We start from the raw sequence: 72,089 nt of genomic DNA on the forward strand, positions 1-72,089 counted from the left end.
CAAATTATCACATTCAGTCAGCTAAGTAATTTATTATGGGCTTTGGTTATATTCATTTAAAACTGAACATTTGAACACATCTCTATGGCAAGATAATAAAAAAAATTGTTTCTGATTGCATTATTTTTATTGCTAGAGGAGACTAGAAACAAGACTTTTAAAAAATCTGTCTTCCTTGACCACCAGAAGGTAGCCAAACTGTGGCAGACACTGTGGTTGTTTACCCTACCTTGTGGCCCTGGAGAAAACTAATTTCCACAGGCAACATGTAAAATGCCAGACTCACCCTTTTTTGGCTCCCTAGGCAGTACAGATGTCTATGAAACCCAGTTCTGGATCATAGTTTTGGGTGGGTAGGGCTTCTAAGAGTAGCACAAAACCACCCTCCGTTCACACATAAAGTTTCTGAGCATGATCAGTTGGATTCTGATGGCATGGTACAGAGTCGGTAAATAAATGGGTAAAGGAGCAGACTACAAAGAACCACGGCCTTGAAGACCATGACCAAAGAAGCTTGTGCTCATCAAGGACCATTAGAACTCAGACAACAGGCATCTCAAGAATGACCAGTGTCAATCTAAGACCCCAATTGTCCTGGAAAAATTATTCTAGGTTGTTACAGTCATCTAAAACTTATCTTTCATCAGGCATAATTCTTGCTTAAGATTCTTCAAAGCCTCCTCATTATATACAGCTTCAAATTTTAAATTCTCTATCAGATTTTTAAAGCCCTACAAATCAAATTTATTCCACCTACTGAGACTCCTTTCCAATTCCAGTCTTATCATCTTACAATATTCATTAATCCATTGATTCAATTAATGTTGAGCATCTATTATTTGTAAAGTATGATTCCAGATGATGGAAAAATGACAGGAGACAAGAGTAGTAAGATCTCTGCCATTATAGACCTAATATTCTAGTAACAGAGACAGACATACATAAATAACCAAATAGAAAAGAAATAAGTGAAGACTGCTATTAGCGCTTGAAGGAAATAGTCATGGTTCAATTTTTATTTATGATGGTTTCCATACATGTGTCTGCACATAACTCCACTATATCCACCTTTCGGTGCACGAGTATAACCGCATCCTAAGTATTTCACACTAGCACAGCCCACACTGATGCATCCTTCTCCCTCATTCTAAGGGTCCTCTACAGAGAGATTCACATGATTTTATATTTAATGGTTGCTTTTCCTTATTGTTTCACTTGTACTAATTTTGACTCCTTATCCAGGGATGAAAGCTCTTGAGAACAAGGATCCTGTCTTGTAATTCTTTATATTCTTCACAGTGTTTTGCATTCTTTTGAACTTTGTTTTTGACTGCATAATTATTACTTGGAATCACATCTGTTCATCTCACATTTTTTGTTGTTATTGTTTCACACTGTTATTGACATGAAGATGTTACAATCTTCAGAAATTATTGAAACTCAAACACTGCTTGCTTAAGCTGTACAGAAGCAAGGAGCTAATATAGGGTAGGGGTTAAGCTGTGTATAAGTAATAATGAGTAAATCTACTTTATGGTTAGGGGCTAAATTGTAACTCCCACCCAAAATTTATATGCTGAATTCTTAAGTCCCAGGACTTCAGACTGAGACTGTATTCAGAGAGAGAGTCTTCAAAGAAGTATTTAATAATTAAGTTTAAATGAGGCCCCATTAGGAGGGACCTTAATCCAGTATGACTGGTTTTCTTATAGGAAGAGGACATTGGGACACAGATATGCACTGAGGAAAGGCCACGTGAAACCACAGGGAGAAGACAGTCATCTACAAATAAGGAGAGTGACCTTAGAAGAATCTAGCCCTGACAAAACCTTGATCTCAGGCCTCTCTCCTCCAGAACTACTAGAAAATCAACTTCTGTTAAGTCATCCAGTCTGTGGGAATTTGTTATAGCAGTCCTAGCAAAATAATACATTCACTAACAGGGATATTAAAGGAATTAATGAAATATTTTAATATTCATATGTTAAATATGTTAATATTAATAATTAACGTAAATATAAATTGACCCTACCATACAGTCTCCAAAATCTTCTCCAAAAGAGAGAGAAAGAAAAGAAGGAAAATGATATTTACCAAGCACTTACTAAGTTCCAGGCCCTTTGCAAGTCTCCAAATTCAGTAAATACAATTGTCTTATTTCATTGTCATAAAAGCAATATGATGTGTTAACACACACTCTGTTAAAAATAAGCAAATGGAAAAGCAAAAGGTGGCCTTCCTGAAGGTCACACAGCAGGAGTGTGGCGTTAACTCCCAGTCGGCATTACTTGAATTTCAATGCTCTTTCCACTACATTGCCCTCCCTATTCGTAAAATAGTCTCCCACTGAACCTAATAACACTATACTACTCAATGCAAACATAACTTGATTAATATAAATTGAATTAAAGTTTCAACCCAAATTAAAGGCAGTTGCAATACATATTTCAATTGTATTTTGGAATTATAATTATTAAATTTTGATAACGCTTTACCTCTTAAGATGTATCATTAAATAACTTATTTTTGAAATATTCAGAATATGTATTTTTACTGCCCTATACCAGAATTGTTGAGATCCATGATTTAAAATTAGATTTTTCTCAAAAATCAGCCCTTCATGTTTAAAATAGAAAATATTCCTAGTTACATTTGAATTTCAGATAAATGAAGAATAATTTATTAAGATATACCAAAAAAAAATCTGTTATTTATTTGGAATTAAATTTTAACTGGGTGTCTTTTATTTTATCTGGCCAATTTTATCTCTTCTCTCTCCTGGCAAACCAAAATTTATAAGAAAACAATGAAAAATTCATAAGGCTACACATATGAAGAATAGGAGAGAAGCCTATGGCAATAAAAAACAGAAGTAGATTGAAAGTAAATTATAATTGGTCATGATTTAATCGATAAAATTAAAGTCTAGACCTGCAATAGGAGGTCAGATGCAAGTTAATTTGTACTGCAGAAGCTCAGACTAGATTAGAAATTGTGGGCCTTAAAATGTCTAAAAATAGGGAGATAGATGCAATTGAAAATAGGAGGATCACTTCAGTCTATTAAAAAAATGGTTAGAACCCAGAGTACACTGCCAAGGGAGTGCCTTTCCTCAAGTCTGGTGAAAGATTAGAAATTCACCCAAAAGGATTACCGAAAAGGACACTGAGAAGAAGGATTAAGCGATGATCTACTTTAGAAGTTCTCAAATTTCAGCCTGAATTAGAATTACCTGGAGCGCTACTTAAATCATAGATTGCTGGGCCCCACTGCAGACTGTATGATTCAGTAGTTCAAGGGTGGGGCCCAAAATTTTACATTTATGAAAAGTTCTCGGGTGATGCAGATGTGCTGCTGGCCGGGTAGGTCTTCACCTGAGACAAACATTAGCATCAGCTGGAAGACCTTTTTAAAAATGTCTGGGTGCCACCCCTAGAGATTGTCACTGAATTGTTTTGGCCTATGTCATGAACATGAGACTTTTTCAAATTTCCCACTATCATGTGCAAATAGGGTTAAGAACCGCAGACCTAACTGATAAATTAGACCTCAGACCCCTACCTCAACTTTTGGGGAGGCTGACATCCAGGTTTCTATGCCCCATGTGAGATATTAAAAGGTTTCCCCCGTTGGGGGAATCTGTCTAGACCGATGCTCTGAAGAAAGAGATAATTGGAGGATTCTGCTTCCTCACATACACACACAAAAGGCTCGGTGCAGCTATTTTTAAAGATGTTTATCATTACATAAGGTCTGCTGCTTGAACTCAGAATTTCTGATGATCTTTAGAAAGACGAAGATACAGCCCAGAAACACCAGACAATTAAAGAATGACTACATCATGAGCAAGAAATGAAATTAAATAAACAGAAAAAAAAAAGAAGAAACAGAAGCAGCTGCAAAAATAGAAAACAACAGAGAATAAAATGAAAACAAATAAATATCCCCAGAGAGATTACAGAAATGATATACATGAAGCAAGAGGAGGTTATAATGAAGAAAAGGTTAAAAAAAATTTGAACTATGAGAAATTAAAAGGAGTACAGGTGAATTTAAAATGTTGATAGAAAGTTTAAAGTTGAAAAAAATCCTCAAGGAAATATTATTTAAGGAAGGAAATAAACAGAAAATGAAAGTTCACCCTCTAAGTGATATGACCTTAAGAGATTATTGTAAAACAAATAAAAGAAACATTTAAAAAATAATCTGACATTATTTTTCAGAATTGAAAGACGTCAGTTTTTAGATTGAAACTGCCAAATAAGTTCCCAGCAAAACAGACACATGTTGTCATGAAATGCCGGAATAAAGGGGGAAAAAAAAATTCTACAAGTTTCTAGAGTGAAAGAGTAATGATCAAAAGACATAATAGTATGGTAGCACTGGACTTCTCAACTGCGACTTATTATTGAGAAGACGAGAATGTCTGAAAAGATTTGATACCAAATTATTTTCCATCTGGATTTCCATACTCAGTTAATGAAATGTAAACATAAAAGACAGCATTGTCTTGATAAATTTGCTTCACAAGCACCTTTCTCAGAAAGCTGCTGGAAGCTGTACTTCACTAAATCAAAGGAGTAAACTGGAAAAAGTATATGATATATAGGAAATTGAGAGAGAGGCAAAAGAGAACCTTCCAGCGTGACAATGATTAGAGACCGAAGCAGGACAGCAGCAAATCTAGAGCGCAAGCTGCCACATGGAAGCAGGAAATCAGAGAACTTCAAGAAAAATGCAAGTTGAGGGGTCAGCCATATCTTGAGATTCCATAGTATCAAGTCAAATAATATCTACAACTTTTAAAAAATCAATATATTTTTTAGAATATCAAAATCAGTATCACCAATATCAAAAGGCACCCTGGGAATTTGGGAAGGGTGGGGAGTGTTCTCACTTGCGACTTCACTAACTATCCCCTATGTCACCCCAACAGCTCCCAAATCTCAATGTTATCCCTAAATATCCTCCTCATGTATTTAACTGTAGAGTAGGCATTTCTACCTAAATACAACAAAGTCACCTCAACTTTACATTACCAAAATAAAATTTATTTTTCTCAATCGTGAGTCTTTCCCAGCAGACTTTTCTCAGCGAATAGTACCCACTCAGTCATCACAGGCAAGGCCAGACAGTCATCATCGTTTCTTCCCTCCCCACCTCCATTGCTTCTCCTAGACCCTGATCTAAACTGCCCACTTAACTGTTTGTCCTCATTGTCTCAGGACAGCTTTACTTCCTCATCTTCCTCATAGAAACTGCTTAGCTCAGGGTCTCATCACTTCTCATTCTCCCGACTGCCATTGCTGAGGGAACACTGGAGCCATCATTCTAAAATGCAAATGTGAGCATGGCCCTCTGCTGCTTAAAACTCTCCAATGGTTTCCCCCCTCAAAGGCATGGCACAAAGGCCATCCATGATTAGCTGTCTGCTTAATTTTCCATCTCCAGATCTGTGACTGCCCAAAGTGCTCTGTGTTCCAGGAATATTGAATTGCAGTCAACTTCCAGTTTTCCAGGGATAGACTAACCATGTTATGGCAAAACATGGAAGAAAATAACCAAAAGGCAGCATATTTATAAGGGAAAATAATTAAAACTATTGTGAACAAGAGAAATATCTACATATCAGAATGAATGTATTATTTATAATTATGTAGGAGCCATTACATTTTTACACTGTACCTACTGCAAATCAGGAACGCCCCTCCACCTGGACAATCAGAGGTGGCTATGTTTGCTTACAGCAGTCTGTTAGTCTATTAGCTTCTCTTCTGTGTGGGAGCAGCTCTCTGCAGTTTGTCTGAAGCTCTGTGCAAAAATCTCTTTCTTGTGGCAGTGGCAGAATAGAAGTCTCTTTTCCATGCCTTTTCTCAAGATTTTTTTCTTTTTTTTTTTTTTTCTTAAGCAGAGAATTTGGAGGACAATGAAGGTAAGATGGAGAGCATTGAAGAACAAAGCCCAGAATTTGCTTTCAAGCTTTTGTGGCCTTGAACTGACAGATATGGCCCGAAACTCTTTCCATGCATTGTTATATTGACAGACTTTCCTCATGGAGAGCTGAGGGGGCAGTCTGGGGTTACACAGAGAAAAACTGGAGAATGGCAGGTAATTTAATTTCCCAGGTGATGGCTTGACTGTTGCCAGCTAACTAATATTTGTGCAATGTGAAGGGGAGAATGACAGTGAGCGCGAGGAGTTAGCTGACAAACACAAGGCAGCTCTGAATGACTGCTTGCTGGGATATTTAGAAAATAAAATGTGGAGTTCATTCAATGAAAACCGATGTTACCTAAAATTATTTTCATTTGAAAAAGGAAGAAGAGGAAGAGTAGGAGGGGGAAGAGGAGGGAAATAACTACTCAGCTAACACAGCAAACTATTTAAACATTTTAATTTAATTCATTTGTATTAAATATCCATCTTAAATCACAAACGGGGATTAAGTGGGTCTGAACCACATTTTATCCGTGCTCGCCTCCTATTTTCCACTACCAGGTAATGGGTTAATATAGAGTTGATAGTATTTCTAGTTTCCAAAAGGATAAATCCGAAACATCTCTGTGCCATTTTCAGCTGGCCTCAATTTACTTCTTCCATCTGGAATCTTTCCCTCCAGTGCTACTCCCTCCACTCACTTCTACTCCCATTATCTGAATAATGGACACATACTTCCAGATTCGGCTCAAATGGTATCATTATTTGGAAAGTTTACTAGTCTCCAAGAGGTAGAAGGATTCACCTGATCCCTTATGGGTTTGTGGTCTGTGTATAATTATATCATAGCATTCATAGTCTTATAGGACTTTATTTATTTACATATGTATCTTCTTGGTTAAATCATAAGATTTTTTTTTTTTTTTTTTTTTGGAGACAGGCTCTCATTCTGTCATTCAGGCCAGAATGAAGTAGACCAATCAGGGCTCACTGTAGCCTCCACCTCCTGAGATCAAGCAATTCTCCTAGCTCAGCCTCCTGAATAGCGAGGACTACCGGCACATACCACCCTGCCCAGATAATTTATTTTTTTTGTGGGGTCAGGGTTTCATTATATTGCTCAGGCTTGTTTTGAACTCATGGCCTCAAGTGATCTTCCTGCCTTGGCCTTCCAAAAAGATGCAATTACAAGTGTGCAGCCACCAACCTTGACCTAAAACATAAGATTCTTCAGGGCAGGAGATAGGCCTTTATTAATTCTTTTATCTTCCACTCACTCTCCAAAATCAGGCACATGGGTGATTTTCAAGGTTGGTTGAAAGTTACATTAGGTAAGGTAATGCAGTTTGGAAGCACACAAACCTGGTGTGAAAATTGTCTGTGACACTTACTCTCTGGATGATCTTAAGTTACTTGGACTTTTTTTTTTTTTTTTTTTTTTTTTGAGACAGAGTCTCGCTCTGTCACCCAGGCTGGAGTGCAGTGGCCGGATCTCAGCTCATTGCAAACTCCGCCTCCCGGGTTTACGCCATTCACCTGCCTATGCCTCCCAAGTGGCCGAGACTACAGGCGCCCGCCACCTCGCCCGGATAGTTTTTTTTTGTATTTTTTGTAGAGACGGGGTTTCACCGGATTAGCCAGGATGGACTCGATCTCCTGACCTCATGATCCGCCTGTCTCGGCCTCCCAACATGCTGGGATTACAGGCTTGAGCCACCGCGCCCGGCCTTCTTGGACTTTAATAATAGTCCCCTAATACGTAAAAAGAAACATTCCACCATATTAATTCAATATGTAAATTATTTAGCCAAATGGTTCAAATGGTAAGGACAATAATTGGTAGCTATATGGAATAAACAAATGAATGAGTCAACAACAACAAAAAAAGAAAACTTACATATAACTATACTGATTCTGCTACATAAATAACTCAGAAAAATATTTCCACCCACTATCAATGAGAATGTGTGTGGAATTATTTATCAGAATCATGGATGGATTTGCACAACTTTTCTATAATTTTACACCACTTCTCTTTTGTCTAGAGACATAAATTTTCATGGAGGCTGGTTGAGACTAATAGCGTAATTACTGTTGGTGGCAAAAAATAAATAAATTAATTAACTGTAGTAACCACTTGCAAGGTCTTATGGCCATTCTTGTAATGCAGTGGTCTCCAGTTTTATACAAAATGATATTAGAGTAGGGGCAATAAAATATTAGAACCTCTCTATTTGTATAACAGCTGAGATTAAGAATGTTAAAAAAATTAATCTTTATTTGACATTTACATATGCTCAGTTTAGGAAAGTAATGAATTATTTATCTCTTTGCTAAGAGGGCTCTGCTTAAGCAAAGTCTAAAGAGGGTTAGATTAGGTGATAACCCTCCCTGTTAAAGACTTTATTGCATCCCCACAAAATGTGTATACTGAAGCTCTATCCTCAATGTGACTGTATTTGGAGATTGAGTCTTAAAAGAGATAATTAAGTTGAATGAGGTCATATGGGTGGATCCTAATCCAACAGGAAAGATATCCTTCTAAGAAAAAGAGACCATAGGGATGTGCACCCAGAAAAGACTGTAAGGACACAGCAAAAAGGTGCCCATTTGCTAGCCATGGAGACCTCAGAAGAAACCAAACCTACCAACACCTTGATTTTGGCTTTCTAAGCCTCCAGAGCTGTGAAAAATAATGTCTATTGTTTAAGATACCCAGGCTGCGGTATTCTGTTATGGCAGCCCTAGGAGAGTAACATACTCCCCCATATCAACTTACTTATTCAGGGCAGGATAAAGTACTGTAGAAAATATTAACAAGAGTCTGAGACATTTTTGAGGTCCAGTCTGAGAAGCAAAATGGGAGCCACTGAGAGAAAATTCACCCTACATCGAAGTAGGAGTGTGAATATTACCTTAACAATATAATCCAATTACCTACCTCCAAATTACTTACCTGGGTCTTGGTGCCTTCCATTGCCCCTGCTACTGCACTAGTTCAAGCTATCATAGTCTCTCCCATGAACTCCTAAAGTTCTCCCACACAGTACAATTGTCACACAATGCTGAGTACTCCTTTTAAAATCTAAACTAGGTTCTATAACTCCTCTGTTTAAACCTTCAATTGGCTATGAAAGTGAAGCACTAAGGTTTTACTATAGTGTGTACGTTGTTCAGGACTTTTCTCCCTTGACCCTCCTTTTTTCTGAATGAAGCTCCTGTCCCTCTAGCTACACCAGCTGGGACATGCCAAGCACGATCTAGCTTTAAGGACTTTTTATTTGCTATTTTATCTGCTTGGTAAGCTCTTCCTTAGAAATTTTCACAAGGCTGATCTTTCTTGTCATCCAGGTCTATGCTCAAATAGTACCTTCTCAGAAAAAGTCTTTGGGAAGCTATCTTATTTTATGTCACACCGTTTTTCTCTATCTGACATTTTTGTAAGTATTTATGCATTTACTATCTACCCCAACTAAATGCAAACTCCATGAAGGTGGGGATTTGAGTGGCCTTTTTCACCTCTATTTTCAGCTCCCTGCAAAGGTATAACATAGATATATAATCATGAATTACTGCTCAATATTCTGGTGGAAATTCTGGTCTGGAAAAAATTGGGGCTAATACTGAATACACCCCATATTTAGTTACTCTGGTGCCCAGGGCATGCTTTGGGCAAAAACAGCTATGTGTAAATGAGAGAGAGAGATAAATAATTGGAAAGCTGACCACCTAGAATTATTATCTGCTAGAGCCTGGGCAGCTGTTTCATGGATTTTTCTCTTTAGTTTCATTTTGATATCCTTAAGTAAGTGTGACACTGGAGAACAGAACTTCCTCACTTTTTCCTTAAGTACCAATAGCGCTTTGAGCTGCTGACATTGAGTTTCAGCAGTAAACCCGGAGCAACCTTGTACTGCTCCTTCGGTGTCAGCCTTGGTAAATGGGGACATTTCTGAGGTTGGGTTCAAGTCTTCTCCTAAGTAATGAGGCCTGTCTGGAAGAGGGAGCACCTGAAGGTCAGGGATTAAGATTTCCTTCAGGATGTAGCCTTGGTTTCCTCTTGGAGATTGTAAACAATGGGAAGATCAATTTTAAATCAAAGTAAGCAATTTTAATCACCCTGCAAAATATCTGAGGCAAGTTATCTTAAGAAAAGATTGGGCCAAGATAATGGCTCACACCTGTAATCCCAGCACTTTGGGAGGCCAAGACAGAAGGATCACTTGATCCCAGAAGTTTGAGACCAGCCTAGGCAAAATAGCAAGACCCTGTCTCTACAAAAAATTTTAAAAATTAGCTTGGCTTGGCCGAGAATGGTGGTTCATGCCTGTAATCCCAGCACTTTGGGAGGCCAAGGCAGGCAGATCCTGAGGTCAAAAGATTGAGAACATCCTGGCCAACATGGTGAAACCCTGTCTCTACTAAAAATACAAAAATTAGCTGGGCATGGTGGCGCATGCCTGTAGTCCCAGCTACTCGGAAGGCTGAGGCAGGAGAATCGTTTGAACCCAGGAGGCAGAGGTTGCAGTGAGCCGAGATTGTACCACTGCACTCCAGCCTGGTGACAGATTGAGACTCTGTCTAAAAACAAACAAACAACAGCTGGGCTTGGTGGTGTACCCCCGTAATCTAAGCTACTCAGGAGACTGAGGTGAGAGAATCACCTGAGCCCAGGGTGTTAAGGTTGCAGTGAGCCATGATCTCGCCACTGTACTCTAGCCTGGGTGACAGAGTGAGTCCCTATCTCTAAAGAAATTAAAAATTAAATTAAATTAAAAAGAAAAGATTGGACTTTCTGGCATTCTAGACAGGTTGTGACTTGGAATCAAAGTAATATGAATATTAATGAATATGATGTTTTGTCCTGATAGAATGGCAATCTCGGCACTCTCTGGTGACATTGCTTTAAGTTCAACCAAGTGCTATGTCTATATGTTTTAGTAATTTTTTTAAATAACTTCTAGCCATTTCTAAAGGGGGCAGAAGGAGCCATAATAGACAATGAGTCCACCAGAGCCAACTATTCATAAATTTTTACTGCTAAGTTTCTGAGAGCTGCCTTGTACCAGATTGTCTTGTATCAGACCTTCCAGGTCTGTCTCTATGAACATAGTCATTGAAGGGAATCAGGATATGCCTCCCAAAATATGCCACTTTGATAAAAGAATTATTTTGAGCTGAAGGCAATTGAGAATCAACAAATGCAGGAAGAATTTTCTGCCTTCCTTTTTTCTACCTGAAAGTAGGGTGTAAATTTCCCTTTCTGAAGGTGGCGTAAATTTCCCTTGTATAGGAGTTCTCTCTCCCACACCAGGAAAAGGAGAATGACTCACTCCCTCACAGCAGGCACTGAGATGAGTGTGCATAAACAAACTTTCCTAAAATAACCCTTATCTTCCATTAATTCCCCCCATATATTTCCTGCTCGCTTTCCCACAGTGGTCATCCTTTGAAGCCCAAACCCCCTTTCCTTTGCTAAAATGATATTTAAGCCACAAGTCTCACTACTTCTTTGATATTTCCTTATTTTCTGTGAATTCTGTACACATAAAACATTAATAAATATCATATGCCTTTTCTCCTGTCAATCTATCCTTTGTTAGTTTAATTCATAGGCCACCAGATATTGAACCTAAGAGGGTAGAGGACAAGTTTTTCCTCCCTGACACCATTCTGTAATTTCCCATCTTAGATTTTGTTGACAATCCTGTTTTATCTTCAGGTCATATGTATTTTTATACAAGACACTTTTACTCATTATTTGAGATAACCAGAATAAGACATTCTGCTCCTGGTAACTAAATTCCATATATAATCGTGTCTAGAAAATATTAACCTCAGTAGACCTTGTTCTAAATATGCCTTTATTATTGTGTTCAGGTTTTGGTTTTCAGTTTTTGGAGGAATCCAAAAAATGGAAAACAGTCTTAGAAGATGACTGTCATGATGGAGAAGGTTCTGAAAATCATAACATTCTGAATTTAAAAAGAAATAAAAAGGAAAAAGAACCAGATGTTTCTCTAGGTATTTCAAGTCGAACCAGGTATTTCAAGTGGAGAGAGAGTAAGGAAGAATAGGACTGCTTTCATTAAATGACAGAATATTTATAGTAACCCAGAGAGCAAAAGAGGATTGATGTAAAGCCTTAAAAATGTGTAAAATATTTGACCTAGAAATGCTAAATCTATCATTGCGTCCAAGCTCTGAAAACACCTAGTTATATGAAACGTAGTTACAATATCTATAATTTCCAAAATAAAGGAAAATAAATGTGTATGTTTAGGTAATTATTTAAATAAAATATCTATAAGCATACAGTATAGTATTATGTAAACATTAAAATGACAGTGTAGAAATGTTCACTGACCTGAAAACCAATGATAATAACAAATTAAAAGTGAAGGCAGTTTATATATATTTTTTAAATGATATAAATTTTAGTCATTTTAAGTAAGGCTTTAAAGTTTTTTATTGTAGAATTATAATTCTACAATAAAAGTTTCTGATATCTTTAAATGTTAGTCTTTTGCCATTTTTTATAATTTAGTATATTAGCATTAATGTTACGTAACTTCAACTTTGATTTTGATTAAATCCTTTTACAGTGTGCTTCTTAAACAACTTTTTAAATATCAGATGAGAATATACAAACTAGCACTTTACTCTGGCTTGAGCACACTATACATTATTGCAATATTTTAAAAACTATTTCAAATGGCTGCTCTTAGATAATTTACTATTCTGTCATTATTATTAAAATATGAACATGTTGCTGTCACTACTACCCAACTCCTGACACTCCCAAATAAATAGTACTGTAAAATTTACTGACTAGAAATATCTGTGTGGGTATAAATGTAAATATATTACCAAGAAAAATGTTAACGTATGAATATTGTCACAAACGAATGATCTTTAGTGTTCTCATTTGCCACGTCCCTATCTTTCACAAATAATTTGATATGATATATTCACTTAAAAATAAAAACACACAAATCTTCCACATTATAGCTTATTTCATGGGAAAAAAGTTGCCTATTTCAATAATCATTTACCAAAATATTATGTCATTGCAACTCAGTACTTTAAATTGGACAGTATACCGTATGCTAGCTAGGAGCGTACTCTTGAATCAGAAAATGAAAATAAAACTTTAGTTTATAAAATGAGTATCATCCTATAATCTTTTATTTTATAGTTTATTTCACCATGAATGTTATGTTTTACATGTAAATCATTAAATAAACAAAAACGTACCTGGCCTTTTTTAAAAAAACTCAAGAACATTATGTTATCACTTTATTGAACCCTTATGCTTATACCTCACAATCTACTAGATTTGTTCTCAGTATGTTAGAAATAAATCACAATATAATGTTTCTGAATAGGAAATATAATTCTGAATTTGCAGATACATACAATTCTCATTATATTTGGAATTTAAAGGTAGTCATTGATTTAAAAACTGTTTTAAAGATAGAGCAGTAAATTATTTGGAAATGTCATTTTAGTTATATGGATAATCACAATATATTTAATTTCCAAGAAAAGGAAAATAATTTAAATGTGAATATATAGGTAATTACTTAGCTAAAATATCAGACAGGCATACAGTGAAATACACCAAATGTTCTTTAACTTTCACTAGATCTCTCATAAACAGAATTCTTCATAAAACATCTTGATAGTAAAATATAATGAGAAAAAAATATATGAAATGCCAATATTCAATTTGCATAGAAATGACTTGGAGGCATACTAGCTATTTAAAAAAACAAAAAAAAACAAAAAACAAACAAACAAAAAAAAACACATATATTTCAAGGGAGCTGTTCAGATGAACTTCCAAAGCATAGAATATGGTTAAATAACATTGAAATTCTACTCATGTGGTATTTGTTATAGTCACTTCTTCTTCTTTTTTTTTTTTTTTTCTTTTTTTTGAGACGGAGTTTTGCTCTTATTGCCCAGACTGGAGTCTCGGCTCACCACAACCTCTGCCTCCCGGGCTCAAGCGATTCTCCTGCCTCAGCTTCCTGAGTAGCTGGGATTACAGGCATGTGCTACTATGCTTGGCTAATTTTGTATTTTTAGTAAAGACAGGGTTTCTCCATGTTGGTCAGGCTGGTCTCGAACTCCTGACCTCAGGTGATCCATCCACCCGTCTCAGCCTCCCAAAGTGCTGGGATTACAGGGATGAGCCACTGTGCCTGGCCGGCCATTTTCTATAACTATGGAGCTTTTATAAGGTCTACTGTTCATCTAATGGAACGATAAGAAATAGTTTTCAATTTTTAAAAGTCTTAAATATTTCTCAATTAAAGACAGTACTAGAGATAATGAAATCAAATACATCCTTAAAAGAACAAATGTTTTTGTTTTTGTTTTTTTTAATCTAATTTCATAGCAGTCCTCACTAAGCCACAAGTATTATTTGTCTTACTATTACACTAACTAAAGAGTCTTCTTGTAAAGGTTTTGGGTCACCTACCTGTCTTTCTAAATCTCATCACATAGCTTTAGACAATGCACTTATCTCTATGGTAAGATAACAGAATCTTTTTTTTCCTCTCATCTCTAATCTTATTAGAGTCAACTCAGCACAAAATAATCTCATCATTGGCTTTCTGAGTACTGTTCGTTTTTGATATATCTATATAAAAATTACATAGAACAATAACACCCACAATTAGAAACCTTAAAGCATACTACTTTTAAAATGTACACATAGTTATGAGCTCTTCTTTTATCCTAGACTACTCAAAATATTTCTTGAATGGGGCTATAGTTTAAATATGGAACAATATTAATCAGAATTAAGTTGATACAGATGTCTATTTCAAATGTGTAATGTTTAATACTTTTCTTACACCAGATCAGATAATGCTGATATTGATTATGAAAAGGGAGAAAAATAAAACTAAACACAATAATATTCAGGCACTCATTATTTTAAAATATATCTAAATCTAGGTATACATAGCCCCCAAAATTCCTGTAACTAGAGGCCATCTAAATCTAGATTGGGCTGAATAAAATTGCTGAGTAAAAAGGGCTTTGATCTGATTAAGTTCAGTTTAAGAGAATAAAACTGGCCAGATCATGACATAATTCCAAGACATCCACTACATTCCAACATGAGATCATACCTGGGGTATATGAGCAAACTTCAGGAATATTCTCTTGAGTTATCTTGATTTATTCTTATGCTATAATTAAAATGCTGCTGTGATTATATTAACTCAAACACCTTTTATAAATCTAAAACACTCTTATTTTCCACTCTAAACATTTTACTACTTCTTTTTTAAATAAAGAGGGGACATGGGGGCATTACGTAACAATTACGTCCCTGCTCTATACCTATCTATGTACATACATACATTTTCAAATCCGTTCATTTTTGAATAATATAAATAGTGAACAATGTATTTTTTCCGTGAAAATGATTCCAGATAAAGTTAAAATTCAGCAGTTTACAAAGAAGAAACAATCACTATTTAATACTTTTAAGTATGAAATAGTTGATATGATTTAATTATTCCATTTATGTTAATAAGACCATTTTCTGATCACCAATTATAATCTGGTTACAACAACAGTAGTATGATATACTTTAAAATTGTTGTATTCATCCATTGTGCTAAGTAATTAGCTTTAAGAAGAGCAATCTGTTGGAACATAGCATTTTAAGGTGACAAAAATTGCTGGGTGACTATCACACAGAGTCCTTTGGAGATTCTGCATAGTACTTTTCATGTAAATTTTGATGGGCAATTACTTTCATTAATGATGGTTTGAGTACTTAGAGAAGACAACTATGTACTGTACTTAGTGCTGGGCAAATTGCCTGGATATACTTCATATATTGCTGTTACTTTAATGAATAGTGTTATGGCAATTAGAAGACTGATGGCTTAGAACATTTAGGTAGATGTATTTGAAGTTCCTTGAACTAAGTGATATTGCTCAGTGCGCACTGCAAAGTAACTTATCTTTTTGGAAAGTATTATTTGAAAGAGGAATCACTCAAATTATTTAGCATAATTATAGTGCATTTAAAATAACCTGGATTGTATATCTCAAATTACAGATGAAAGTGTAATACAAGTGTAACAAATCTCTAGATCTTTCACTGACAAGGGGTTGTAAACACAATATTTAAGTAAATAGAATACCATTAAATCTTTTAAAATGATATGTTGTTTGCCGTGCTTCTATTTATTTGTATTATCTTAAGTAGGACATTCGCACAAAAGTCAGGTATACATATTATAATGATTATATGAATACCTAATATAATTGTACTGATCATTCATTTATCTAAGAAAATTAATGTTTTAATCCCCGAGACAGGCAGCAGCTGGGATTATTTTTCTAAATTGTTTTAAAGATTTAATTAAGGGAACTATTCTCAAGCATTATAGTCCATATTCCACAAATGCTTTCTACTGAGTAATATTTCATAAATACGTGATCTCAGAAAACTGATGTCTAGAGATAATTCTTCCCCCTAAAACCCAATCTTCTTTTAAAGAAAGTTACCAACTTCTCTACATCTAGATAATTTTAACTGCTATAATTCCATAAACATAGAAATAATTCAAGCTTTAATTTTAGAATATTTGAAATTGAAACAAACTTCTTCAAAGTTAAGTTTGTTCTAAGTAACTATAGTTATTTTCTTCATATGACTGGTTTATGGTTTATTATTTCTATAAACATTAACTATAACAACTCGAAATAATCACATTTACTAGAAATTTCTCTTATTAAAATGCATAATAAAAATGCATAATCATTAATAGTAACATTGGGTATAATAAATTGGAAATAAAGCAAAACACATGAAGCAGAACTAATTCCTTCATCATTAATAATCTTATGCACATGAAAGATACAAGCTTTCAATCAATAATGTTATAGATTGCTATTTTTTGCTAATTTTAAATATATGCATAAATTAACTATACAATCCATTTTTTGTTCAATGTAAATATATGCATAAATTAACTATGTAATCTATTTCAGCATAATACTTTAATGGCAGCAGTGGAACCACATGAAACATCAGCTATTTCAGCAGTGGAACCACATCAATCATCAGCTATTTTTTAACTAGAATAAAAGTTATGTAGAGAGGGAAATAAGTTCTATGCCTAAGGCACTGAAAAAGGAAAAAAAATAAGCCTCTCCTTCTAAAGGCAAATGTGTTTAAAAATACGGCCAAATAGTCAATTTGCATTTCCTGTTTTCCCTTCCTTAAGTGTTCTTCCCGCAGGTACCTGAATGACTCACTCCAGACTTCCTTCAGATTTTTGCTCAACTGTCATGTCTCAGGGAGAACTGCCATATCTACTCTACTTAAAATTCTAATTTTTCAGGCTCCTTCCTCCTAACCCAACTCTGCACTCCCTAATCATATGTCCTATTTGAATTTTCTCCATTAGTATCCTTTACCATCTGATAAACTTGATTTGTTTATTTGTTTATATACTATTTTCCTCCACTGGGAATATAAGCTACTTAAGGACAGGGAATTGTTATTTGTTTTATGCTCTGCTGTTTTCCTAGAACCTAAATAGTGACAGGCTCATGATAATCACTTGATAAATTATTGAATCAGTAAGCAAATCAAAATTAGAGCAAATGAATAACTTATCAGTATTATAACAGTATATAAGTATAAAAATGAAGAAAATCCTGACTCTTCATTAAATTACATTTAAAAGAAAAATATAAACAGAAAAGAAGCATATTCTCTTCTTACCTTTCTCTGTCCACTTTACAATAAAATGTTATACCATCAAGTTTTATAAACACCAAGTGCTCTCTTTCATTTATTTTTTAAGAATTTCTTTGTTAACCAAAATTTGTAATGATGGGCCCAGAGTCACAGCATCAGGTTTCATAGAGGTAATTGGCTATGAAGGTTAGAAGGGGTATTTTTTGTACAGTGCAGGTTTCTCAACCCCAGCACTATTGACATTTTAGCTCAAATAGTTCCTTGTTATGGGGGCTGTCCTGTCCTGTGCCTTGTAGGATATTCACCAGCATCATATTGTCAAGCTGCTAGATAACAGTAGCGACACCATTTACCCTGCACAGTTAGTATTGTTTAAAATGTCTTCAGACATTGCCAAATGTCTCCTGGTAAGCAAAATCTCCTGGAGCTGAACATCACTGGTGTAATGGGAAGAACTCTGGCTTTGGAGATAGACAGACTTATGTTAGAGACCCAGTTTTGACAGTGATCAATCCAGTTTTCAGAGGTAATACTACAGTCACATTATCTCCACAACATGGTTACTGTTTCTATTAGCACTAATGTGTGTAAGTTATCCAGAACAAAGTAGATGCTCTGTAAATTAGAGTTATTAATATAAATAGTGCATCACAGTGGTTAAAAAATATATAATTTACACATATAAAAAATTTGTGTTTTTTTAAATAAACACATACAAATGATAAAAGTTGGAGCAGTCTATACAGGCTTTTAAAACATATTTGTAATTAAAATACATTTTTAAAGTAATGCAAATTAATATACAGTTTACTTCTGTTATGAACTGAATTATGTCCACCTTTCCATCCCAAGTCACATGTTCAAGTCCTAAGGAGATGGGGCCTTTGGAAGGTAAGTAGTTTTAGATGAGATTGTGAGGATGAGGCCCTCATGATGGGATTAGTAGAGACACCAGAATGCTTGCTTTCCTTCTCCTTCTTGATGTGTAAGGACACATCAAGAAGACTACAAAGCAGGAAGAGAGCCCTCACCAGGAACCAAATTCACCTGCACCTTGACTTTGGACTTTCCAGCCTCCAGAGCTCTGAAAAAATACATTTTTATTGTGTAATCTACCCAGTTTATTGTACTTTGTTATGGCAGCCCCAGCTGTCTAACACAACCTCATTTTAAATTTTTGCCTAATATTTCACTGTTACAGATATTCCATGATTCATTTGGCTAGTCCTTTATAATGAAGATGTAGATTTTACTTTTGCAATTACAAATACCACTGCAAAGGACAATATTTGCATATATCTCAGTGCATATATAACTTAGTATATCTATAGGACAGATTCCTAGAAGAAACACAGGCTTTCAAATCTAAACACCATGGATTAAAAAGTTTGCTGCACTATTTATTTATTTATTTATTTTTTTTTTTTTTTTTTTTTTTTTGAGATGGAGTCTCGCTCTGCCACCCAGGCTGGAGTGCAGTGGCCGGATCTCAGCTCACTGCAAGCTCCGCCTCCCGGGTTCACGCCATTCTCCTGCCTCAGCCTCCCGAGTAGCTGGGACTACAGGCGCCCGCCACCTCGCCTGGCTAGTTTTTTGTATTTTTAAAGTAGAAACGGGGTTTCATGGTGTCAGCCAGAATGGTCTCGATCTCCTGACCTCGTGATCCGCCCGTCTCGGCCTCCCAAAGTGCACTATTTATTAACTGTATGTAACTGAGCAGTTAATTCAGGCTAGCTGAGCCTCAGCTGACATTTCTAAAATAAGCAATGTTAAGGGTACATCTCTTAGGGGATTGCTGCAAGAATTACATGAGTATAGATTTGTAAATTAAATACTACAATGTTTTTTAAAAATTTAGACTAACAATTATTACTATTAAAGAGAATATTACTATTAAAGAGAATAATGTTGTTAGGCCTGGCTGTGAGACTACCTTTAAGAACCCAATACTCTATAAAGTTTTTGTTTTGTTTTGAACTCTTTTACTTTTGGTGTGAGTTTAAATTTCTGTTTTTGTTTTTCTTCCATTAAGCTGTTTACTTTCTATGAAAACAGACACAATCCAATATATTCCTTCTTTCCTTGCATTTCTATATACATATGTACACGTAATAGGTGCCAGAAATGATTGGTTATGTTTTATACATCTTTCCTCTTTTTCATTATCTCCCCATTTCAATTCATATCCTAATATCTTAACTTTTTATTTTAATATGTGTTTCAATAAATACTTAAATTCTATAATATATTTATGGCCATGGTCATTTTACATAAACATTTGTCTGCTTGTGCTGAAAATATATTTTGGTCACAGTGGAGGGTGTTTGTGTGTGTGTTCATTATTCTATTTATTCATATAGTTTACTATTATTATTTAAATGTACTAAATATAAAGTGCCTTGCTGTGTGTTATGAGTGAAACATATGAATAAAATGTGGTCTCAAATTATAGAGAAGTGAGACATGTCCGTACATGATTATTTTGGGAGACAAAAATACTCCACCGAATTAGGAAAATACGAATGTGTTCAGAGAAGAGAAAGATCGCCAATTACATTGGGGTAAGCAGACATAGTCTTGAAAAATGGATGATGTTTCACTCATTAGGGTAGCTGATGAACAGGGAATGCACTCAAGGAACAACAAGGCAAAGATAAATAACTAAGGCATAATTACATAAAGAAGAAACAGTTTACCCAGATGTAGTGCACACGACTGAAGTAAGGATAGAGGAGAACAAAATGAGAGGAAGGGTTACAGGAGCAAGGCTCTTCCTTATGGTAAAACAGTATTTGACTTGAGTCACAATCCCAGAGCATTCATCTTACAGGACAGGGTTTTAACAAACCTTACTAATTTTTTTTTTTTTGGTTTATAATGCGGGATTAATAATGCTAATAATGCTTTGGATTTTAACAAATCTTATTGATCCTAAGTTTCTTCGTCTATAAGGTGGAACTAATAATGCTGTGATAACAAGATTTAGTAAATGAAAGTGAAAAAAAATGAGCATTTCTGAGTAACACTCATTTATTTCAGCCTCTGAAATTGACTAATTAGGTAATGCCACAGTAGGTCCTAATATAGCAGATTTTGAAAGTTTGGAGATTGGAGATACAGAGAATGAGAGGAAGGTAAGAGGCGATGCTGTAGCTCAGACAAGAAGTTCCTAACCAGAAGGTGAAAGTAAAACAGACGGCAACAACAGTAATAAAACAAGGGAAAAAACTGGTCCAGTTCCCTCTGAGCTTAAGGCAAATGCCTGGGAGAAAACATAGCTATAAAGAAAAGATAATCAGGAGAGGAGTTGCTTTAGAAGTGAGAATTCAGTTTCATTCTATTCAACAAGCAATTTTACAGTGGTTGTCAATGGAGGGTTTCCATTCTCTTGGGGGAATTAAGGAAATTTGTAAGGTCATTTTCGGCTATCAAAATCACTAGGGACTATTACTGATATTTAGTGGGGAAGGAGTCAAGGAGGGTAAATATCTTATAAAAAACTGAAAATAAAAATTGTCCTGTTTCCTGTGTGACCACTGAATACCCCAGTGGACATTTATATTGATGAAAAATCTTGTTTACAGGTATCTGAACTCAGAATGTAACTCTTTTACATCTAAACACAAAGAAGTTTCCACATGGTTTTAAGAAATACTAAATTTTCCATGAATATAATTGTTCTTTATATTGCCCAAAATGTTACCAAAAATTGTTCACCACTTCAGAAAAATCAAGCCTTCAACATCAATTCCACTTGTTATTTTAGAGCTAAGAGCACAGCATACCTGCATCAGTCTGCATTTTTAGCTATTTCACTTCTAGTGATGCTTTATATGAGAAAAAGCAGTTATTTCTTCAGATATAGTGTGCCCAAAGCATTTGTAAATTGAATTGATTTTTTTTTTATTTTAAATTACTTTGCTGTTATTTCTCATTTTATTACAGTCAGGGAATTACATTTTATTTGTTATTTAAAAAAGGGAGGAATTGACCAGAGCCAATCCTATAAATTCAAGACTATTTAAAGAAACCCTCAAAGGTGCAATTTTCAACTAGTCACTTTTTTAGCAGAATGGAAAGAGAGGTACATATGTGAATTCTTAATCAAGTAGATTCTATCTAGTCAAGCTGTCCTTATGAAAGACCATCCCTGACTCTTACATTCATGAGCTTACAAACACCTCTGTCTCTCCTCTAGGTCTCTCCCCACTCTAGCCTTCATCCAGGGCCTTTTCAATGCTACATTCCTCATGAAGTCCCCTTCTGAAGGCATTTGGAAGTCTTACTTGCATTTTTGTACAATGATTTGCATGGATCAGTTTTATATGTATCAATCTGTTTTCCCCATTCATCAGCATTTCTAACACCATGATATTATCTTACAACTCTCTTCGGTCCTTCATAACACTTAAGCACATAAGCCCTGACTAACTGTGGTCAGTGTTGGTCCTATTGAAACTTTTTTTTTTCCTTTTTTTTGAGATAGAGTCTCCCTCTGTCTCCCAGGCTGGAGTGCAGTAGCATGATCTCAGCTCACTGCAACCTCTGCCTCCCAGGTTCAAGCGATTCTCCTGCCTCAGGTTCCTGAGGAGCGGGTACTACAGGCACATGCCACCATGCCTGGCAATGTTTTATTTTTAGTAGAGACGGACTTTCACCATGTTAACCAGTATGGTCTCCATCTCCTCATCTTGTTATCCACCCGCCTTGGACTCCCAAAGTGCTGGAATTACAGGCGTGAGTCACTGCACCTGGCTGGAACATTTATTTTAGACAAAATATAATGCAAAACCCATCACAGTAACCCCCAGTCCTCAAAACATTGTGATAAACACAGACCTGCATTGATTGCGGTATTAGGGGCATTTCTGTAACATTTACAGGTTTCTGTAGATCATAGTTTACAAATTGTAGAAGTAAAGGACATTTCAGAATCTGATTGACTCAAATTACTTTCAGAAAATAAAAATATAGAAATTGAAAGTTTGTTTTCTCTCATAAAGGAAATAAATAAACCCCTCTCCTCCGAAAGAAAGAAAGAAAGAAAGAAAGAAAGAAAGAAAGAAAGAAAGAAAGAAAGAAAGAAAGAAAGAAAGAAAGAAAGAAAGACAGACAGACAGACAGACAGACAGACATGAGAAAAGCAATGGAGAGCCCAGGGCAGAGAGAATGGAGTAAAAGAGAGAAGAAAAGGTAGGGAGAGAAGGAAGGGTCTTCTGAAAAGCAAAGTTCTTTTTGAAACTTGAAGTTTCAGCTGCTTCTCACATTCAGGGAAAGAGAGAGATTTAGTAAGCTTTGAAAAAAAATCTGCACTTGACAACATGTAAAGTGGACTTGCATTGTAGGAAACAGAGGAGACTCCTTAAGGTGAACTATAAGAGGTAAGGAATTTTTAAATTATCAGACTCCCCACCTTGTTATAATAAGACAGCATATAGACTCCTTTCAAACCAGATTTCAATGTAAATCTGCAAGTGCTCAGTTTGAGGATAATAAGATTAAATGCATCAATCCCAGAACCTGTCATTTGCCATCATTTATAATGTTCCATAGATTCCATGACAACTAGCCATAATAATTTATCTTAAGAGTAGAAAAAAGACTTTTGATGATTTCTGCATGCCAGTTTTACAAGGTTTTGTATTATACGTATTTTTTAAATTTTTCTATCAAGTATATCATATTAAGTATATCTTAGAAAATTCAAAAAAGGGTGCAAGTTGAGCACTTAGATATTTACTTTTAAAGTTCTAAAATTATTTATTATACCAAGTAATATTTTGGTGAGAAGAAATAAACATAAATTTTGAAAGCTTATCATTGATTATCATTGAGAATTCAGCTGAGAAAGCTTAAGAGTTAGTGTAGGTAAAAACTATTTTTTTTTTTCTGTCATTAGCAGTAACTCACATTTTTTTTTCAGTTAGCAGATAGGTTAAACAATTGTAAGCGCTTTGTCATACAATATCTAGAGGGAACATTTTAAACCTTTAATCCCCAACAATATGAACACTGTATTCATTCTTGAACAAATGAACATGACATTCTCTGATATGCAGATGGTGTCTGGAAGTGTTTTAATCTGACAGCCTTGACTTTCCCATGGGTAAACTACCCATGTGTCTTGAATCTCCATAGCAGCTATTGTGATAACTTCGTTTGTGAGGTTAGCCCACAGAAAGCACGAACAAATGTCCTTAAGGGTTATGTTTGCTAAAGCCTTTCAAGGGCTCCCTAAAAGACAAATGATGAGCTTATTTGGTTAATATTGACTGAAAACAAATGTTGTGTGCATAACCAAATCAACAGAGCCAACTTTTTTCTCATTACTAGACTGTGACATGAGTCTGCAAATACACACAGAACATACCTTTTTTGATTGATCCTCATAGTAGCCAAAATTTAATCTCTTTTTAATGTTTACTGATTAAGCCAATTCCTGGAAAATTGCCACTTGAAACAGGTCAGTAGTATAATATATTAAATTGTGATAAACAGAAAAATTTAGCAGAGAGAGCTTAAATATTTATGGAAATCGTGTAATTAAAGGCTTTTTATTTATTTATTTATTTATTTTGCCTTTACTTGTGACTCAAAGTTTCTTTTAGTTCATAGTGAGGTTAGCCAATTGCAAGTGATTCTAAGATTTGATGGTTGTTGGAGATAGCTACTTAGATATTTATAGGTAGCATAAACCTATTCTAAGACAAATTAAGCAGTTTTATGTTGTAAACTCCTACCAAATTCTTAACTAAAAGTTGAAATAGTTTTGCCTAACTTAAAAAACAGATTAAAATGAATTCTGATTAGCATAACTTCACAAAATGAACTTTACTTTTTTTGTAATTTTTATGTTCTTTTGTACTGCTTTAACCTATATAATCATTTATTTAAAACTATTTCCTATTTAGTTAAAACTAATAATTTGATCACTAATGAATGGATCAACACGTTAGTGATAAAAATCATGTAAGGTTAAAACATTACCTTTACTTTAATGGCAAAATCACAATTACTTTTGTGCCAACATACAGAGAAATAGATAAGGAGATATATATATATATATAAATATATATAAAAAATATAACTGTTAGATAAAGATTAAATATGTACTTGTGCACGTATGCGTGTGCATATATATATGTGTACATACATACACACATATAATAGACTGAATATTTGTGTCCCTCAAAAATTCATATGTTGAAATCTTAATCTCCAATTTGATGGAATTAAAGAGTGGGATCTTAGGAAGGTAATTTGGTCATGAGAGTAAAGACCTCATGAATGAAATCAGTGAACTTACAAAAGGATCCCCAGAGAGCTCTTTCTCTCACTCTCTTTTCTCTCTCTCATTTGCTGCCATGAGAAGATACAAAAAGTAAGCAATCTATAATCTGGAAATGGGTCCTCACCAGAACCCAACCATATTGGCACCCTGATCTCAGACTTTCAGCCTCCAGAACTGTGAGAAATAAATTTCTGATGTTTTTAAAGCCCCTCAGCCTATGTTAATTTGCTATAGCAGCCCAAGGTAAGACATACAAATATATAAATAAAAATATACATGACTACACTTTGACACTCAAGTAGAATATGTCTTGATAATTTTGCAATCCTTACCTACAAATATCATGGTAAATGCAACTTCCAAAGATCATTTAGTACCATAAAACAACAACAACAAAAAGCATATACAAAATGAAATATAAACGAGAGCATCTGTGCATATAGAGTAGCAGAGAATAATGAATAAATCGCTCATAGGTGTGAGTGAATGGTGGAGGGTAAATTCAAACTCATACTCCTTACAGGGCCCAGGGCTCCAACTCTTGATCTTGACAAATTACTACATGATTCATTGTAATAAACAATGTCAAGAGCATCTGTGATTAAATGATACGCTGACCATTAAATACACACATGTCAGTGATTCTCTATTTAGACATACTGACTTCAGGTTTGCTTAAATATGATTCATAACCTCAGTTCTATTTTAAAGCTATGATCTATTAGCACCAGCTCTTTCATGTCCCAATAAAAAAGTACAAAATACAGATAAGCTATCATCCTTCTATTTCCTAAATTCCATCATAATTTTCAACAAGAAATAAGACTATTTTTTGTGAGAATATTTGTTTCATATGTGTATTTTCTCTTAACTCCATGAATTTATTTTTTCCACTTTCTCTTCAGTGTAAATACAATATATGCAGTCTGCTCTCAAACTGCATATGCAGAAAGGAAAAAAAAATATGTTAAATAAAATCCATAAATAACCCAGAAACCCTAATTTTAGTCAATAGTTTTAAAGTCCTGCTCCTCATAAAGACACTAAAAACTCAACAGCGTCTTGATTAACTTGAGCTTGCCTCACTGTCTCCTGCAGGCATTAGTGACCAGAAAAATGTCAAAAGTTGTGAGAGAAAAGGTAAATTAAAAAAAAAAAAAATCCCTATAACTGAATACTAGGTAATCAACAGTAAAATATTACATAACTGACTATACGCTATTTTATAGCACAAATAATTTAAAATCACGTAGGAAACTGTTTTACAGTATTATTATTATTTCATAAAACAGAAGGTTTTTTTTTTTTTTTAATTTGTATTTATTTATTTATTTTTTAAGACAGAGTCTCACTCTATCTCCTAGGCTGGAGTGCAGTGTCACGATCTCGGCTCACTGCAACCTCTGCAGCCCGGGTTTAAACGATTCTCCTGTCTCAGCCTCCTGAGTAGCTGGGATTACCGGCACCCGCCACTACGCCTGGCTAATTTGTTTTTTGTGTGGTTTTTTTTTTTTTTTTTTTTTTTTTTTGGTATTTTTAGTAGAGACAGAGTTTCACCATCTTGGCCAGGCTGGTCTTGAACTCCTGACCTCATTATCCACCTGCCTCAGCCTCCCAAAGTGCTGGGATTACAGGTGTGAGCCACCATGCCCGGACAAACAGAAGTAATTTTATAAAAGAAAATTCCATTTAAAAAATTTGCAAAATACTTAGAAAAAATATCTAAGAGAAAAGATTGTAAATATAATTTTAGGGCAACTAGTTATTATTGTATATTAGAAAGTAGAAGCTTTTGTATTTGCCAGCTCTGACAGTTAGGAAAACTGACAAGATCATCTTTAAAAATAGAGAAGATGGGAGGCCGAGGTGGGCAGATCACCTGAGGTCAGGAGTTCAAGACCAGCCTGGCCAACATGGTGAAACCCCGTCTGTATTAAGAACACAAAAATTAACTGGGTGTGGTGGTGCATGCCTGTAATCCCAGCTACTGGGGAGGCTGAGGCACGAGGATCGTTTGAACCTGGGAGTTGGAGTTTGCAGTGAACCAAGATCGTGCCACTGTACTCCAGTCTGGGTGACAGAGTGAGACTCCATCTCTAAAATAAAATAAAATAAAATGAAATAAAATAAAATAAAATAAAAACAAAAATGGAGAAGAATTTGATGTGCAGAATTATAGGTTAGTCAGCTTTTATCTAGCAACTTGAAAGGTGTTAATAGTCCTCATTAAACAGTCATTGCACCCAAAGTGTAAATCACATCTGCCTAAGTGAGCCCCCTGGAGAACAGGAGAAGCACAGACAATGCTCTATTTGAGCCATGACAAACTTAAAAGATTTCTAACTTAGAAAATTAACCTTATCACCTGGGAAGATTTATGTTAATGTAATTATGTTTTATGTTAAGAAATAATAATATAAAAACTGTAAAATCAACAAAATGTTAAGCAGTTGTTAGTTCACACAGCATTCCTTCAATCTCTCATTATCTCTTCAGGTCTTTACTCAGAAGTCACTGTCTTGGCAAACTCTTGGCTACTCAGACTCAAATTTCACCCCATACACTTCCTTATCTATTTTCCCTGATCTGCTGTTTTTTTTCCCTTAACATTCAACTATCATACTATATGTTTTACAGATTTATCTGCTTTATGGTCTGTCTTCCATGTTACTATGCAAGCTGGGATTCTTGCCACCATGTATATCAGCAGTTGGCACATAGTGGGCACTGATCAATGTTTGCTGAAAGAATGAAAGAATGAATGGCAATTGATATTTATTGCTGTTAGGGGTGAAAGTTCTACAACAAGTAGTTACATTGCCTTCTCAGGAGTTTAACTCAAGTAAGAGTCAGACTTGACATTAGTATGTTCTTAATCTGTATTTACCTCAGGCAGAATACAAGCTCTGTTCAAACACCACCAGAAAATCTTCGTAGAAAATCCCGTATCCTGTCCACTACAAGAGAGGCCTATTCTCCTCTGTATATTATACCAGCTCTACCAGGTGACTTTTTTTTTTTTTTCCTACTGAAGTCCCCTCTAGTGGTAGAGTTGGGTGTTAGCAGTCTTAACTCCATCCTTTTCTCTCAGCAACTCAATGTCACCAATGTAAATGATGACCAAACCAGAGGTGACACCTGGTGCCCTCTGTGCTGAAGCAACAACAGAAGGTTATTGTAGGGATTTTTGTTGTTACTTTTTTGTAGAATGCTTGGCTTTTATAGTGTTAGCCTTCATAGCCTTCATAGCTAGCCTAAAGAGTATGTTAGTCTGCATGGCATTTTTCTAAAATATTTTTTAAAAAAGATTACTTGCTAATAATTAAAAATTATGAGATTTCAAATAAACATCTGTATTTCTTCCTTCTCCTCAAAAATAAAAGATATGGTGCAAATGGTTAATATTTCTTATGACAAAAATAAGTGGAGCTGAGAGGTGTTCTACCATAAGTGGGACATTCATTGTTCCCACTCCATCATAAATCCTGCCACTCCCAAGCTAGTTGAGATATTGCAGGCCTAGACTCAGATTCTACTTAATATTTATGTTGGAGCTATTTGGTTTTATCACCCCTGACATACTTTATTCATTCATAACCTGCCTAACTCTATTAAATTTGGAAGTTCTAAGTCTATTCGTAAATAAATGACTAGGTAAAAATATGAATTAGTATCTATAGCAGTGCAAAAAGTGACTACAAAACTTAGCACCATAATACATTCATTGTCTCACATGGTTTCTGTGGGTCTAGAATCTGGGAGCAGCCACGTGGGAGGTTCTGGTTTGGAGTCTCCCTTGAGGTTACTTTACAGCTGTTGGCTTGTGCTAAAATCTTGACTGAGGCTAGAGGTTCAGCTTTCAAGATGACTAGTTTACATGGCTGCTGGCTGGAGATCTGCATTTCTTCCAACATGTACTTCTCCATTGGACTGTTTGAGTGTCCTCATAACACGTCAGCTGGCTTTGTCCAAGGACAGTGATCCAAGAGAGGGCAAATAAGCTCATGTTTTTTATGACTTTGTCCCCAAAGCCACATATCATCACTTCTGCCTTATACTCTCCACTAAAAATGAGACACTACCCACGCTTAAAGGAACGAAAGCTAAGCTCTACTTATTAAAAGGAGAAATAGTAAAGTGTTTATGAAACATATCTTGGTTTAGAGGTCTTGACTGACTCATCAAATAATTGCTTTATTTTGATCTGGGTACTATTCTAAGTAAAACTAAGAGCCTCAAGTGGTTCCAATTTATAATCCTTGAGGTTTAAAAACTTGCGCAAAGTATTCAAAGAGATTTTTTTAAATTCAGCTTTAGGATAAACTACTCGTAAATTTTAGTGAAAGACAAACTTTCAGTTACTTATCATTCAGCACCTATGTAGCCTCTTTGGGGAACCGTCATACACTTGTATATACTAATCACTTCATAGCACAATGACTTGTTTTCTGGATGTGTAATTTCAGGATCACTGTAGACAGATTTCTTTTTAAACATGTGTAACTGCAGTCTTCAGTAATCCCCTGGATATTGGTGAGGTTCCCGTGTTTTACTTTTTCATTGCCTTTATTATATGACTGTAGTATTCAGCCTGAGCAGCAAGCAGGTCATCACATTTTTCTTTTTTTCTTCTCAAAGAGAAAGGGTGGAGGTTTTGAAAGAAGGAGAAGCCTGAGGAGAAGAGAAAGTTTAAAACCAAGCCAGAAAATGTTATAGAGATTCCTCCCCTGATTCTCTTTGGTTATGGACTTTAAATTTTAAAATCTCAGACTGCTAAGTGTATTTCGATATGTCCAGTTAACATATTGCCAGTAGAGGCATTAGGAAGTTTTTTGTTTGTTTTGAAGCTGAGTCTCACATTGTCACACAGGCTGGAGTGCAATGGTGCGATCTCGGCTCACTGCAACCTCCACCTCCCGGGTTCAAGTGATTCTCCTGCCTCAGTCTCCCGAGTAGCTGGGATTGCAGGCACCCGCCACCACACCTAGTTAATTTTTTTGTATTTTGAGTAGAGATGGGGTTTCACTATGTTGACCAGGCTGGTCTCGAACTCCTGACCTCATGATCTGCCTGCCCCAGGCTCCCAAAGTGCTGGGATTACAGGCATGAGCCACTGTGCCTGGCCAAGAGGTTTTGTTTGTTTGTTTGTTTGTTTTAAATATTTATTCTTTATGTTTCAGGGCTACTCAAATTATGGTGGCAAAAAGGGGTATACTTACACAGCAACTTACTTGTTAAGAGAATTTTAATTTCTGAATGTGGGGTTTCTCTGCAAAGCTGATGTCATATCAGATTCACAGGGTTGACACAATATGGGCATTATGATCTTACTCAAACTTTCTCCTTCTTTCATTTATCAGTTGACAAACCTAACAGACGTTATTTTTAGCTAAGATAGATACCTGTTCCATTTTTTGATACTATATTTACAGCATTGAGCTTTGTAAGTTTAGTCTTCATTTCCTACTCAGAACATGGTCAGCAGAAATATTAGCAGAAATAAACCTTTAGAAAGCCTTAAGTATTCCTACGAGGCAACAATTTTATTGAACTTTTTTCCCTTAAAAGTCACTGACTTTCCTTGAAATGTTATGCGAGATTTTTAACACCTTTCCTCTAATTTATTGAGTGCATTGCTTATGCTATTTGCTAGTTTGGGTTTCATAAAGTACACTGGAAATAAGTTTTTGAAAACAACGTGGGTGATGATTTAGAGACTGTTGCAGATTACTCAATTACTTTCGGAATTTAAACTCTGCTTATTTTTATTTAAAATACGTACAAAGACTCATAAGATAAAATATTAGTGCTCATTTTCCAATACTGACTAATATATTGCTTTTTAAAAAAGTCATCTTATAGACACTATAAAACAATTGTCAATAAATTCCTACTGTAAAATAACCTATTTATCAAGTACAACCCTTTTGTTTTATATATAACTTCTGGATATATACAAAGAAAAGAATGTCAATATAATGCTATATAAATAGCACAGAAATTGCCCAAAGACTCAAAAGAAAATTGGAGACTTAAATACAAGATAGTTTCTCTTTTACACATTTAAATTCCTCATCTGAAGAAAAACTATTAAAAAAAAAAACTGATTCTAAGAAATAATTTAGAAACAAAAAAAGTAAGAGGTATAGCAGAAGGACAGTAGTTTAAGAATAAGCTTAAGCAAATGAAAACCACTAAACATCTGATGAAGTATTCTATCACATATCTGGAAATTCCCAACTAGGGAAACATAGAGAGTGCTTTAAGGACCAAATTCACAGGCATCAGATGACAACTTTGACATTTCCATAGAATTCTACTTTTCAAAAAGTACATTCATTTAGAACTTCAGGTGATTCTCACAACTTTGTGATATAGGCAGATAGTTTCATGTCTATTTTCCCTATAATAAAAATTGAAATAGAGATCATCTTAATACTTAAGTTTTTTTTAAAACAATCTCCTTTTTTCCTTCCTTCACGAGAGAGGAAGACTCATTCTTAAATAATAATTTGCAATATTTAAACCTTATTCACCTTCATCGAGATATTTTAATTGAATTGAAAATCAAAGATAAAAACAAATTTTTGTCTAGAAAATGGATTCCCAAATCTGTCTCAATTAACCACTGTTTATTAACATATACTCATGAACATTAGCAAAAAAAAAGTATAATAAAACAAAAGCAACAAAAATACTCTCACAAACCTGAGAAACTAAATGTTCTCAAATGGCTAAAAGATTTAGAATATAGAATTAAGAGGCATAATTTTTTACCTATATAAATAAATATAAAAATATATTCAAACGAGATTTTCATAAATTGTATAAGTTTTTAAGTTATTCTGACTATATCACAATATTCAAAATTATACATATTAAATAGTTGTCTGATTATCATCCTGTAACCAAATGCAATTACTGAAATTCTATGTAGATTATCCAGTTCTCACACCCTTCACCTACTGCGAACTTCAGCTTAGAGTCAGCCATTCACTAAATCAAAACTCAGCCATCCTCACCAAAGAGTTCTTCTTTATGCTATCCACTCAACATCTTTTGAAAAATTCAAACTATCTTCTTAAACTGAAACTTACATTTCAAAAATGAGCTTCTAATATCAATATAGTAGAGGTTAATTATTTGCTCCATGGCAGCCACACCTCCCTTTTAGTTTCCTAATCATTTTACTTACCCAGCACCTTTTTTTCCCCAGAAGATCGAATTCAAAGGAATGGAAATAAGACTCAAATAAGTAAAATTTTTACTCACTCTAAAACACTGAAAAGAATTATTCAATGGGAAATTATTTCAATCATTGGTCAAATGGACCCTGTTGTCTTGTCTTTTGAATTCTATCTATGGATCAAGCTGTTCTTTATTAAATGGAGATAAGCCAGGTTTGACTTTATCGTGACAAATGCACAAGGCCCTTACACTTTAGAGGACTATAGTAGAACACAGAAAATAATAATTATAAAATAATATAAGTTATAGTACACCAAGAATCAGTGACAGTAAAGTTAGTATTGCTAACGCTAAGTTTCTGATCTGGATAATCTTATAAGTCTGTTTGCTAAAGAGGAAAAGAAGGAAGAGAAGAAAACCTCACAGAAGTGTGCAATTTGAATGTAGTTCTGGTGTTAGCAGTGACTTTCCTAAGATTGTAACAAGTCATAATAAATCAGCCCTCATTCAATACAAAGCAACCAAGCTATAGAATCATTTCACTTACCCATGATGGTTAGGGCTGTAGCTTTTGTTAATTCTTCTTTCATTGACTCGATTACTTCTAAATTACCACCACCCAGGTTGCATCTATTGATGGTTCCATTCCCCGAACTGATCCAATAAAGCTTGTTTTCCACATAGTCTATCGATAGACCTGTAATTAAATTTTACAACTTAAACATAATGATAGCCACTTAAATTATAATATTCACCTAGCACCACTGGATTTGAGGGCAAAGAATAAGTTGAAAGCTCAGATTTTTATCTTTACAAATAAGATCTGGCTAATAGGAAAATACACATATGTTGTTTTCGTTTTTTTTGTTGTTGTTGTTTATTTTTTAGAGACAGGGTCTCACCCCATCATTTAGACTGGAGTGTAGTGATGCAATCATAACTCACTGCAGCCTCAGACTCCTTGGATCAAGCAATCCTCCCGTCTCAGCCTCCTGCATAGATAGGACTACAAATGCGCACCACTAGGCCCAGCTAATTTTTTTCATTTTTTTTTTTTAAATAACGGGGGCTCACTATTTTGCTCAGGCTGGTCTTGAACAACTGGGCTCAAGGAATCCTGTCACCTTGGTCTCCCAAAGTGCTGGGATTACAGGCATGAGCCATGGCACCCAGCCAACATAAACAGTTTTAACTGACAGAGAAACATTATACTTTTATAGGCACTTAACAGTTATCTCTATGAATTACTGACCTAATCTTGTTCCTCCGAAAGAAATTACAGTTCAATTTTACAGATACAAAAAATAGTACCTAGAGTAGATAAGAAATCTGTGTTCATAGCTAGTTAGTGGACATTCCAGATATTTTTAGAAAGTTTCTGTTTCCAAATTGAGTGCCTGCCCTCTTCATTATGCCACTTTGCCTCAGAAAGTTTTAATGTGTAATGACTCATTCGGGATACTAATTTAACTGATGAAATTTATAATTACTCATCTATTTTCCATAAAATTTACTTAGGCAGTTACAGATTTAAATTGGTGATTTCATCCCTCTTTAAGTAAATCCAAAAATGGAAGATTTTCAGCAAATAGTAATTTTACCAAAGCACAGAATTAAAAAATGCGCTCATTTGGAGGCTGATATGGGGGAGATAAATCTTTCAGCAAGTGAGTGAATCAAGTCAATGGCTTAAGACGCTAATCTCGACATGGCACAGTGTGTCACTGGAGGTAAGGCTGGACTTTATTGTATTTTATGGGCAACTTCACATATTATAGTGGTGGCCATCATTTTCAGAAGTCTCAGGGTAGGTACTTTTTGTTTGCTAAAGGTCCTTGGCACACATCTACTTAACTACTGTCATGCTCAGCAGCATCAGTATCCACATTTTAACAATAACTCTGTGGAACCATGTTGGCCTTCTGTGATCCATAATTACTCATGGAAAAGTGCATGTGGGCATATACTCAGGCAGACAATGCAACCAACTGTTCCTGGGATCTCTCTCAGAGAATAAAGTGGACAAATCACAGATCATTCCTTCCCTTAAAAAACAATGAAAGGAGAAAGGGCAGATGATTGAAAAGACACACAGATTCAAGTGCATTGAGAGAAGGTGAAATATAGCCTAATAATTCTCAATTACAGGGATTCCCAGGACAAAGAATGTGAATAATTATAGGCATTTAACAGTTATCTCTATGGATTAGATCCTCTTTCCTCCCCCCCCCACTCCGAGAGTTGGGGTCTCACTCTGTTGCCCAGGCTAGAATGCAGTGGCACAATCATAGCTCACTGCAGTTTTGAAATCCTGGGCTCAAGTGATCCTACCACATCAACGTCCTGAGCCGCTGGAATTACAGGTGTGAGTCACCTTGCCTAGTTCTTTTACTTTTTCTTTTAATACGTGTATGATTCTATTTTTGGAAAGACCAAGGTAAAGCTAGTTTATGCTCAGAGTCAGGATGTGTGGAATGTGAGGTAATGATTGGCCACAGGGCTACTGTGTTTCTAATTAAATTCTGTTTCTTGATCTGGGCGCTGGTTATATAGGCAAATTCATTTAATCAACATTCATCAAGCCATATATTTAGGATGGTTTACTTTTCCATATGTATGTGATTCTACCATATACAGTTTATATTTAAAATGTGGGAGGAAGCTAGGGAGTATAGGAAGTGTAAACAAAATAAATAAAACCTCCTAAATCAATTCAATACACAATGCCAAGGAATTTAAAGAAGTGGGGGCTTCACAGAGGAAAGAATTTTGTCTCTCTCTCTCTTTTTTTTTTGGATCTGAGTTCACCCAGAGTCTATTATTCAATGTCTTTGCTTCTGGACTGTGACTAGAGGAAGCAGACTTTGTCATAGTCAGCTTATTATATTTGCTGTCTAGCATGATGACTAGAATAGAGAAGAAAAATAATAAACATCAAATAAATGGACAGACTATTTAGTTAATTCCATTATGAAACTATAGCTTGTTTTCAAAGAGTTCTGCCTAGGAAAGTTTAGTTATCTTCCCAACTGAATATTTTTTTATTTTTCAGATGGAGTCTTGCTCTGTCGCCAGGCTAGAGTGTAGTGGCACGATCTCGGCTCACTGCGACCTCTGCTTCCTGTGTTCAAGTGATTCTCCTGCCTCAGCCTCCCAAGTAGCTGGGACTATAGGCATGTGCCACCATGCCCAGCTAATTTTTGTATTTTTAGTAGAGATGGGGTTTCACCATGTTGGCCAACAATATGCTTTATATTCATAGTATAGATATATATAGAAGTATAATACATATCTCTGAAGTTTATTAATGCAAATGTTTTTGCATCATAAGATTTTTCATTTTGTTATTATCATTCACTTAAGTCCTAACAACACTAAATGATTAATTGGTATAAATGGTGTTGGAGTAATTTCTGAATCAGTTCTCTGTTCTGCTAATATTTTAAAAAATGAATCATTAGGCAGTGAACAAAATTGTTTAATGCAATTAAAACTACTCAGTGATGTTAGAATGCCAAATCAATACCCATGAGAAAACAGGTCAAACGTGAGCATATTTATAAAACTGTCCTGGAACCTATGCAAAGAAATATAATTATGTCTGTACTAAAGGATCCTCAGAATGGGTGACTGAAATTTGAAAATCTTCAAAAGGGCCATAGAATCTGTCTAAAGAACATATCAGTTGTAACACAGTTTTGTTTTTACGAGACATATTTAACTAATTTTTGAAGCATCTGAATCTGGCTATCAAACGAGGAAATCTAGATAGAATAACATAATAAGTATATATTTAAAAAGTCACCATTTAAATCGAGAAAAAACTTCAGGAAATGAAAAAATTATCTTTTTTACCTATCTTTTCTATTTTTATGAAAATACAGTTAACCCTTATGCTTTAATTCTAACATTCCTTATCATCAGTCCCAAATTTTCCTTTATATATTATTTTATTTGAACATTTTAATTTAAATAGACCAGCTTAATTTTTATGGAGACAATGAAAATTGCAAAAATTATGTAATTTCTCTCATAATAGAAATATTCTACATATTAATATAAGAAACAACTAAATATTTTTAAATAATGTAATTTACCTACATACAGTATTTCATATATTATTGAAAAAATTATGTTTTTTAAGTTTTAAGTGTTGTTGCAATTAAGACTAGGCAGTTCATTTTGTGTGTCTCATTTATTTTCTAAGCGGGTCAAAATTAAATAAATATGCAATATGGAGTTAAAATAAAAATGGAAGGGTATAAAAAAGGAATTTTAAAAATTAAGAATTAAGCCTTTCAATAGATAATTTTTAATACATTTCCATCACTTAGCAAATTTAACTCAAAATTCTTATCCCTAGCTGGGAATTATACTTATCTGGAAAGTCATTTTAAAATATTGATCCTACAGCCCCAGTCCACAAAATTTCAGTTTAATTGGTTTGGGCTGGTCCTGGGCCTCAGTATTTTTAAAATATTTCTCCAGGTAATTTTGTGACACACAATTTTTAAAAACATATTCTAAACACTGCATATTTTTATAAGCTTTCAAATGTAATATTTTAGTAAATTCAACTGGGCCATTTAAATTTTTCTGGAAAGAGTATTACAATGGTGAAACCTTTGGAGACAGGGAAATGGTAGAGATGTAGATATGGGAAATAGACACACCATGAATATTAAAATGTAGAGGATTAACTTCTAGGCCTCTACACAGCTATAAAAATATAATCAAAATCTTCTAAATATTCTTTTTCTGGCACTAACTTCAGACAGTAGAAAACAACTCCTACTTCTGGGACTGTGCAAGTTTTAGAAACTGGTCATTGAAAACACAAAATATAGAGAAACACCAATAAGTTACATCCACATGCTATACCTGTAGAAGAATCATAATATTTGAAATATCCGAAAATGAACATTTTTTCAGACTTCATCAGAAATGGCATGACAATTCCGATTCCTGGGGCAGAACTGTTTTGGAAACATTAAAACTTTAGCTCTGATGGAGGCTAGTTATTACATGGGGAAGTATTCACTATTAGGCTATCTCAAGAAATGCTTTATCCATCCTGAGATTATTTGGATTTTGCTGGGTAAAGAATGGGTGTGCTGGCTGGGCTCTGTGGCTCATGCCTGTAATCCCAGCACTTTGAGAGGCCAAGACGGGTGTATTACTTTCAGTTGAGAGTTCGAGAACAGCCTGGCCAAGATGGCAAAACTCTAACTCTACTAAAAACACAAAAAAATTATCCAGGTGTGGTGGCACACACCTGTAGTTCTAGCTACTCGGGAGGCTGAGGTAGGAGAATTGCTTGAACCCAGGAGGTGGAGGTTGCAGTGAGCTGAAATCATGCCACTGCACTCCAGCCTGGGCAACAGAGTGAGACTTTGTCTCAAAAAAAAAGAAAAAAAAAAAAGAATGTGCTGAGGAAACCCAAGCACTTTGTCCGTTCCATCCCTGGCTTCTCTGTGAAGTGAAGACAAATCAAGGTGCTAGGCTTCAGTTACCTTGTCTAAGTATTTCTGGCAGCCTTGCCCTGGCTACTGCACCACTGTGAGGTGGTAATGATAAGAATAATGCCTCATACAATTGTGTCTGACACATGGAAAGCATGAAGTAAATGTTAGCTATATTTATGAGTGGTATAAATGTTTATACTGCCCTTTCAAACTAAGGTTCTATTCTAAAGCCTGCAACCATCTCTCTGGTAATCCCATAACTGATAATTTGGAGATAATCTAATTATTTAAAATGTTGAGATTGTGTACTTCATTCGTAATCACAATATTCTCTCAATTAAAAACAAGCACATCAAAATTAGAAACTTTTGCTCTGTGAAAAGTAATAAAAGACATGATTTAGTCTGGGAGTAAATATTTGCAATCCATGCATCAAACAAAAGGTAAGTATCAACAAAAGAACTTTCAAAACCCAATAGTTAAAAAAATTGCAATTCAAAATGGGCAAAAGACATGGAGCGTGATGACTAGAACAGAGAAGAAAATTACACAGAACAGAGAACAGAGAACACAGAAGAAATATTTTGCAGAATAATATATACAAATGGCAAATAAACACATGAAAAGATATTCAATATCATAGGAAAATGCAAATTAAAATGAAAACTATTATAGACAACCTAAAGTCTAGAAGAAATAAAAGTGTTTTTAAATGACAATACACGATATATCTATCAGAATAGCTAAAATAAAAAGCAGTGAGAACACTAAATGCTGACAAGGATACAGAGAACTGGATCACTGACACACACTGTTAGTGTGAATATAAAATGGTAAAGCCACTCTAGGAAACAATTTGACAGTTTCTTATAAAACTGAGAACACTGATGCAATATGACCCAGTATTGCATTCCTGGGAATTTATCTCAGAGAAATAAAAACTAATGTTCACACAAAAATGTGTATATAAACCTTTAAACTATTAATTTTTTTTTTTTTTTTCAAGACAGAGTCTCACTCTGTCGCCCAGGCTGAAGTGCAGTGGCATGATCTCGGCTCACTGCGACCTCTGCCTCCCGGTCTCAAGCAGTTCTCTTGCTTCAGCCTCCCATATCACCCTGCTAATTTTTTGTATCAAATATTTTTTATAGAGACAGGTTTTGACACGTTGCTCAGGCTGGTCTTCAACTTCTGGCCCAGCTCAGCCTCCCAAAGTACTGGAATTACAGGCATCAGCCACCATGCCTGGCCTACATCAAATTTTTTAAAAAAATTATTCAGTAAAAGCACATTATTTTAAAAGAACATTATTCAATAATTAGTCGAGTATACTACCCTTATCTTACCCCGATCTAAATCCTTCCTGGAAATTACCCTTCTCATTTCACCCTGTCAGTTACAGAGCTAAAATGATCCCTTACTACTTATCCTATTCAAGGTAAGATTTCAACATTTCCTCCATCCTTCCTAACATAACTCATTTTACCTCGAACAGTTTATCCATATTCCGAGCCCTTATGAGTAGCAAAATTTATGTGCCTTTGTGAAAATAACACACACAGAAATAGAGGAAAAACCAGAATCAACGAAATTATTTTTAAGTGTTTTCTTTTAAAAGCATTTTAAAAGCTTTAATACCTATAGTTTTATAACTTTCCAAAACTATATTTTATAGCTTGATAAGTAAAATAGAACAAAATATTTTTAAAGCACTGGATTGTGTCACTCAAATATTTTTAAACTAGTTCCTGACAACATAATGCTAAATATTTCCTTATGTTAGATTTGCTACGCATATAGAAAAATTCACAGTTTTTTACACATATCATCCTCTTTTATGCCTTTTATGCCTGCTTTTCCTTTCTGCTAAGAATAAGGAAAGTCCCTCCTCTTTCTGTCGTTTAAAAAAAAAAAAGTTACTTTTTTCAAGATCCTGTAGAAATTTCAAAATATCATCAATTTGGTTACAATTTTTTTTTTTCTAAATTTCTTCCCCACAAAATATTAGTTATTTTCAGTATCTACTTATCTAATCTGTATGATGAACATAGTACTCATGACAAATATTGAGTGTTTTTGTTTTGTTTAACTCAACTAAAAATCTCATTCAAATGGCTTTTAATTATCTGTGATTTTTTTTCTTTACTGAACTATGTCCTCCTTGAGGATGGTACCAGGTTTTATTTTTAGGGTCTAGTACCTAGTGTACACTTCACAATCTTTTTTAAAAAATTACCTCCCAGTTGGGCACGGTGACTCACGCCTGTAATCCCAGCACTTTGGGAGGCCGAGGCGGGCGGATCACAAGGTCACGAGATCGAGAACATCCTGGCTAACACGGTGAAACCCCGTCTCTACTAAATATACAAAAAATTAGCTGGGCGAGGTGGCGGGCGCCTGTAGTCCCAGCTACTCGGGAGGCTGAGGCAGGAGAATGGCGTGAACCCGTGAGGTGGAGCTTGCAGTGAGCCCAGATCGCGCCACTGCACTTCAGCCTGGGAGACAGAGCAAGACTCCATCTAACAAAAAAAAAACGAAATTACCTCCCCCGCACCCTCAACTTAAAAACATTTGAATTAAATGAGTAAATGAATAATCAGATGAAAGTATAATATATTTAAATTATTTGTGTGCTAGCATGCGTAATTATAATATTAGTTTTCAACTCCTCTGGCCTTTTTTGTAACCTATTTGTAACATTTCTTTTGAGATGTGCAGTCTTACATGGAATGTGCTTCCTACATAATAATAGTGATTGTGCTCAGTAATAAGTATATATCAATAACAGAAATACATTATATTGAACAAGGAAACCTATCCAGGACTTTTTTTTAAACTTTACTTCGAAAAACTGAGGTTCCTTATATTATTTGATGTGGTAAAAAAGTGCTTAAGAATGTTATCTATGAATATAATTCACAATCTACTTCATACAGTGTATGAGTTGGAATGAAGTAATAGAAAATGCCTGGTAGATTTCAAGAAAATGTACTTCAAGTTTAAGTAAGCAAATGACTTTCAATTGGGATTATATTGAAAATAAAGGGAAAGCCGGGAGTGGTGGCTCAAGCCTGTAATCCCAGCACTTTGGGAGGCTGAGGCGAGTGGATCACAAAGTCAGAGTTCAAGACCAGCCTGGCCAATATGGTGAAACTCCATCTCTACTAAAAATACAAAATTAGCCACTCGGGAGGCTGAGGCAGGAGAATTGCTTGAATCTGGGAGGCAGAGGTTGCAGTGAGCCAAGTCGTGCTATTACACTCTGGCCTGGGTGACAGACTGAGACTCCGTTTCATTAAAAAAATAAATAAATAAATAAATAAATAAATAAAAGGGAAACACCAAATAAATAAATAAAATATATAGTACACAAGATTCCTAAGAAAAGCCATGAAGGGTAATGTTGATTAACAAGCCCAACCCAAGTTCCTTTACATGAGGCGTAAGGGATAAAATTCATAATATAAGTGCATTTTAAACATAAAAATCACTGTAAGTAGTAAACAAAAATCCTCTGATATGTGAACTGCTCTAAGCATTTAATATATCCAAGACTGAGCAATAAATCTTAATTGAGACTATTTAGCTCAACAATGGATAACTGGAATGCTGATGTTGATTTGTATTTAACAGAAACAAAGTTTCCTAAATTGCCTGAAGGCTGCAATTACTCAGTCTTTAGTGACACACACTCATGAAATGCCAAGTTTAGTGTTTTCATATGATTATGATGCACTTCTATTTTAAGTATGTAACACGTGGATTTAACAGCAAACAAGCAAGGGAAGTCAGTGAATTACAATATAAAAACAATTCCTCAAACTAGAAAGTCTAATGTATCAGTGGCATTGCCATTTCAAAGCAATTAAAGATCCAGAAGTAATTATTTGTGAGGCACAATTGGCTGAGAGGTGAAATTGGTTCTTGCACACTCCTGGCTGCTTAGAAAAGTCAACTGTTGTGTCCTAACTGGGTTCACATTTCTTAGGAGTAAGCTAGTTCTGAGTTGTTTCCTTTCCCACATTCTATGCTTGAAAAGTATCTGTTTTATTCTCTGATCTTTGCTGAGGTCAGGTAATTGCTATATGAAATCAGCCCCTCTGGGCACAGCATAATGGTTAAGATTTAATATGGTTTTGGAAGCAAATAAACTTGGATTTGAATCCCAGCTTTCATCGTGGACTACCTTCTTTCGACAAGACTCAGTTTCTGAATCTATAAAGGAGAAAAAGAACTTCTTCCAGAAATAATTGTTATCAGATGATAAATGCAAAGCATTTTGAAAGTGGCTGACATATTGCAAGTGCTTAAAAATTAGTCACTATAATTTTATATTATTTTTGTTGCCAGAGTGATCATGGTTCTATCATATGAAAGATCTCGATAAGTGCCTGCAGACACAAAGGTGTGGCCTCATGATGAGAATACAGGTACTATAAAGGGTATTAGGTAATAATTGCTATGAGCTAATTAATGCTTCTCCATTTTTACAAGGCAGAATGTAGTGTTTTCTCCTCACATTCTGGAAATAAAATTAAAATGTATAATCTGACAACAATATGCATGAGAAGAAATTCAATTGAACAGTGGCTCTTCTTTTCTTAATTGTTTAATTTTCTTCACTGAAATTTAAGGAATACTGTAGGCAGTTTGTGCCAGAGCTCACACAGACTCATCATTAAATAATAATTACAATAATTGCTTGCAATAAGTAAATGAAATTACAATGAGTAAATAATGCAGTGATTAATGCCCTTATGTATTTGAGCATTTCATGGTGTGATGATCATGTACGCCAGCAACAACAGGTTTGTATTTATTTTTTCACACATTCATATATCCATTCACAGTACTGTAAAATTCCATTTTAGAAATTACTCAGTGGAATAGTTCTGAAGGAATCTTTTAAAGTGGTATCACCATGACATGGACTCCTTAGAATATTTCAAATATCCTATGTCAAGTGTTTCTTTGTGAAACAACTTTGATTCTATATTAAATAGTAGTTTAAGATTATATATAAAACACAGAAATATTTTATCCAATTATTTGCATAGCAGTGTTAAATTATTCAGAAAGACAGAAAAAATAATAAAATATTAGTCTTAGCAAACTACTACAGGAACAGAAAACCAAATAACACATGTTCTCACTTATAAGTGAAAGCTGAATGATGCGAACTCATGAACACAAAGAAGGGAACAACAGACACTGGGGTCTCCCTGACAGTGCAAGGTGGGAAGAGGGAGGGAGAGGAGCAGAAAAACAGAGCTATTGAGTACTAGGTTTCATACCTGGGTGAAACAATCTGAACAACAAACCCCAATGACACGAGTTTACCTACATAACAAACCTTCACATGTACCTTCGAACCTAAAACAAAAGTTTTAAAAAATAGCAAACGGAGGCCTGGTGCGTTGGCTCAAGCCTGTAATCCCAGCACTTTGGGAGGCCAAGGCGGGGGGATAATGAGGTCAGAGATCGAGACCATCCTGGGCTAATGCGGCGAAACCCCACCTCTACTAAAAATACAAAAAAAAATAGCCGGGCGTGGTGGTGGGCGCCTGTAGTCCCATCTACTGGGGAGGCTGAGGCAGGAAAATGGTGTGAACCCGGGAGGCGGAGCTTGCAGTGAGTTGAGATGGTGCCACTGCACTCCAGCCCGGGAGACAGAGCAAGACTCTGTCTCAAAAAAAGAAAAAAAAAGCAAAAGGAATTTTAAATTATAAAAAAAAAAAAAGGAAACACAATAATCTGAAATTCTTTAGTATTTTCTCTTAATTAGTAAGAAATATAAGCTATTAAATGTATTTTAAGAAAATCATTGAGGCATGCACAGTGAAAATACTCTAACTTAAAAAAAAATTACTATGCACTGTACTTTTAATCTGGTTTAATCATATGAGGCCTTTTGGGATAGATCAAAAATTACAATTAATAGGTTTGAAATAAATGAGGGATTACTGTAAAAATTTTTTGATTTCATCTTTATTCCCTGTGCTAAGAAGATTCATCAATAAGTAGATAACATGGCTATATTTATTTTTGTCTGTTCTTTAATTTTATGAGAAATCTGTCATTGAGGTGCTAATGAGAGTCCAAAGGGCACAGCGTGAGAGAGGGGAAGCTAGAGAAACAGCAAGAGGAATAAGTGGAGAAGAAAATTGAGAAGTATAACATTTCCAACTTTTTCTTCCTAGCTAGTCATATACTTATATAGCAACCCAGGTTCTTATACATAATATTTGTATATAATATTTTGAGAAAATAATGGTATAAATGTAAATCTGAGAGCACTTTAATTTTTTTTACTCCTTGGATACATCAAATGAAATGCAACATGAATTCATACCTAGGTCACCAAGTATGCACTTCCAGTGGAAATATTCTTTCTAAATATCACATATTCACAAATTAATCTTACTCTACTGAGACATATCAATAAATATTAGGTTTAGTCAATCTTGTAGAGACTCTTGCTATGGGATAAGAAACAGTATTCACTTCATTCAACAAATATTTATTGAAAATCGACTTATGTGCCAAAATTGTGCTATAAATTGAGAATATAATGGTAAATAAAGCAGATATGGTCCCTACCTTTATAGTGCTTCCCTTTTAGTTGATGAGGCAGTAGATAATCATATATTCAACAGACAAATTAAAAATGTAAATGATAACAGAGTTAAAAAGTAAAATACAGTCCTAAAAGTGTCTGTTTTAGAAGACTTCAACCTGGTCACAGAGGCCAGGGAAGGATTCTTGGAAAATAACACTTGGCTTTTAGATAAGAGTGAGTGAACTAAACTAAGAGGAGACAGGAGAAATTTCTGGGCAAATAAATAACTTGTTAAAATGTAATATTAGTGAAAAGAGTAAAAATTGGGAGAATATCAAAGAAGGGAAATTAGGCTGGAGTGGGAAGTTTTGGTCACACTGCACTTCCGTTTAGTTTCTAAACTCCATAAGGAAACTGTTCATATCACTTTTGTTCATTTTGTCTCCCAGTAACTGACACATTATAGGAACTACTTTTTTTTTTAGTCTTTTTCTTCAAGACTCCCACATGCATGCAAACCAACATGTGGATCTTTACCATGTTCCTTATGTTTTGTTTTGTTTTTTCTTATCGGGATGTAAACATTGCAAAGCCAGTATTACATAAAGTCCTCTGTATCATCCACAGTGCCCAACATAACACATTTAACACATTAAGATAGTAGCTATGTATAATATTAGTAGTAACATAATAATTCATGTATTTTGAATAATTTAGATTTTAAAAAGAAGGATCAATTGTGGAATTTTTTTTTCCCTTTAATAGAGCTGTTATTTAGATTTTAGGTAAACAATTATGGAAATCAATGTTTGCACCAACATATACACAACTACTACACTTGCAAGGATATACATCAGTGGATAAACTACAGAAAAGTTTGTGTTTAAAACGTATGATGATTACTTTTATGTGTCAATATGGCTAGGCTGTGATACCCAGTTATTCAATCAAACACTATCCTCAGTGTTGCCGTGGAAGTATTTTGTGGATGTGATAACCATCTGCAATCAGTTGACTTTAAGTAAGGGAGATTATTCTCAAAAATCTGGATGGTCCTGACCTGATTCAATCAGTTGAAAGGCCTTATGAACAGAATTGAGGTTTTCCTGATAAACTAACTCATTTTGTGGTCTTCAGCTTCAGCTCCTGCCTGAGAGTGTCAAGCATGTCTTTAGTGACAGCCTGTCCAAGGATTTCAGATTTGCCTAGCCAGTTTTCAGGATCTCATAAGTCAACATTTTGCAGCAAATAACATATATGTAGGTATACATATACAGCAGGTCCTTGAATAACATTTTGGTATAACACTGACAAGGAAAAAAAAAATTATCCCCATCTGGGTTCACTGTCTGTATGGAGTTTGCCTGTTCTCACCATATCTGTGTGGGTTTTCTCTGAGTGCTCTGGTTTCATTCTGCATCTTAAAAATGTGCATGTTAGGTTAATTGACATGTTTAAATTGTCCCAGTCGAAGAGACTGACATCATCAAAATTGCAGAAGAGAAGCCAGAGGGTTTCACTGTCCCCAACAGAAAACCAAAAATAATTATCCAGTGCCAGGATGATCACCAGCAATATTCAGGAACTGAAATCTGAGGCTGCGATGATCCCTGAAGCCACAGAGAGTGAAAAACTCTGAGCAGACAGTAAGAGAAATAAATGGGCCTTTCTATTCATAATGCCCCTCCCCCAGTCTGCCAAGCACCATGCATGAATGATTCCTCCTAGACTCATGGTTTTTCTACACTGGAAAAAATGAGATCAAGGCAGAGCCTGCTTCCTCAACATCTTGGATCCCCTTTTAAGAAAACTATTACTGTCTGGACCCACAGGAAGAATCATGAGGGTCTGCAGGGAGAAAACCCCTGAGGGCAGCTAGAGACACAGAGGGGAGGTGGGATTAGAAATCCCAGACTGTGAAATACTGTTCTTTATCTCAGCCAAGGGGACACCAAATAAAAGTAGCTATTCAGTAGCAACACACTGTAGGAGGCAATCTCAATGAGTATTCTGAGCCTGAAGCCCCAACCAGTCTCCTACAGAGCCAAGGTATCCTCCTTAGGTATCCCACTCCAATTTAGGACCAGAAGTGTTCTGAATACTTGTGAGAGTCAAGGCAAATTTGGGATTAAGATACCATCTAATGCCAAAATAATAATAATAATAGAAAAAAAAAGCCATCAATCTAGGATTAAGTGGATTTACAAGTGACTGCAAAGAAACTCTAAGCAAACATACCCTAGAAAACCAACACAAGCCAGATACAAGTAAAAGGCCTTCAATAAAAAGCCATAGACATATATCCATAAGAAACAACAGAAAACAGGGAACCAAGACCTCCTCAAATGAACAAAACAAAGAGCCAGTGACTAACCCTAATGAGACAGCAATTTGTGAGCTCTCAGATTAAGAATTCAAAATGGTAGCTCTGAAGAAACTCACTGAAAGGTTACGGACAAAGCAAGGATCCTAAAAGCATCAAGAGATAAGAAGCAAATAACACATAAAGGAGTTCCAATTCACTTGGCAATAGACTTCTCAATGAAACCATGTAGGCCTGGAGAGAGTGGGGTGACATATTTAAATTGCTGAAAGAAAAAAGCTGCTGCGCAAGAATATTGTACCCAGAAAGCTTTCCTTCAAACATGAAAGATACATACAGTCTTTCCCACACAAACAAAAGCTGAGGGAACTCACAATCACTAGATCCATCTTACAAAAAAAAAAAAAAAAAAAAAAAAAAAATTCTAAAGGGAATTCTTCTATATGCAAACAAACAAACAAACAAACAAAAAATTAAAAAGATACTAATGTGCAAAAAGAAAACATTTCAAGGTCTAAAACTCATTGATGAAAGTAAGCATAAAGACAAATTCATAATACTCTAAAAACAAGTAACAAAATGGCAGTAATAAGTCCTTACTTATCAAACACAATATTAAATGTAAATGGATTAAATTCTCCAATTTTTAAAAGACACAAAGCAGCTGAATTTTTTTTTAATTCAGGCTTTTTTTACTTAGGCTATACGCTACCTGTAAGAAACTCATTTCACCTATAAAAAGACACACATAGGCTGAAAGTGAAGAGATGGAAAAAGATAGCCCATGTAAATAAAAATCAAAAGCAGAGCAAGAATAGCTATTCTTATATTAGATAAAACAGACTAAGTCAAACTTAAAAAGAGACAAAGAAGGTCAATATATAATAAAAAAGAAGTCAATTCAGTAGTAGGATATAATAATTCTAAATATATATGTCTCCAACACCAAGGTAACCAAATATAAAAACCAAACATTAATAAATCTAAAGGGAGAGAGAGACTGTAACACAATAATAGTGGAGGAATTTAACACCTCACTCTCAGTAATTGACAGAACATTGAGACAGAAAATCAACCAAGAAACAGTGGCTTTAAACTATACTCTAGCCTAAATGAATCAAACTGACATTTACAGAGTATTTTCTCCAACAGTTACAGAACATACATTCGTCTCATCAGCACATGCAACATTTTCTAGAATAGACTCTATGTAAGGCCACATAAGTCTAAAATAAGTCTCAACAAATTCAAAAAAGTCAAAATTGTATCAAGTATCTCTCTGACCACAATGGGATAAAACTAGAATTCAATAATAAGAGAAATTTTAGAAACAATACAAACACATGACTATTAAACAACATGCTCCTGAATAATCAATGGGTCAATGAAGAAATGAAGAAGGAAATTTTATAAAATTAATGAAACAAATAAAATTAGAACATAACATACCAAAACTATGCTATAAAGCAAAAGCAGGGAAGTTTACAGCAATGAACACCTACATCAAAAAGTTAAAAGGTTTCAAATGAACATCTCAATGATGCACCTCAAGGAACTAGTCAAGCAAGAATAAACCAATCCCAAAACTAGTAGAAAAAAAATGATAAAGATCAGAACAGAAATACATACAATTGAGACAAAAAAATACAAAAGATAAATGACATGAAAAGCTGTTTTTTAAAAGACAAAATTGACAAACCTTTAGCTAGACTAAGGAAAATAAATAAAAGACAAATAAAATCAGAAACCAAAGAAGGAGACGTAATAGCTGATAGCACATAAATACAAATAATCATTAGGGACTATTATGAACAACTAAACACTAACAAATTGGAAAACCTAGAATAAATGGATAAATTTCTGAACACATACAATCTACAAAGACTGAACCATGAAGAAATAGAAAAAAAAAACAGACCAGTAATGAGTAATGAGATTAAATGAGAATTAAAAAATACTCCATCAAAAAACAACAACAACAACAACAACAACAAAAACCCAGGACCTTCCTGATGACTTCACTAGTAAATTACACCACACATTTAAATAAGAACTAATGACAATTGTACTCAAAGTATTTTAAAAAATTTAAGTGGAGGGAATGCTTCCCAACTTATTCTAAGAGGCCAGCATTTCCCTGATGTTAAAACCAGACAAAGACATGATAAAAACTAGGAAAACTATATCCCTAATAAACATAGATGCAAAAATCTTCAACCAAATACTAGCAAACCAAATTCAACAACATATTGAAAAGATTATTCACCACAATCAAGTGGGAATTATTCCAATGATACAAGCATGGTTCAACCTAGGCAAATTAACAAATATGATAAATCACATTAACTGAATGAAGGACAAAAGACATATAATCATTTCCTTAGATGAAAACACATTTAAAAAAATCCAATATCCCTTTACAAAAAATACTTCTCAGCAAACTGAGTATAGAAGAATCAGTCCTCAAAACAATGAAGGCCATATATAATAAATCCAAAGCTAAGTTCATACTGAGTGGAGAAAAAATGAGAGTTTTTCCTCTAAGTTCTAGAACAAGACAAGGATGCTTCTATTACTACTTATTTTCAACATAGTACTGGACGTTCTAGCAAACTAGGAAGGAAGAAGTCAACTTATTTTTGTTTTAAAAGGCATGGATATTATAATTAGGAAAACTTAAAGTCCCCACCAAAAATCTATTAGAACTGATAAACAAATTCAATAATGTTGCAGGATTTATCATACAATAATCAGTGGCATTTATATAAGTCAACAGTGAGCAAACTGAAAAAGAAATTAAGAAACAATCCTATATGCAATTGCTACATAAAATATAAAATGCCTAGAAGTAAATTTAACCAAAGAAATAAAAGATCTCCAAAAAGAAAACAATAAACTGCTGATGAAATAAATTGAAGAACACACACAAATAAGTGAAGATATTCCATGCTCATGGAGTGGAAGAATTAGAATTAATATTAGTAAAATGTCAACACTACCCAAAGCTACCCACAGATTATATGCAATCTCTTTCAAGATACCAATGACGTTGTAGAGCCACAAAAGACCCCAAATAGCCAAAGCAATCCTAAGCAAATAAATAAATAAAGCTGGAGGCATCACATTACTGGACCTCAAAATGTACTACAAAGACATAGTAAACAAAACGGCATGGTGCTGACATAAAAACAAACATAGAGAACAATGGAACACACTAGAGAACTCAGAAATAAATCCATACACTTACAGCCAATACATTTTTGACAAAGGCATCATGAACATACATTGTAGAAAAGACAATCTCTTCAACAAATGGTTCTGGGAAAACTAGATATCCCTATGCAGAAGAATGAGACTAGACTCCTATCTCTTGCCATATACAAAAGTCAAATCAAAATGGATTAAAGCTTAAATCTAAGATGTAAAACTATTAAATGACTGAAAGAAAACATTTGGGGAACACTTTAGGACACAGGTCTGGGCAATGATTCCTTGGCTAAGCTTTCAAAAACACAGCTTACAAAAACAAAACAAAAAAGCATTCTGTTTTGAAACAAAATGTTTCAAAAACATTTTCAAAAAGCAAAAATAGCAAATGGGATTACATGAAAGAAAAAGGTTTCTGCACAGCAAAGGAAACAATCAACAAGGAGAAGAGCAAATCTACAGAATGGAAGAAAATATTTACAAACTATCCATTTGACAAGATAGGCATGTCTCAAAAAAAGACACACAATTGGCCAACAGTTATATGAAAAAATGTTTAACATCACTAACCATCAGGGTAATGTCACTCAAAATTACAATGGGATATCACCTCACCCCAGTTGGAACGGTTACTATCAAAAAGACAAGAAATAACAGTAGCTAGTGAGGAGGTGAAGAAATGACAATACTCCTACATTGTTGATGGGAAGGAAATTTTTTTTTTTTTTTTTTTTTTTTGAGACGGAGTCTTGCTCTGTCGCCCAGGCTGGAGTGCAGTGGCACGATCTCCGCTCACTGCAAGCTCCGACCCCCCGGGTTCACGCCATTCTCCTGCTTCAGCCTCCCGAGTAGCTGGGACTACAGGTGCCCGCCACCTCGCCCGGCTAGTTTTTTTTTGTATTTTTTAGTAGAGACGGGGTTTCACTGTGTTAGCCAGGATGGTCTCCATCTCCTGGCCTCGTGATCCGCCCGCCTCAGCCTCCCAAAGTGCTGAGATTACAGGCTTGAGCCACCGCGCCCGGCCGGTGGGAATGTAATTTAATACAGTTGACCCTCAATCAACAATGGTTTGAACTGCATAGGTTCACTTACATGTGATTTTTTTTTTTTTCAAACAAGGACAGATTGAAAATATAGGGTATTCACAAGATGCAAAATCCACATGTTTGGAGGGCCAACTTTTTGTGTACACACTCCTGCAGGGCCGACTCCACAACCTCAGTTGTGTGGATTTTGGTATACATGGATGGTCCTGGAACCAACCCCCCATGTATACTGAGGGACTGTACAGCCACTGTGGAAAACAGTATGAAGAGTCTTCAAAAGACTAAAAATAGAGCTAACATGTGATCCAGCAATCTCACTGCTAAGTATATATTCAAAAGTAAGAAATTTAACATATAAAGAGAGAACTGCACTAGCATGTCTATTGCAACACTATTTATAATAATCATAAGTATCTATCATTAGCTGGATAAACAAAATGAGGTACATATACATGATGGAATATTATTCAGCCATAAAAAAGTATGAAATTCTGTCATTGCAACATGCATGGAGCACCAGGTCATTATGTTAAGAGAAATTGGTGAGGCACAGAAAGACAAATACCACATGTTCTCCCACATACATGGAAGCTAAAAAAGTAGATCTCTCGTGCGTGGAGAGTTGATTGATGGTTACAAGAGGCTGGAGAAGGTACAGAGGAGTAGGGGGATAAAGAAAGTTTGGACAATCAGTAGAAAACTACAGTTAGAAAGAGTAAAATCTAGTGTTTGATAGTAGAGTGACTGTGGTTAACAATAATGTATTGTCTAGTTCAAAATAGCTAGAAAATGTTTGCAATGTAAAGAAAAGTTAGAGATTTGAGGTAATGGATATCTCAATTTTCTTGATTTAATCTTTACATATTATATGCATGTATCAAAATATCACATGCATTCCACACTATACATTATCATTATGTATCATTTAGAAAAAGATTGTCCCAATATAAGTGAGGGTGTGTGTGTGCATGAGTGTGCCCTGTGATGAAATAGTGTCCTTTCCAGGGTTGGTTCCCACCTTGTACTCTGAGCTGTCAGGATAGGCTTCAGTAATCCTGTGACCTTATAGAGAATGAATGAATGAATAAATGCAAATTATTGTCAAATAAAAATTTGTCAAGTACATAATAATCACACACATCCACAACAATAAATGATGTGGCATGAAAGTACTCAGCAGGTCAGCCATATTTGTTATTGTTTGGTTTTAAGCTATGTGGCAGTAGGAGGTATTCTTTTCCACTGTCACTTGGCAAACATTTGTTTCTTGGTTTAGCCCACCACAACTATGACCGCCATCACTCAGTGATTCACCAAAAATTGGTTAAAATCTTACGTTTTTATTATTAGTCTTTCTTAAATGTATGTATGCGTCACATTTATTTCAATGCTTAATATTACAAGTGTTTTGGGTCTTTATTTAGAAATGTATTAATGTATTTCTTTCCAGATACATGCTATAGAAACAGCTCTTGTTTATACTAATGATCCTATGGTGAAATTGTTTTCTTTATAGGTCTTTGGCTTTAAAGTCACAGTTTCCAAGAACATGTTGATGATGTTAAGTGGTGGCTTACTGTATATACAAATATACACACCCATAATTGGCTTTCTTTCTCTGGTAGCACTGTGACTATTGTGGGTAAGTTTTTCAGAGTCAGCTGCTGAATGAACACATTAGTGTACAAATTTTTTATAAAGGTTATGTTTAATGTGTTTTAAAGGGGTTAAAAAAATCCCTGAAACAAAGGCTTAATTTTATAAATGAGAATCAAAACCATAAGCACAGCTTATTGTCTACACTAACTTGGCTTTACTATTTTACTGTTTTCAATAACATAACATTACTAGCCCAATAAATTATCTCCCAGGAAGATAAAAGTTGCAGATAATGTTGTTGATTTCAAGATCTTTCTGAAAGACTCATCAACTCTTCAGCAAGAAAAGCGTCAAACAACATTTTGTAACTTAAGGAACTTCAAACCGCTTCCCCTCAAAATCTTTTTGCTGTTCTAACCAGTCTGAAATTTTTATATAATGATCCTTACTCAATCCTAACCACACCTTCATTTGAAAGACCTACCTTAAACCAGACTTCAAAATCTCAGTTACGATTTTTTTTTTTTTTTTTTTTTTTTTTTTGAGACGGAGTCTCTCACTCTGTCATCAGGCTGGAGTACAGTGGCGCTATCTCGGCTCACTGCAACCTCCACCTGCTGAGTTCAAGCGATTCTCCTGCCTCAACCTCTCGAGTAGCTGGGACTACAGACGTGTGCCAACTGCCCAACTAATTTTTGTATTTTTAGTAGAAACAGGGTTTCACCATTTTGGCCAGGACGGACTGGATTTCTTAACCTCGTGATCCGCCCGCCTTGGCCTCCCAAAGTGCTGGGATTACAGGCGTGAGCCCCCACGCCCAGCTATAAATCTAAATTACAATTTCAACTTTGCCCTTTCCTCTCTTAGATATTACTAAGACTTGGCCAGTTAGTGTTCTCCTTTACCATTGTGAAGAAGAAAGTCAGCTGTGTCTAAACAACGGGTCGTTTTGGTAACACTTTCAGGAGCCAAATTCAACAGAGGAAAGAAGATGAAACTAAACTCATGAACTCACTATCCAGAATTGAACACTACTAACATTTCATTATACTCAATTTGAATACATTTATTAAATGTAAACTGAATTTAACTAATACTGTTAAAATTACCTTTGATAAAGAAGAAAGTTCTCTGTCAGATGTTATCATTGACTCTTCCATAAGTCAACAGCTATTATAAAATTGGTGTGTATATTTCCAGTTCACTTTTTTCTATAGTTTTTAAATAAGTATATCTGGGAGCAATGTATATTAATATTTTGTATTTCACTTTGAAATTATACAAATGGTATCATGTGATAAGTATGTAAGTAACATTCTGCTAATAACTTTTCTCAATGGTTTTGAAATGTATGTGAAGGAAATGAAAATATGCCACCCCAAAATATATTTCTTTGGTCTATTTTAAGATGACTACTCAGAGGGGCTGCAGACACAGGAATAGTTCTGAAAAGCTGTCCTTAGTAGGGAAGACTTGCATCTGTTGAGAAAATCTAGTGAAACACAGATGTAAGAGCTTTATCTGAGGCCTTCTTATCTACATTATCTGGAAGTAGGAAAAATTTTACTCACAGGAAAAGGAAACTAAAGGTCTGACATTATTACAGGTCTGACAAGGAAACTTTTATCACAGGCTCCCATCTATTCTTTTTGAGGGCTGCCATCTGTGAGGCTTCACCTGCATAAAGAGAACCTTTGCTGGTCACGCCTTTTCTCCCTTTTCCTTCCCATAACCTGCTGCCATGCTCCAAGTCACTATTCCTTTCCATACAGTATAAAAACTTCAGTCATATTGCTCTTTTTATTTTATTTTTATTTATTTATTTATTTTGAGATGAAGTTTCGCTCTTGTTGCCCAGGCCAGAGTGCAATGGCACGATCTTGGCTCACTGCAACCACATGCCACCACACCTGGCTAATTTTTTGTATTTTTCAGTAGAGACAGGTTTTCACCATGTTGGCAAGGCTGGTCGCAAACTCCTGGCTCCAGGTGATCCACCTGCCTCAGCCTCCCAAAGTGCTGGGATTACAGGTGTGAGCCACCACACCTGGCCACATGCCTGTTTTTAGAGTTTTATATTTGCAGGACTCCCGTGTCCATGTGCACGTTAATACATTTGTATGCCTTTTTTTTCCTGTTAATCTGCCTATTGTTAATTTATTTCAGCAGACTTAGACTCAAACCTTCAAAGGGAAAGTTTGAACTTCCCTACATATATATGTATGTAAGTAGACACACACACATCTGTATGTACATATCATACTTTAGTAATGAAAATGCTGCATTTACTCATTCATTTTAATGAAGATGTAGTCTCTTTTAAATTTTTAAATATTATTTAATGTACTTTCTTGAATACATATATAAGAACTCTCTAGAATACTTAAGTATGAAATAACTAGAACATGAGATACTGCATATGAGCCTTTAATTCTAAAAATAACCACATAAGTTAGAAAATATTATCTCCATTGTATAGATATGCAACTGAGCCTTAGAAAAGGTAAGACTTGTTTAAAGTCACAGAGTTAATACGCATCGAAGCAGTGATTCATATTCAGATGTGTTTGGTTCCTCAAATAACAGTTTTTTCCCCAACCATGTTGTCCCTGAAATATGACAAAAAGAATGTTTTACGTATATGTGAAAATTGCTATACATTGTCCCTAATTTCTGGATTTCTTAATTTTCTTTTTCTTCTTGTACTTAGACTTTGAACAATTTAATTCACTTAATTTGGATTGGCAAATCCAAATGGTGAATGTTACCAAAGGAGATGTTAAGTGATCTACAAACATTGCTCATGGTAGGGAGATGGGAGAGAATAGAGGTAGGAGAGACTTCGTCTGCTCACTTTCTTCTTGTGGGTATCTAAAATAAGGATTTCTGGGGCAGAGAGGGATGTGACAGTATATAGCAGGCTGGGGAATTGCTGTAGAGCATTCAGATTTTGGAAGTATTTAAAAAGTAAAAAAAAAAAAGAGTATTGCATTTATACATGGACAACACAGCTTTTCATTAAGCACTGGGGAGACTATCAATCTGGGCACCTGCTTAACAGGAATAGCAAGCTAAAGTGGAAAGTTACCAGAAGGCGCTTAACCTTAAACTTGTTTGCCTCTTAGCCCGAGCAGCAAAGCAGTACTGAGTTAAATCCTCACATTTACATAAACATTTGATCATTTCAGAGGCCCACTTGGTTACGTATATTTCCTCTACTACATTTCTATGGAATCTATTCTGTTTATTCTTCAGTAAACTCACTTAGAGTCTTAATACTACAGACAATCATATAATTTGAATTCCAGTCTGTTGGACCTAATGTACACACTACCGCTATTACTGACAGTTTCTATTATTAAGGACCAGATGTTTTGCCTCATAAATTTTTCTCATTCAGTTCTCATGAGAACCTTATAAAAAAAGACATTTTGTCTTGATTATATGAATAGGGAAACCAAGCACACCAAGCTAAAAGTAACTTGCTCAAGGGCAATGAGTTAAATTTACTTAATGGAATCTAAAATAATTTAGGTTCCTGTGCCCCTTCAGGAAAAGGACAGTGTCAAATTTTTATCAACAGGCCTAGTGCAAAATCCAATACTCAATAAAAATCCGTTTATTGAATAAATGAATGTTTGACTCACAGCCATATTCAATACTGATGTAAGGTATAGTCAATTATGCTAAAATAATATGTCTTGTACAAATAAAAACTTTTAAAAAGTGTCATTTTGAAAATCTATTTTTTTTAATTTTCAAATATAATCACTGACATAAAGTAGACATATGTATTATTGAAAGCTGAATCATCATCCTTATGCAGTTAAAAATATCACTTGGTGAACAACATCTGAGGGACCAGCCATAAATTGTGAATTGGTAACACAAATACCTCTCTTATAAACTTTTTTTATTTAAAATTGTAGGCCGGGCGCGGTGGCTCAAGCCTGTAATCCCAGCACTTTGGGAGGCCGAGACGGGCGGATCACGAGGTCAGGAGATCGAGACCATCCTGGCTAACACAGTGAAACCCCGTCTCCACTAAAAAATACAAAAAAACTAGCCCGGCGAGGTGGCGGACGCCTGTAGTCCCAGCTACTCGGGAGCCTGAGGCAGGAGAATGGCGTGAACCCAGGAGGCGGAGTTTGCAGTGAGCCGAGATCGGGCCACTGCACTCCAGTATGGGCAAGAGTGCCAGACTCCGCCTCAAAAAAAAAAAAAAATAAAATAAAATAAAATAAAATAAAATTATAAGCTGTTAGGCCTTTTATTAAAAAAAAAAAATTGAGTAGGAAACTGGATATTTAGTATTAGAAAAGACAAGGTTTTCACCATTATAGAAATAAGCATATACATTAACATTTTGGTATAAACTATGATTACCATATTACAATGTAAGGGCTCGATTTGCTTATGCTATTTCTCTCACACTCATTTTTCAACATTGCATATTCTGAACAGTTCCAGATAAGGACCAGCTGAATTGCCTTAGTTCAAATTGAGTCCTTTGTATGGGCCCTAATCTTGTAGAGACCCTTGTTTCTTTAGTTCTATCATCTCCCACATAGAAGCATTAGTGTTTCAATTTGCCTTTAATTTCTAATACAACCCTGACTTTCAATTATGTAAAAATCTTAGAACAAACTGGCTAAAGAGCTGTTAACAGTATCATTTTATGTCAGAGGTTTATTCTATAGACCACATGAAAAGAATTATTTATTGCAAATCTTAGTGATACTACACCTTTATTGAATCATGACTATGAAAAATGTGCCCTAAATTTCTAAAACTAAGTTTCTAAATTTCTAAAACTAAGAAAAAATTGACAAGCTTCATGATATATTGATTGTTTTCCCAGATTCGAAAAATACATAGTATTCAACTGAAACAAAATAATGAATTTTCTGTTGTATATTCCACCATTTGCATCTTTATTATAATAATATCACAATTGGGGCTTACTAATATTTTAAAAGGTATTTGGAAATGACAAATAGGCCCTGTAACAATATTTGCTTCTCAAAGGTGTGCAAGAAAACATGAGGAAAAAGTGATTAAGGTTCAAAACAGTATTATAGATATCTACATGCAAATGGGTAAAATATTATATTCTAAGAGAATGTTTATACTTAATATTTTCAAAGATATTTCTTGGGAACAAGTCAAAGCTCTCTGTCAGTGCCATCATGTTATATCTGATTATTTGCAATGGTTGGCAAAGGTAGAATAAGAAACTAAATTAACACACTGCAGAGTAAATAAAGACTAAATACTAAATATCAAAACCCAAAACCTTGTAATTATCAATAATGACACAATAATGATGATCAGGAAAAGACTCAGTAGTTATACTGCCACTGTAGTATTGTATCAGATATTTCACCAGTAAAAATATTTATTAATTACATTAATGTAACTTATTTAATACATTGCAAAAATTATGTTAAAAAAATTAATCTTCCTGTTCAGATAATGTTTCCTCCTCGCCTAATGTGATGGTTAATATTGAGTGTCAACTTGTTTGGATTGCAGAATGCAAAGTATTGTTCCTGGGTGTGTCTGTGAAGCTGTTGCCAAAGGAGATTAACATTTGAGTCCGTGGACTGGAAGAAGCAGACCCACCCAGTCTGGGTGGGCACGATCTAACCAGCTTCTAGCATAAAAGCAGGCAGAGAAAGAGCAGACTTGGTGAGTCTTCTGGCCTCCATCTTTCTCCCATGCTGGATACTTCCTGCCCTTGAACCTCATACTTCAAGTTCTTCAGCTTTTGGACTCTTGGACTTAACACTAGTGATTTGCAAGGGGCTCTCAGGCCTTTGGCTACAGACTGAAGATTGCACTGTCGGCTTTCCTACTTTTGAGGTTTTGGGACTCGGACTAGCTTCCAGGTTCCTCAACTTGCAGATGGCCTATTGTGGGACTTCATCTTGTGATCCTGTGAGTCAATTCTCCTAATAAACTCCCCTTTGTATGTTCATTTATCCTATTAATTCTGTCCCTTTAGAGAACTTTGACTAATAAACCTAACAGAAACCCAATGGATTCAATGAAATTGATCAATTCCTGAATTTACTTATTTTACTAATCTTTAATATTTTCTTTTAGGATCTAGATCAAAGGTATATTGTACAAGTATAGGTTTGTCACATTGAAAACTTGGTGACTATTAAAAAATACTTACCAACTGGCTCCTTCTGATTCTGAAACAGAATCTTGCTATTACTGCCATCCATATTTGCCATGTTAATTGTGTTTCCATCGGTCCAGTAGAGTTTTCTTAATTCAAAAGAGATATGGATTGAAAATATTAGATGTAGACCTACTCACTGAGTAGAAATATACACTAAAAAACAAAGTAAACATAAAAATATATTCTGGACTCAGGAGTAACTCTCTTCAGAAAAATCGAAAATTGTTCAGCCATTTGCTGGCGATAACCTACATATTTGCCTGAGAAGTAAGTACCATTCTTGCTTTTTCCTGTCAGTGAAAAAAAAAAAAAAAAAATCTCACTTCCTTTTTCCTCCTACATACATGACTGAATATTTAGCTAAGACTATAGTAAATTATTTTCTTTGTTAAGTAATTCATCAAGATTGAGTCCTCTTGGCTCTGAAAAAAATCAGATGCCACAGAGGGTAACAAACTCATTTCTACTATTGCTGTTGAAAGCACTAGAGAGAAAAGAATCTCTTTCAGCTCTATGCAAGCTCCCTTAAGGGCACAAGGTGACCATCCAAAAGATTGAAGAATCTGATCTACATAGCAGTGACCATGATACCAACATGCAGTACATGCATTTTTAACCACTGGCTTTCAAAATGAAAGCAACCACTTTCTCCTACATCTGTTTTTATTCAGAACTGTCATTTCTTAGAAACATAAATTAATGAGATCTTACGATGACACATGTCACAGATATATATGTTGGTGTAGGATATATATAATCTCCAGATAATACAACTCTAACCAGGAATCTCTTTTACAGTTTCCATATTTAAATTTTGTGACTCTTGTGGCTGATATATATATATACATATATATACATATATATCCTCTGAATTAAATAGTGTTTTCATATAAAATCAGAGCAAAAGTCTCTGAAATTTTGGAAAAGCTTAAAAAAAAAATAATCATACTTTACCCCCTGACTGGGTGAGCTGCAAGACACTGTGGCTTATCAATTCCATGGATAATTGAGGTTTTCAAAGAGCCATCTAGCCTTGCCACATTAATTTGCGTTTCATCATATTCTGAGCTAATCCAGTATAAATTACGTGACACCCAATCCACTGCTAGTCCTCTGATACTCTGAATATCTATAAAACAGGAAAGAGAAGATTTAAAAGTGAATGAAGGTTTTCATTGTATTGGCTCTCCAAGTAGTTATTTTCTATCTGAGGGAAAATTTAATTTACACTTTAATTTGTTAGCTAAAATCACACAAGATTGTAATCTCATTCCCTTATCAGCCCTTCTTAAGGCATGAATAATCATTAATGTCTAACTGCTGAGCTATTTGAAAACCTGAAGCAACAATTAGCATTGAAATTACACTAACAGTCAAGGATTCACTAGTAAACACTTAGGAGCAAACACAGGCAGCAGTCTTATGAGCCAAGGTGACCACAATTCAAATTAGAGTAATAGCTTCTCTAGTTGGTAGCACATCTTTCTAGTTAGGAGAAAGTACTTGTGGGCCATCAACAAATGGGCTATTTTATGTTTTAAGTGCCAAGTTGTTACTAAAATGAAATAAAACAATTCAACTTTCCTAAAAGAATCACCAGAGTTTAACATCTTTCAAAATATAATTAAGAGGAATTGACTGAGAAGAGAAAAATCCAATAAAATCATTTTAACATTCCTTCAACGCTTATTCTGCAGAAAATTCTGAAATCAAATTAAGTTTGGATTTGTTACAGTCAATATAAATATTTTGGTTGTTAGTCCTGTATTATTGAATTAGACACCTTTTAAAACAATTATGGAATTTAGGCTTAAATATAATTGCACATTCCAACTTCCACTTAAAAATTGCACCTTTTCAAGAAAAACAAAAATAAAGTGTTATAAAGGATGAATGCAGAAAATCTTTTCAGAAATATTAACATATAAAGTAGTCCAGTTTAATGTCCAATTTATAGCATTTCATTATCTTGATTTTGGTTTTATTTTAGAAAATTTTAATATTTTCTAGCATTCTGTACTTATAGAGTTCTCTAGACCACTATTTCTCAAACTTACAAGACACCTGGAGACTGTTAAAATAAAGATTCTAATTCAGTAGTTCTGAGGAGAGGCCCAAGATTCTGTTATTGCTCAAGGTTGGTGATTCCAATCAAAACTTCTGAGCAGCTGCTACTTAGCTCTAGTCAAATTGCTATATCTTCCATTTTTATTCTTTTCGGAAGAAGCCACAAAGCTAGATTTTTTTAATGTGAAAGTGGAAACTCCAGATCTGTAAAGTATGCCAACTAGTTCAAAATGTAAGACAGCAAAACAAGATGTGGGGGCCTGACAGTTCTGAGTCAGCCGTAAAGTGCAGTATTTGAATGGTAGGTTTCCAGCTTACATTTCCATGCCAGAATCTCAACTGAGCCTACCTTGCTGCTCAAAAATCCTTTTAGTACTTCTAAGTAACTATTAATCACAGTTGCCTTAGAAGATATTACTCGTGTTTCCGGTTCTCTTCAAATCAAGAACCCTTTCACTTTGCAAATTACTTTTCATGATTAATGTACAGGTAAGTTGGTTAATTTCAAATATAAACTTATTTCTCAATCTTAAACTTCACATTTCTTCTTATTTTTAGTCATCCTCAACCAGTTTCTTTTTTTTTTTTTAGACAAAAGTAATATACCACTTCCTTAAAATTAAACCTGCCACATCTTATATATATTTATTTCCCTCACTCAGAATCTTTATTCCTTCTTCCCCTTCTTTCATTCTCTTGAATTAATTGGTTACTGAGAGGTTGTATTGATGTAATAAGAATATTTGGGTTGATGTTCAGGTTGAGTGTCTATTTTTGTCATTAATCAAGTCATTTAAATGTCTTTTAGTCTCTTTTCTTACCTGTGAAATGGGCTATAGACAACACATAGTATTGTTATGAATATTATAATACATTAAATAATGTGTATTTATGCAGCCTAATGTAGGGCTGAAGAATATTTTGTCAATCTAAGAACTTAATATTTTCTGCATTTTACCTTGGATTGTTTGGTATTGGCAAAAATAATACAATAAGTTTCTATTTCCCCTAAAATACTTGTTCTTCAAAGTTGGTTTTGTTTGTTTGTTGTTTTTGTTTGTTTTTGTGGTGGGAGGTGAGGGGTAAGCATTGTCTCTGCTGCTCAAAATCCTTTTATTCATTTATGATAGACTCTTAGTAATATGGCCTAGAGAATATATTCCACTCGAAATTGTAAAGCACAGCCAAATGAAAGCCATAAATATCTATTTAGTCTTTTGTCAATTCTATAGTTTATGCTCTCTCAAATCTCTTTCCAGCTTTAATATTACAGTAGTATCCAGCATTTCCTCTTCTAAGCAATTGATTTATTTGCTGCCAGGTTATTTTTCTGACTACGGAGCTTTGAATCATGACCTTCACTTGCCCCAAAGTATTCAATAGCTTCTAGCCACCCAGAATGTGATGTCTAAATTTCTTAGTCTGCTTTTCCATATAGTGTGACTATAGCGACAATACTTTCCCAGTCTTATTTCTCACTATTTTTAACCAAATGCTTTACATTTTAACCATATTAATATGTTTTCAGATTTCCAGATATTACCTGATCTTTCCACACTATAGGGAAACTATTTAGATTTCATAACCTACTCCCATCACCACTTGCCTGAATTTTATTCATAATAGGCTAGCTGATCAACATCATTCCTTCAACCACGAAAACCTAGTCATGTCTCTTGTTTATCCCAGCTGAAAAGAGTTTCTCCATCTGCCTAATTTAACAGAACTGTACCTGGTTGATCTCTTTTTACCTAATGTAATCATTACTTTGCTGATATATAACTACTTTCACATATGAGTTTTGAGGGCAGGCTCCTTGCTAATTTGTCTTTTTGGCCCCTCTCCCCAGTTGTATACAACATTGCCTTCAACATAAATATTTTTAATGAATTCCCCAGTTGTATACAACATTGCCTTCAACATAAATATTTTTAATGAATTCATGAATAAATTCATGAACTACACAATCTAAAATTTTAAGAGTATGTGAACTAAGCTAAAAAAAGTCAAATATGTCTATATTGAGGAGTATGTATTTAAATACATACTCAAGCAATCTTAATTTTTTTTTCTTTTTTTTTTTTTTTTTTTTTGAGACGGGGTTTTACTCTTGTTGCCCAGGTTGCAATGTGCAATGTGCAAAGTGCAAGGTTTGGCTCACCAAAACCTCCGCCTCCCAAGTTCAAGCAATTCTCCTGCCTCAGCCTCCCGAGTAGCTGGGATCACAGGCATGCGCCACCATGCCTGGCTAATTTTTTGTATTTTTAGTAGAGATGGGGGTTTCTCCATGTTGATCATGCTGGTCTCGAACTCCCGACCTCAGGTGATCCACCCACCTCGGTCTCCAAAGTACTGAGCCTAATTAGGCGCCCAACCTAATTCTAATTTTTTATTCTTAACATTTTTCTCCCACCAGATTGAACTTTCTAATTATCATCTTTATGTCTAAAAGAATACTCTTGTTTTTGGCTATCAATCACTAATTCCCACATTTGGTTGTTGCAGAGTGCTCTGGTAAACTCATCATAAGCGTATGGGGGGAAAAATAAAAATAATTATGTTCTTAATATTTTTCTCTTTTTGGTAAAAATATTGAAATAATAAATTCTAGGTCTAACTTTTGTAAATCAGAACAAGACCTCTGAGTATGTTTCTCAGGAAGTTTAATTTTCCAATTCTGGGGTCTCTCATTTCTGGAACTGAGACTAATTGTAAAGTATATTCTGAAAAGCCCTTTATTGCCACAAAACTGATGCGTGATAAACTGTAACTTTCAAATGCATTGTCGAGATCATAAGACAGACAGGAAAAACTCAACATGCTAACACACACTCACACGTTAGCTAAAACTATCAAGGAAGACAAAATGGGATTATAGAAGCGGGTGCAATCATAGAGGCAAACACTTGCACTGAGAATGGAGAGCTTCATGGAGTATGAATTGCTCAGTGTAAGAGGGTTCAGTCCTTAAACTTACAAAGAATGCGTGAGCTAAATAAGAGTGATCTTCTGGGTATAGACACACCCCAGTGGACTCACACTTCCCATTAAGTTCCTTCTCAGAACAAAAAAATAATTAAAACACACACAAAGAAATGAGATATAAAAGAATAGTTAAAAGAAAAATAAAAGATCCGAGCCTCCAAAATCTACATATTCATAAATTATTATCTGTAGGATAAAGACAAGGTGAAATATCTTAATGGCATAAATAATGCTTTGGATAATAATAAGTGCAATGATTCCTTTTAAAAGATTCTCTTGGAAGCATGAATACCAAAAATAACTTGTGATATTAAAAAATACAACATAAAAAATAATTTTTGAATGTGTTAAATAGCAGTTTAGGCACAGTTCAACTAGTGAACTAAAAAACAAATTGAAAGAAGTTAACAGAGTTAGCACAGAGAAACAAAGAAATTAAGTGAGTTAGAAGACAGAATGAATAGTCCAGCACATTTATTAGAGTCCAATATATAAATTAGAGTTTACAAAGTGTAGAGTACAAAGACTGAGTTGGAGAAAACAGGATATTTGAGGATTTCTTTCCCCTGGACTGATGAAAGACAGGACCCCATAGAAGATATAACAACTCTAGGTAGCAAAATACAGATATTCTAATGAGGGAAAAGGAAAGATGTTATAAGCAGCTAGAGAGCAAAGAGGCATCACCAAAAGAAGAATGACAATTAGAAAAACAAGGGGATTCCCAATAGCAATAGAGGAAGTCAAAAGATAGTGGGATACTATCTATCTACAAAGGAATGACAGAAAATAGCTCCCAACTTGGAGTTTTGTACTGAAGAAAATTATTTTCAAACTATTTGCTCCAAGCTACTTACAGCAAATAGCTCATGTGGGCAATATATACATTAAGAAGAGCTTGGTATTTCAGGACACGCAGAATGATAAGGCTGGCAAACTATTTCTACATCCCCTCAAGAACGCTTGAACCAAGGAGCTAGTGTTTGTCTCAGAAAATTAGCGGGGCATGGTGGGGGGTGCCTGTAATTCCAGCTACTCGGGCGGCTGAGGCAGGAAAATCGCTCGAACCCGGAAGGCGGAGTTTGCAGTGAGCCGAGATCGCGCCACTACACTCCCGCCTGGGCAACAAGAGCAAAACTAAGGAAGAGAGAAGAGAGAAGAGAGAAGAGAGAGAAGAGAGAAGAGAGAGAAGAGAGAGAAGAGAGAGGAGAGAAGAGAGAAGAGAGAGAGAGAGAGAGAGAGAGAGAGAGAGAGAGAGAGAGAGAGAGAGAGAAGACAAAAAGAAAAGAAAATGGCCCACTTGAGAAGAAAATAATGGGAGATGATAGGCACAGTGAATTTCTTTGGGGCCCAATTTTTGAAGCTGACCCCACATTAGATTTAGACTAAGGAAGATAAGAAAATAAAGTCTCTCAAGAAAAAGCCCAATAGAGAGAAGACAGTTAAGTGAGAAAATACAGAGTCCCACAGTGCAAGAAGTAAGAGAAAGGTTTCCACAGAGTCATTCATGGAATTTCTAAAAGATGAAAGGATAAAATAAAGTACAATTACTGGTGGGATTTGAGATCCTTTGATGAGTTCAGAAGCTAAATTTTCAAAAGTTCATCTCAAGTTTTTCTGCTAATAGAAAGATATATCCATCTTTAACAACGTTTCATTCTGGAAGAAATTGAAAGGCAACATTATTCAGCCCATGGGGTAAGTCAGAAATGGAATCATCCTCGAAAATACCTATTCCTCAAACTTTATTATGTCCAATTGATTGTTAAGTTCCTTTATGTTCTTACTCTTTGATATCTCTATAATTTGTCCATGTTCCTCCATCTGTGTTTTCCCCACTCTAGTCCCAGCTTCTGGTAACTCTTACTAGAGCCACTGTAACAGCCAACTAACCTGTCTCTCTCAGCGTTCACTGCTTATCTACCCCAAACTCGTAGAAGTCTCTACTAAACACAGTAAAGTGGCCTCTTCCAAAGGCAAAGCTCATCATGTAGTCACACCCTCCCTGAAGCACTTCCTTAATTCCCATTATTTTCAGAATTAACATAAACATTAAAAACTTGTCTTATAAAGGTTGGCATAATTTGGTGTCTATTTTGTTAAATCTTTCAGCCTGTACAGATACATCCCTCATTCTGTGCTGCCTACCATTCAGTATGTCTTGACTCTCCTTAAGTTCCTTACTATATAGAAAATGCTCAGGCCGAGTGCGGTGGCTCACGCCTGTAATCCTAGCACTTTGGGAGACAGAGGCGGGTGGATCACAAGGTCAGGAGTTTGAGACCAGCCTGGCCAACATGGTGAAACCCTGTCTCTACTAAATATACAAAAATTAACCAGGTGCGGTGGTGTGCACCTATAATCTCAGCTACTCGGGAGGCTGAGGGAGGAGAACAGCTTGAACCCTGGAGGCAGAGTTTGCAGTGAGGCAAGATAGCACCACTGCATTCCATCCTGGGACAGAGCGAGACTCCAACTCAAAAAAAAAAAAAAAAGTTCCAATATTTTTCAAAATGACTGAATGTGTAATTATTGCTCCTAATGAGTATATGTATTAATTATTAGTGAGAAAACATTTTTGCTCAAATTTTGGTTGATAATTGTGAATAGAGTCTGCTAACTAGAAATAAGTCTTGATGATTTTCTCAATGATAAACTCACCAAATTACTGCTAGATACCAGTTCATAATTAAAGACAGAAAATTGTCTCCCATTTTTTTTTAAGATAAAACATCTTTTGATCTTTATAATTCAGAGCCTTTTGGGTAATATTAAATATTTATAATAAAGTACTTGAACATTTTTGTCTGACTTTGGTGAATTTCTTGAGGGAAGACCACCTAACTGATAGTCAATCTTGGGAGACACCTAATGTCCTTTACTTGAAGTTTCAAGGAATATAATGACATTTCATCAGTCATTGTTCTTATTTTAAATCCAGTCTAACAATGATTATCCAACCACATTTCCCCTTGCCCTTGTAAAAAATTCTGAACAAAGAGGAAATCTTTGCATTCGCTTTTTTATAAAGACTGCTGTTTTTCAGCAAGTTCGAAATAAATATTTGAACAAGCTTATAACCAAACCATTCAATAATTTTTTTTAACAGTGCTAACCTGAGATCAGAAAAGAGCTAGCTTGAATACAACTGTATTTCAGTGGTCAAATACTCTCAAATCTATTAATGGTACTCAAGCTAGCCTTCTAGTATTGAAAAGGATTGTGAATAAAACCTGCACTTCCTATTGCCTTCTTTATGACATTTACCATTGCACAAATATGTCTGACTTTAAATTTTCAATAGACTTTAAAGCATAGGTGTTTGATGCATCTATATGGATTGTTGATTACTCTTTTCTCCATCCCCTTCCCAATCCTTCTACCAAATTTAGGTTGAAGAGAAACTGTCTTTGGATATTCAGTCATGGCAAATAGTAAGTGCTCAATAAAGACACATTCAATAAGATAATAACTGACCCAGAAATCACAATATGCCAAACTTTAAGCAAATATTAGGATAATTCAATACTAAAAATTTAGAACTCAACCATGACATGTACACACATGTCTCACTTCAGCTATGTTCTCTATGTTGGGACAAATTACTGCTATTTTTGTAATGGTGAGGTGAACAGCATTCTCTTAGAACCTATCATTCAACCTGCTGGGTCAGGAAATAGGAACAGTTTTCCTGTTTTATTTGTTTAGCCTAGATCTATAAAAATACATGCAAAGGGAAGTTGTTTATAAGCTTAAGTAAGGGAGGGAGGCTGGGCGTGGTGGCTCACGCCTGTAATCCCAGCACTTTGGGAGTCCAAAGTGGGTGGATCGCGAGGTCAGGAGTTCAAGACTAGCCTGGCCAAGATGCTGAAACCCCGTATCTACTAAAAAAAAAAAAAAAAAAAAAAAAAAAAAAAAAAAAAATTAGCCATGTGTGGTGGTGGGTGCCTGTAATCCCAGCTACTTGGGAGGCTGAGGCAGAGAATTGCTTGAACCTGGGAGGTGGAGGTTGCAGTGAGCCGAGATCGTGCCACTGCACGGTAGCCTGGGTGACAAAGTGAGATTCTGTCTCAAAAAAAAAAAAAAAAAAGATAAGCCAGTCCTTCCTAATATCCTATATTTTATCTATGCAAATGTAACTATTCCTCCATCAGCAAGAAAGAGGCTTTAAATCTGTTTATTTAGACATGTAAATATTTTTTTTTTTTTTTTTTTTTTTTTGAGACGGAGTCTCGCTCTGTCGCCCAGGCTGGAGTGCAGTGGCGCGATCTCGGCTCACTGCAAGCTCCGCCTCCCGGGTTCACGCCATTCTCCTGCCTCAGCCTCCCGAGTAGCTGGGACTACAGGCGCCCACAACCGCGCCCGGCTAATTTTTTGTATTTTTTTTTTTTTTTTTTTTTTAGTAGAGACAGGGTTTCACCGTGGTCTCGATCTCCTGACCTTGTGATCCGCCCGCCTCGGCCTCCCAAAGTGCTGGGATTACAGGCGTGAGCCACCGCGCCCGGCCCGTAAATTTTTTTTAATTTTTATTTTTTTACTTTTTGGAGGGATGGAGTTTTGCTCTTCTTGCCCATGCTGGAGTCCAATGGTATGATCTTGGTTCACTGCAACCTCCGCCTCCCGGGTTCGAGTGACTCTCCTGCCTCACTCTCCCAAGTACCTGGGATTGCATGTGTGTGCCACCACGTTCGACTAATTTTGTATTTTTAGTAGAGACAGGGTTTCACCATGTTGCTTCAGGCTAGTCTCAAACTCCTGACTCGGCCTCTCAAAGTGCTGAGATTACCGCCATGAGCCGCCATGCCCAGCCGAGAAATCTAAATTTTAAGGTGATCTATTCTGAAGTTTTTCTTCACATGAATGTAAATTTCCAATTATCAGTCTGCTCTGTGCAATTTAATTATAACATTCTACAATTGTAAGGATGTAGCATATTATTAAATATCTATTCAATTCTAACTTTCAATTAACAGCATAGAGTTGAGTAATAGAGAAATAATATAAAAGACTTGTGATTATTACAAATTCAATAACAAACATTTGTAAAGTTATAACATGTACAAATCTTTTACCTCTTGAAATAACAGTTTCTAACCCAGTTCCATTAATAAAAGCTCGTTTAATGGTTTGTGTTTTAATATCTGTCCAATATAAACGTTCCTCAGATGCATCGAAGTCTATCACAGTAACATCATCAATATCAGGAACTGTAAATGCCGTGATAAAGTTAAAATATGGATTGTCAATATCCACTCCTCTGATTTCAGAACGTCTTGCATAAAGAAGAAATTTTTTCATTTCTAAAAAAGAAATAGAAATTGTTTTTCTCTTATGAAGTTGGCAAGCTTGAAATAGTCTAGAAATTCTAAAATATTACTTGATTTAATACATGTTAACTCCTGAACATCATAATCAATACTTGATGGAAACAATGAAGTAACAATTTATCTATTTTAAATTAAGGTATTTAATAGAAACAAATGTAAAATGAGTTAGAAGCCTTACATCATCATTTTTCTTTGGCTAGAAACGCCCAGATATTCTCAGTAATCAATTCACAGTGACCTTAGAATTTCAAAGTTGCTAAACTACATAAACTCCAAGTGTCAAATACCGTATTTGTACTTTGTACATAATTACAATATTGTATTCCATGGCAAGATTTTGAGGGACTCCAAGAACAGTTTTTCTATACTGTCTTTGAATAAGATAAAACTAAACATGCTATTAGAAATCTCATATATATTTTTCCTATAAAAATTAGGGCTCAAATAATTTAAAGCATGCTTTTAGTGTAATTTTTTGTAAATCTGCGGTAACTAACATTGTGAGCCATTATATCACTTCCATAGACGCCTTCCTTGCACTACATTTGTAAAATATTAGAGCAAATAGAAATAGTAGTTACAGATATTCTATTTTTTTGTTGTTGTCTTAGTTTATTGGTGTTGAGATATGTTATTATTATGTAAATTAACGCTACATGTACCTAAATGCCTGACTTAAATTTTGATATTTTTTTTTCTGTACTTAAAATTAAGTAATGTTTTGCAAATAAATACAATTATTAACAGAAAGCAAAAATTTTTATTCACAAAATTTATCTTTTTTAGTTCAAATGCATTGTTTAAATGTGTGGGTTTTTTTTTTTTTTTTTTTTTTTTTTTTTTACAAATTTTTCCAAGTTATGTATTTTACTTCACTTTTTCCCCTTTCGGGGTGATAATTCTCTACCAAATGATGCTAGAATGACTTTAGAAGAGCAGATTAAAGCTGTTAAGCACCTCTTTGTTATGCAGGTTACCTACATTATCATTTTCTGATAATGCACTTTCACTTAAAAATCTTCCTGTTTTGCGGAGATAAATTCTGCTAACGTATCAAATAAGAAAGTAGGAAGAAAAAAAAATGAGTAAGGTAATAAATAACAAAGTACAACATGTCACATATTTAAAGAATTTGCCAGTTTTCCCCAGAGCAGATGAATCATCAATAGTGGCTAGAAATAGCACCACCACCTAAAATATTTTTGAAAACAGAAAAAAAACTTCCTCTATTTTAATATGAGTAAAATCTGAATGCTAATATAATTTGAGAGAATTCAATTTTATTTTTATTTTTGATTAGAACTATAAGAAATTTACCATAGCAGGTCTTCTTGTCTGAAGAAAGCTTCATCAAGTGGGGGCATGCACATGCAGCGCTCCTATTGTGATTGATTAGACACATGTGAGAGCAGGGGCCTTTGCCGTCATTAGCTGCACAAGGATTGGGAGCTGTAATTACACAGTGAAATATGAACAGTGAAGAAGGAAGAATGTATTAGGGAACCTGTGAGGTTGACAGGGGTTATTCACCTAATGATTCAAAGTACAGTTTCCTACATAGAACCCATTAGTAGGGTGATTAATATGACAATAATAGACAATCATACACAGGAATTATATTAATAAAAACATTATTTCAAAGATAAGTAAGAAAACTCCATCAATTCTCTCTCAGACAAATGGCATGCATCCTATTGCTTAGAGGTAGTGGCCGGGTGCAGTGGCTCACGCCTGTCATCCCAGCACTTTGGGAGGCCAAGGCAGGCAGATCATGAGGTCAGGAGATAAGACCATCCTGGCTAACACCGTGAAAACCCATCTCTACTAAAAATACAAAAAATTAGCTGAGCGTGGTGACACACACCTCTAGTCCCAGCTACTCAGGAGGCTGAGGCAGGAGAATCGCTTGAACCCGGGAGGCGGAGGTTACAGTTCTTGCCTTGGCACACCACTTTTAAATGCTTCCTAGGAAACTGCTGTTACATATATACCTTTCCTTCAAATGCGTACTCTTCTTCAGATGAGGCCTATGTGAAGAAATGTCTGTCTGTCTGCATGATTAAGTCATCTACTTCTTTGTTACTTTTTCTGTATTAGCTAATTCCATGGCTAAGGATCGCTCCACTTGTACATACTTACTCAACTCCCTTGTATAAATAAGTTATGATTTTTCAAATTGAGAACAGAATATTAAATTTTGCAGCTTAATGTCATTCTGTGATGGCATCGAATGTCTTGAGACATTTTGAATTTTATGTTTCTTGTTCTGTCATCGTGTCTTTTGGATAAGATTTTAATTTATCTAGTATCTTTAATCTTATTTTTATAGAGCCTATCTAGTAGAAAAAAGTCATTAGAACTAGGCTACTGAATTGAAGGCAGAAACGAGTTATTCTCGCAGCCCCATCAAGAAAATGTTAGCTTTCAACTCATGAGTGGTATCTTCCAACCATGTCCCCTTGCTCGAAGTAGTGATAGGGTTGACACATGCCCCAAATATGCCACCTTTGCCCACTGGAAAATGACAGAAGCAGGAAGGTCTCTGTGACTTCCCTCCACCCCTCTTTCCTGAAACAGGTCATGAAAACTAGAAAGGATTTTCTGACCTCCCCCGAAGCAGATTACAAACTCTCATGTAGAGGTGCCCTTCCTAAGCCCCGAGGAAAGGAACATCCTTATGTCTGAAGACACAGGGACACAGAAAAGAATCTGAACAAACAGGCCTTGCTAATTTTTCCCCAGTTTATTACCATTAGATAATACCTCCTAGCATAAAACTACCCAGATTTTAACCATTTCTTCAGGTCTTTATTTCCTCAGAAGGCTCTTGTGTCATATAATACGTGTATTAAGTTTGTGTACTTTTCTTGTTAATCTGTCTTTCATTATAGACCTCAGCCATGAACCTGAGATGGATAGAGAAAAGAAATTTCCTCCCCCTTACAGAAGTAAATAGCAGTCCTGTGGGGTTTTAAAACACAAAGAATACAAATCAAAGAGATAATAAAAATGTAGAGGATATAAGACATGAACTGATTTGATAAATATTCAATGCAGTTTTTGGCAATTTTTAACATTCCTCACATCAAGATGATAAAAGTAATAGTGTCTTTGTATTTGTTAAAAACAAATAAACAAATAAATAAAGGAAAATAA

General features: G+C 35.1%; 1 long non-coding RNA gene across 1 annotated transcript; it reads right to left on the minus strand.

Annotated features, from left to right (window-relative positions):
- Positions 1-32,746: 32,746 nt before the first annotated feature.
- On the minus strand, positions 32,747-59,685 carry LOC144333306 (uncharacterized). Its single transcript, XR_013401862.1, has 3 exons — positions 59,509-59,685; positions 58,546-58,640; positions 32,747-32,859 (listed from the first exon to the last, which is right to left on the minus strand). It is a non-coding gene; the product is annotated as an uncharacterized LOC144333306 (long non-coding RNA).
- Between the last annotated feature and the right edge of the window lie 12,404 nt (positions 59,686-72,089).

The sequence above is a fragment of the Macaca mulatta genome, chromosome 12, assembly GCF_049350105.2.
Source record: "Macaca mulatta isolate MMU2019108-1 chromosome 12, T2T-MMU8v2.0, whole genome shotgun sequence".
Lineage (NCBI taxonomy): Eukaryota > Metazoa > Chordata > Mammalia > Primates > Cercopithecidae > Macaca > Macaca mulatta.